The sequence below is a fragment of the Heptranchias perlo genome, chromosome 2, assembly GCF_035084215.1.
Source record: "Heptranchias perlo isolate sHepPer1 chromosome 2, sHepPer1.hap1, whole genome shotgun sequence".
Classification (NCBI taxonomy): domain Eukaryota; kingdom Metazoa; phylum Chordata; class Chondrichthyes; order Hexanchiformes; family Hexanchidae; genus Heptranchias; species Heptranchias perlo.
This window is the reverse complement of record NC_090326.1, coordinates 5,317,488-5,386,821: the sequence shown is the minus strand read 5'-3', so window position 1 is coordinate 5,386,821 and position 69,334 is coordinate 5,317,488. Positions and strand designations below refer to the sequence as shown.

General features: G+C 47.7%; 1 protein-coding gene and 27 non-coding genes across 28 annotated transcripts in view; 1 reads left to right on the top strand and 27 right to left on the bottom strand.

Moving 5' to 3' along the window:
* The window catches only part of LOC137331629 (probable G-protein coupled receptor 139), an 18,755-nt gene extending 18,448 nt beyond the window's left edge, over window positions 1-307 (top strand). Inside the window, exon 4 of the mRNA XM_067995557.1 lies at window positions 1-307. This exon is cut by the window's left edge and continues 598 nt beyond it. Within this exon, the coding sequence (XP_067851658.1) occupies window positions 1-307 (307 nt within the window).
* An 18,337-nt stretch (window positions 308-18,644) lies between these two features.
* trnae-cuc (transfer RNA glutamic acid (anticodon CUC)) lies at window positions 18,645-18,716 on the bottom strand. The gene has a single exon. It is a non-coding gene; the product is annotated as a tRNA-Glu (tRNA).
* An 898-nt stretch (window positions 18,717-19,614) lies between these two features.
* On the bottom strand, window positions 19,615-19,686 carry trnae-cuc (transfer RNA glutamic acid (anticodon CUC)). The gene has a single exon. It is a non-coding gene; the product is annotated as a tRNA-Glu (tRNA).
* Window positions 19,687-20,554: 868 nt separating this feature from the next.
* On the bottom strand, window positions 20,555-20,626 carry trnae-uuc (transfer RNA glutamic acid (anticodon UUC)). Its single transcript has one exon. It is a non-coding gene; the product is annotated as a tRNA-Glu (tRNA).
* Window positions 20,627-21,511: 885 nt separating this feature from the next.
* trnae-cuc (transfer RNA glutamic acid (anticodon CUC)) lies at window positions 21,512-21,583 on the bottom strand. Its single transcript has one exon. It is a non-coding gene; the product is annotated as a tRNA-Glu (tRNA).
* Window positions 21,584-22,452: 869 nt separating this feature from the next.
* Window positions 22,453-22,524, bottom strand: trnae-uuc (transfer RNA glutamic acid (anticodon UUC)). Its single transcript has one exon. It is a non-coding gene; the product is annotated as a tRNA-Glu (tRNA).
* An 885-nt stretch (window positions 22,525-23,409) lies between these two features.
* trnae-cuc (transfer RNA glutamic acid (anticodon CUC)) lies at window positions 23,410-23,481 on the bottom strand. The gene has a single exon. It is a non-coding gene; the product is annotated as a tRNA-Glu (tRNA).
* An 885-nt stretch (window positions 23,482-24,366) lies between these two features.
* trnae-cuc (transfer RNA glutamic acid (anticodon CUC)) lies at window positions 24,367-24,438 on the bottom strand. The gene has a single exon. It is a non-coding gene; the product is annotated as a tRNA-Glu (tRNA).
* Window positions 24,439-25,306: 868 nt separating this feature from the next.
* trnae-uuc (transfer RNA glutamic acid (anticodon UUC)) lies at window positions 25,307-25,378 on the bottom strand. Its single transcript has one exon. It is a non-coding gene; the product is annotated as a tRNA-Glu (tRNA).
* An 885-nt stretch (window positions 25,379-26,263) lies between these two features.
* On the bottom strand, window positions 26,264-26,335 carry trnae-cuc (transfer RNA glutamic acid (anticodon CUC)). Its single transcript has one exon. It is a non-coding gene; the product is annotated as a tRNA-Glu (tRNA).
* Window positions 26,336-27,203: 868 nt separating this feature from the next.
* trnae-uuc (transfer RNA glutamic acid (anticodon UUC)) lies at window positions 27,204-27,275 on the bottom strand. The gene has a single exon. It is a non-coding gene; the product is annotated as a tRNA-Glu (tRNA).
* An 885-nt stretch (window positions 27,276-28,160) lies between these two features.
* trnae-cuc (transfer RNA glutamic acid (anticodon CUC)) lies at window positions 28,161-28,232 on the bottom strand. The gene has a single exon. It is a non-coding gene; the product is annotated as a tRNA-Glu (tRNA).
* Window positions 28,233-29,101: 869 nt separating this feature from the next.
* trnae-uuc (transfer RNA glutamic acid (anticodon UUC)) lies at window positions 29,102-29,173 on the bottom strand. Its single transcript has one exon. It is a non-coding gene; the product is annotated as a tRNA-Glu (tRNA).
* An 885-nt stretch (window positions 29,174-30,058) lies between these two features.
* trnae-cuc (transfer RNA glutamic acid (anticodon CUC)) lies at window positions 30,059-30,130 on the bottom strand. Its single transcript has one exon. It is a non-coding gene; the product is annotated as a tRNA-Glu (tRNA).
* Window positions 30,131-30,998: 868 nt separating this feature from the next.
* Window positions 30,999-31,070, bottom strand: trnae-uuc (transfer RNA glutamic acid (anticodon UUC)). The gene has a single exon. It is a non-coding gene; the product is annotated as a tRNA-Glu (tRNA).
* Window positions 31,071-31,955: 885 nt separating this feature from the next.
* trnae-cuc (transfer RNA glutamic acid (anticodon CUC)) lies at window positions 31,956-32,027 on the bottom strand. The gene has a single exon. It is a non-coding gene; the product is annotated as a tRNA-Glu (tRNA).
* Window positions 32,028-32,895: 868 nt separating this feature from the next.
* Window positions 32,896-32,967, bottom strand: trnae-uuc (transfer RNA glutamic acid (anticodon UUC)). Its single transcript has one exon. It is a non-coding gene; the product is annotated as a tRNA-Glu (tRNA).
* Window positions 32,968-33,852: 885 nt separating this feature from the next.
* Window positions 33,853-33,924, bottom strand: trnae-cuc (transfer RNA glutamic acid (anticodon CUC)). Its single transcript has one exon. It is a non-coding gene; the product is annotated as a tRNA-Glu (tRNA).
* An 868-nt stretch (window positions 33,925-34,792) lies between these two features.
* Window positions 34,793-34,864, bottom strand: trnae-uuc (transfer RNA glutamic acid (anticodon UUC)). Its single transcript has one exon. It is a non-coding gene; the product is annotated as a tRNA-Glu (tRNA).
* An 894-nt stretch (window positions 34,865-35,758) lies between these two features.
* Window positions 35,759-35,830, bottom strand: trnae-cuc (transfer RNA glutamic acid (anticodon CUC)). The gene has a single exon. It is a non-coding gene; the product is annotated as a tRNA-Glu (tRNA).
* An 897-nt stretch (window positions 35,831-36,727) lies between these two features.
* On the bottom strand, window positions 36,728-36,799 carry trnae-cuc (transfer RNA glutamic acid (anticodon CUC)). Its single transcript has one exon. It is a non-coding gene; the product is annotated as a tRNA-Glu (tRNA).
* Window positions 36,800-37,667: 868 nt separating this feature from the next.
* Window positions 37,668-37,739, bottom strand: trnae-uuc (transfer RNA glutamic acid (anticodon UUC)). The gene has a single exon. It is a non-coding gene; the product is annotated as a tRNA-Glu (tRNA).
* Window positions 37,740-38,624: 885 nt separating this feature from the next.
* trnae-cuc (transfer RNA glutamic acid (anticodon CUC)) lies at window positions 38,625-38,696 on the bottom strand. Its single transcript has one exon. It is a non-coding gene; the product is annotated as a tRNA-Glu (tRNA).
* Window positions 38,697-39,564: 868 nt separating this feature from the next.
* trnae-uuc (transfer RNA glutamic acid (anticodon UUC)) lies at window positions 39,565-39,636 on the bottom strand. The gene has a single exon. It is a non-coding gene; the product is annotated as a tRNA-Glu (tRNA).
* Window positions 39,637-40,521: 885 nt separating this feature from the next.
* trnae-cuc (transfer RNA glutamic acid (anticodon CUC)) lies at window positions 40,522-40,593 on the bottom strand. The gene has a single exon. It is a non-coding gene; the product is annotated as a tRNA-Glu (tRNA).
* An 867-nt stretch (window positions 40,594-41,460) lies between these two features.
* On the bottom strand, window positions 41,461-41,532 carry trnae-uuc (transfer RNA glutamic acid (anticodon UUC)). Its single transcript has one exon. It is a non-coding gene; the product is annotated as a tRNA-Glu (tRNA).
* Window positions 41,533-42,417: 885 nt separating this feature from the next.
* On the bottom strand, window positions 42,418-42,489 carry trnae-cuc (transfer RNA glutamic acid (anticodon CUC)). Its single transcript has one exon. It is a non-coding gene; the product is annotated as a tRNA-Glu (tRNA).
* An 869-nt stretch (window positions 42,490-43,358) lies between these two features.
* On the bottom strand, window positions 43,359-43,430 carry trnae-uuc (transfer RNA glutamic acid (anticodon UUC)). Its single transcript has one exon. It is a non-coding gene; the product is annotated as a tRNA-Glu (tRNA).
* Between the last annotated feature and the right edge of the window lie 25,904 nt (window positions 43,431-69,334).

Below are 69,334 nucleotides of genomic sequence, written 5' to 3'. Positions count from 1 at the left end.
CAAGGACCCAGAGATGGAAAACCGAAAGAAATCCATCATTTTGCTCTTTAGTATATCGGGCAGTTTTATACTGTTATGGATGACACATGTTGCATTTTATATTTATGCACGAATTACAGACATTCAGTATTATTATTCCTACTCAGACCCTCGTTATATCACAGAACAGGCATCAGTTATGCTGCAGCTTCTCAGTTCCTGCACAAATACGTGTATTTATGTCCTGACCCAGACTAAATTCAGGGAGGAGCTGAAGAACGCGGTGAAATACCCATTCAATCTAATTGTTAAATTAGTGAAATCATAGAGAAAGTTAAAGGGTTTCAAGCAATAGAATTAAATCCCATTTCATACACCATCCCCTGGAGACTGAAAGTTCATTTTATGTTAGCAGCACAGAGCCATGAAATGACCTTAAATCTGGTTCTGATATATTTTATTGATTATCTGACCTATTGAGGCAGGATTTGCTCTGCAGGCAGCACATGAATTGTAGCTTAAAATGGCTGCACCGAAGAGCTCAGCTGACTTCATCTAAATGGCCGCCCTGCCAATGAAAGTAGCTGATGTGGGGCTGATCAGAATGGGTGCACTCCACATAAAGGGAGGGAGAGAGGGAGAGAGACAGAGAGCGAGAGAAAGAGGGAGGCAGAGACAGATAGACAGAGAGAGACTGAGAGACAGGGTGAGACAGAGACAGAGACAGAGTGAGACGCAGAGAGACAGACAGAGAGAGAGACAGAGTGAGAGACAGAGACAGAGAGAGACAGAGAAAGAGAAAAAGAAAGATGGGGGAGAGAAAGAGAATGAGAAAGAGAGAAACAGCCACACACATAGAGAAAGGGATGGACACAGAGAAAGAGGCAGTGAAACAAAAAGAGAAAAATAGAGGAAAAGAGAGCCCGAATGAGAGAAAGAGAAAACGAGCGATAAACAGAGAGATAGTGAGAGAGGTGGGAGAGAAAGAACGAGGTAAACCGAGAGAGAAAAACAAAGTATGCAAAAGAGGAGAGAGAAGTCCAGAGCAGTGGAGACGGAGACCAAAAGAGAAATGGAGTGTTGCAGGTGGTGCCTATTCCTTACAGTTATAATCACTTTTATATTCACCCTATATTGAACTCCCCTTCGATAATTCCCGCTCTAAATTTCCCCTGACCAATCTTTATAAAGTCAAGGATCCTGTATGTTTTTCTTGAGCATTATCAATCTGTCCTTTCATCTTCAATGATTTGTGTACCTAAATCCCTAGTTCGATTTGTCCCTGCATCCCCTTTAAAATTGTACCATTTAGTTCATATTGCCTGTCCTCATGCTTCCATCCAAAATGCATCACTTCACACTTCTCTGCATTAAATTTCATCTGCCACTTGTCGGTCCAATTCACCAGTCTGTCTATGTCCTCTTGAAGTCTACTGCTATCCTGTAACTGCATTGTGTAGTACAACAGCTGCAGGATATTCATCACTGCTTCTGGCGATTGAATGGGTGCGTCTGTTCTTGAGTGTGTGTGAGTGAGAGAGAGCGACTGCTAGAGCGAGAGAGAGAAAGTGTTAGAGAGAGCGTGAGGGAGTGTATGACAGAGAGAGCGAGAGAAAGTGAGTGAGAGAGTGAGAGAGCGAGAGAGTTAGAGTGAGAGAGGTTGACAGAGAGTGAAAGAGTGAGACGTGAGATAGTGAGTGAGAGAGAGTGAGAGAGTGAGTGAGTGAGTGAGAGCGAGTGATAGGGAGAGCGGCATGTAACGTAAGAGACATAGTTACACAAGTAGACAACATACCAATGCAGGCAGACAGAAAGGGAGAGTGAGAGAATGGCAGATTTAAAGTCAGAAACAGATATAGAGATTTAGAGAGGGAGATCAGGAAAGAGAGAGATAGAAATGAGGAGGGAGGGAAATGCAAGATAGTAGACAGTGACTGAGGAGGAGAAAGGTAAAGATAAGAAAAAAACACGAGAACACTAGAAAGACATAAAGACAGACAAAGATCTAGACGGAGAAAGAAACACAGATAGTCAGAAAAAAGAAAGAAAGGGAAAAGAATGAAGTGAAGAGACATAGAGAAGACAGAAAGTGGGCCAGAGAAAAGAAGTGATATGAAGAGAGGCAAAAATAAAAATAGAAAGATAGACACGGAGAGAGAACAAAAGGACAAAAGAAATGGAACGATTAAGAACGCAAAGAAAATTAAGAACGATTCACGTAAAAGGGTGGGAGTGTGTGCGTATGACAGAGATAGAATCAAAGAGGGGAAGGGACAGAGTTGCTCAGAGACGGAGATAAATAGAGTTAATAAGACAGGAGAGAAAAATAAAGACATGAAAAATGCATATATATATATATATATATCTATATTTATATATATATATATATGTATATCGAGAGAGAGAGAGAGAGAGCGAGGAAGGAGACATCGATGTTTCGAGAGCGAGACACTGACAAAGAATTACAAAGTGTTAGAAACGGAGGCTTAAATAGTCAACAAATCAAACCAAAATAATTAGAGACTGAGAGGGAGGCAGGGCAGGATAGCGTCCGGCGTAAAATAAATAGTAAGAGAAAGAGAGAAAGAGGAATAGAAAGCAAGGAGAAAAATAGGAAGCAGGAGAGGGGGATTATAATGATTAAAACTGAGATTGACAGAAATGGAATGAAATACTGATACAGATGCAAAGAAGAGTTCGAGAAATCAACTAGAAACAGAGAGAAAGAAGTGGACAGAAGCAGAGTTGGAGAGATTGAGAAACAAACAGTATGAAACAAAGGGGAGGAGGACGAAAGAGATGGAGAGAAAGAAAAGGCACACAGAGAGAAACAAAGACAGAGATAAACAGAAGCAAACAGAAAGAGAGTGATGGATATGGAGACAGAGGTGGAAAGACAAAAAGACGGATTAAATCAGGAGGGAGAGAGAGAGAGAGGGGCACAGGGAGACAGATGTAAAAAAGGCAGAATCATAGAAAGTTACCGCAGAGAAGGAGGCCATTCGGCCCGTCGTGTCCGTGCCGGCCGAAAAACAGCTGTCCTGTTTAATCCCACTTTCCAGCACTTGGTCCATAGCCCTGTAGGCTACAGAACTTCGAGCGCACATCCAAGTACTTTTTAAATGACTTGAGGGTTTCTGCCTCTGCCACCCTTTCAGGCAGTGATTTCCAGACCCCCACAACCCTCTGGGTGAAAAAAATTCTCCTCAGCTCCCCTCTAATCCCCTTACAATCACTTTAAATCTATGCCCCATGTTCACTGGCACCTCTGCTAAGCGAAATAGGTCATCTCTCTTCACTTTATCTAGTCCTGTTATAATTTTACATACCTTAACATCACCCCTCAACCTCCTTTGTTCCAAAGAAAACAACCCCATCCTATCCAATTTTTTCTCATAACTAAAATTCTCTAGCCCTGGCAGCATCCTCGTAAATCTCCTCTGTACCCTCTCTAGTGCAATCACGTTTTTCCTGTAATGTGGTGACCAGAAGTGTACGCAGTACTCAAGCTGTGGCCTAACCAGTATTTTATACAGTTCTGTCATAACCTCCCTGCTCTTATATTGTATGCCTCGGCTAGTAAGGAAGGTATCCCTTATGCCTTTTTAACCACTTTATCTACCAGTCCTGCTACCTTCATGGATCTGTGGACGTGCACTCCAAGGTCGCTTTTGATCCTCTACACCTCGAATTATCCTCCCATTAACTGTCTACTGCTTTGTCTTATTTGCCCTCTCCAAATGCATTAACTCACACTTCCTTGGATTGAATTCCATTTTCTCTGCCCACCTGTCCGGTCCATTGATATCTTCCTGCAGTCTGCAGCTTTACTCTTCACTATCAACTACACAGCCAATTTTTGTATCATCTGCAAACTTCTTGATCAAGCCTTCTCAAACTTCTCATTCAAGTCCAAATCATTAAAATATACCACAAAAAGCAAGGGACCTTGTATCACAGGGAACAGCCTTCCAGTCACAAAAACACTTGTCAACCATTACACTTTGCTTCCTGCCACTGCGACAATTTTGGATCCAATTAGCCGCTTTCCCTTTCATCCCACAGGCTTTTACTTTTTTGACCAGTCTGCCATGTGGGACCTTGTCAAAAGCCTTGGTAAATCCATGTACACTACCTCAAATGCGTTACCCTCATGGCCCCTTCTTATTACCTGCTCAAACAAATCAATCAAATTAGTCAGACATGACCTTCCCTTAACAAATCCATGCTGACTATCCTTGATTAACTCGTTCCTTTTTAAATGACGATTTATGCTGTCCTTCAGAATCGATTCCAATAATTTGCCCACCATCGAGGTTAGACTGACTAGAATATAATTACTCGGTCTATCACTTTCTCCCTTTTTAAACAATGGTACGATGTTAGCAGTCCTCCAATCCTCCGGCACCATGCCTGTGTCCATGGGAGATTGGAATATGATTTTAGAGCCTCTGTTATTTTCTCCCTTGCTTCTCTTAGCAGCTGGGGATATATTTCCTCTGTGTCTGGCGATTTATCGACTTTCATAGATGCTAAACATCTTTACCTCATTCAATATTTCATAATCCTCCTCCTTAACTACATTCTCTGCATCGTCCCTCTCTTTTCTGAAGAAAGACGCAATGTATTCATTAAATAACATACACACATCTTCAGACTCCACACATAGGTTAACTGTACTTTCTTTAGTTATCTTTTTACTCTTTATGTATTTTCAAACATTTTTGGGTATTCCTTAATTTTAGTTGCAGGATTTCTTAATGCCCCCCCCCAACTTTGCTTTCCTAATTTCCTTTTTAATATCACCCCTGCACGTTCTATACTTGTCTTGGCTTTCTGCAGTATTGAGATCTCGCTGTCTGACATAAGATTCACTTTTTGACTTATCTTATCCTGTATGCTTTGTGGGAACATGTTTCCTCTGAACCCCTTGAATCTCCCTCTTGAATGCTTCCCACTGCTCTGACACTGATTTACCTTCAAGTAACTGTTTCTGTCCACTTTTGCTAAATCACTTCTCAGCTTAGTAAAATTGGCCTTTCCCCAATTTAGAACAGTAATCCTGTTCTATTTCTGTCCTTTTCCATAACTATACTAAATCCAACTGAATTATGATCACTACCAGCAAAATGCTCTCCCACTGATACTCCTTCCACGTGCCCAGCTTCATTCCCCAAAACTAAGTCCAGAACTGCCCCTACTTGTTGGGCTTGCTTCGTACTGGCTAAAAAAGTTTTCCTGAATGCACTTTAAGAATTCTGTGCTCTCTATACCTTTTGCACCGATTCGATCCCAGTTAATATTAGGGTAGTTGACATCCCCTACTATTATTGCTCTATTGTTTTAGCACTTCTCAGAAATTTGCTTACATATTTGCTCTGCTATCTCCCTCTGAATGTTTGGTGGTCTATAGTACACTTCCAGCAGTGTGGCTGCCCCTTTTTTGTTCTCCAGCTCAACCCATGTGGCCTAATTTGATGATCCTTTTAACATATAATTCCTCCTCACAGCCATAATTGTTTTTTTGTCACCAATATTGCAACTCCCCCTATTTCTTTATCTCCCTCTCCATCTCGTCTGAAAACTCTGTAACCAGGAAGGTTGAGCTGCTATTCCTGCCCCTGTTTAAGCCATGCTTCTGTACTAGCTAAGATATCGTACTTCCACGTATCGATCTGTGCCTTTAGCTCATCTGCCTTATATTCACTATAATCCTTGCATTGAGGTATATACCATTAAGCATGGCCAAATACTTTTGTTGTCTAGTTTCTAACCTTTGTTTGCTCTGCCTTTAAAACTAATTTTCTGCCTTCCATTTCCAGCTCTGCTTCTCGCCCTTCTGAATCTATGCTCAGGTTCCCATCCCCCTGCCAAGCTCATTTGAACCCTCCCCAACATCACGAGCAAACCACACCACAAGGATATTGGTCCCGGCCCTGTTGAGGTGCAACCTGTCCGACTTGTACAGGTCTCACCTCCCCCTGAAGTGAACCCAATGCCCCAGGAATCTAAAGCCCCCCCTCCTTCCCCATCTCTCCAGCCACGCGTTCATCTGCTTTATCCTCCTATTTCTACAACCGATAGTGCATGGCACTGGGAGTAATCAAAAGATTACTTCCTTTGAGGTCCTGCTTATTAATCTCTTTCCTAACTCCTTAAAATCTGTCTACAGGACCTCATCCCCCTTTCTATCTATGTCATTGGTACCAATATGGGCCATGACCTCTGGCTGTTCACCCTCCCCCTTCAGAATGTACTGCATCTGCTCAATAACATCTTTGACCCTGGCACAAGGGAGGCAATATACCATCCCGGAATCATGTCTGCAGCGGCAGAAACGCCTATCTGTCCCCCTAACTATAGAATCCCCTATCACTATCGCTCTCCTGACCATGCTCTTCCTCCCCTTACAGCTGAGCCACCCATGGTGCTGTGGACTTGGATCTGGCTGCACTCCCCAGAGGAACCCTCTCCCCCACCAGTATTTATATTTGAATACTGGCTAGAGAGTGAGATGCCCTCAGTGGAGACCTGCTCTACCTGCCTCGTCCTCCTTCTCTGTCAGGCGGTCACCGAGTCCCTCTCTGCCTGCACTCTCTTAAACTGTGGGGTAACCAACTTCTGAAACGTGCTATCCATGAAACTTTCAGCCTCGCGGCTGCACTGCAGTGACACCAGCCGCTGCTCAAGCTCCGAAAACCGGAGCTCAAGCTCCTGCAGTTGATGACACTTCCTGCACTCCAGGAGAGGGAAAGTTTCCTGGAGTTCCCACATGGCACAGGCCGTGCATTCAACTGGTCTGAGGTGCCCTGTATGACTCGATTTATTATATTATTAACTAAACTTAAAAAAACGAAAAAACTTTTTAAAAAACTCACCAGAAAAAATACTCACCAGCTACTCACCAATCAGCTCCTTCCCTTGTGCTGAATTCACTTCAGGTGTTTTTTTTTTACCTGTCTTCCCGCCGGTGCTCCGCTCTCCGTCCCTTCTCTTGTATTATCCATGATCCGGCGCTCCGCTCTCTCGCTCCTCCTTTTATCGCTGATCCCGCGTTCCGCTCTCTCTCTCCTCTTTTGCTCCTCCTTTTATCGCTGATCCCGCGCTCATCTCCCTCTCCTCTCTCGCTCCTCTTAACGCTGATCCCGCCTTCCGCTTTCTCTCTCCTCTCTCGCTCCTCCTTTTATCTCTGATCCCGTGCTCCGTTCTCTCTGCCTGCAGAGAAGGCAGAGAGAGAAGACAGGCAGCGACATAGAAACAGAGAGAGAGAGATGAGTAGAAAAAAAGCCAAGAGTAACAGATAGAAAAGGTTGAGACATAAACAGCGGCAGAGAGATGGAAATTAAATAGAAGTAGAAATAACAAGATAGAAAAACAAACAGAAAATAAAAAAAGGATCAACGATATTACACAGAGAACAAACACAATAAAAGATGGACAATCATATATATTGACAGAAGGGTAGAAACAGGAATGAGAATAGAACACAGAAAGCATGCAATAACCAAACACACTGTGTAATCAGCCTGGAGTGTGTGAGAGTGCTGACTAGCAGAACAGCAGCAGATGAAGCAGGCCAGACGGTTCATGTTTGTTCCGGGGTAATGCTCTTGTTTATATAATGTTGAGAGTTCTAAAGGTGATGCCTCGAGGCTGCAAAATAAAGTCACCCAGTCTTGTTCAACTGACCCTGACCATTACTTATTGCAGGAGTTTCCCCAGAGCATTTTTGTAGTAAAAATTCACCTGATAAACGAAAGCCTGATATTAAATCGGCTCCAATATGTCTGAACAAAAAGGATTCTTAAAAAGTGAAAGGACTGTTAAAAGGAGTGTTAAGGACACATTGTAAAAGATCACACAACAGAGGATGGATCGCCAGAGCATCAAGAACGATTCCAGAAGGGCTAGAGGTCGTTTGAACACCTGCCTGCTTAATGTGGTTACGTTGTGGCCGCTAAGACAAAACAAGTGAAGTGTCAATCAATCGTGGGTTGTATTTGTAGCAACCTGTTGTGGAAAAGCCACCGCCCCAGAGGTGTGGTTCTGTGTTAAAAAGGTCTTTGAAAGCTGGCAGAAGTTGAGTGGGAAGAGACACAGATCCACCAGGACTGCTCCAATCTCGCCCTTCGCTTCCTGGCAGCGCCACCACACTTCAATCTTCAAGGCTGCTCCCTGCCTCCCAGTTTGATGCCTCCATGCAGGTTTAGAGACTGCCTGTGAATCAGATGAACTGGTTGCAAGAGAAAGCCATGCGACCCTACAACGGTATCCATCAAAATACCTGGAATCTTTCCGGCAATCTTGAGCCAACTATAAGGATATGACTTTCCTTATGGGGTTAGTCTAAGATAAACATTTGATTTCCAAACTGTTATGCATTTTGAGAATTCAGAATGTGTTGTTTTGCTGTTGTTAAAGCAATTCTAAATCGGGCACCAACCCAATATTTTGTTTAAAATCTAATGTCAATTTTCTAGTGTATTAATAATAAATGATTGTTTTTTTTTTATAAAACCCTGGTTTGTGCCTGAAGTTTCTTTAGAAAAAAGACTCCATAAAATTAAATCTTGTGGAGATAAAAAGACATTGCCCCAAATTAAAATGTAAAATCACTTTGCACCTTTTTGCTCCAACATCTGTACCATGTGTAACTTTCCCAGAGACCTGTTGGATTCTATAATAAATCACAATGTACTCTTACCCCCTCTGCAGTGTTACTAAACTGGACAGGGTCCCGCAGCTCTCTTCTGCAATGCTACTGTTACAAATACTGTTATTGCATCAGATTAAATTGAAATATCAATAATGGAGAACGCAAACCTAGATCCGAACTACTTTAACGTTGAGTTCAATTTTACTTTGATTTATTTACTAGAAGCTGGAATTGCATTCTCTACACAAAATGGCTAATTTGACCTTCCCTCCGAATGTCTGGTCTCTCCATCTCTGTAAGCATTATGTCGAAATAACCAAATGTTAATCGATTTTATTTGCAGAAGTTCACGTTTTAGTGTTTAATTCACTCACTGCACCACTGTCTTTGTCTTAAACACCAGATAGTGCCATTCTCACTCAGTTTGTATCTTTAATTATAGTGCAACAGTGATTCAACAGGAACAGCAAATGACCCCTCTCCGTGGCTCTCACCATAACAAGTTTTGACTGGAATGTGTGTTTTGTTCATGACGAAGATGAAACAATTTTGCACGGTTATAATCACCACACTTTAATAGAATAGTAACGGTTGAAACATAAGATATGTTGTCTCCAAACCAGCTATGATTTTTACACAAAGCCTTTGATTCTTCATTAAATTTCATTAAACTGTCACCTTCATCCTTACTTTGCCTACCCCGGCAGAATCCTAACGACCTAATCTAAAACAAGTGTAGCCTCTATTAAAATAATACATTCTCATAATACATTAATACTGACTTTTGTATTCATATTCTTTTTTTACTATATTATACACATGGATATAGAGATTTAAATATAAACTAAATCTGCTCCGGAAGGAGAGAGTGTAAACATGGAGAAACGGTCTGAAATTTGGGAACGACATAAAATTAAAGACATAAATCACCAAAGGAAGGGAAAAAATGAAATTACAAACAGAGAATGGCCTGTAACTGTTCACGAACACTTCAGCAGTGAGACTGGGAATAAGCTGCGAAGAGGGCCTTAAACTGATCACAGGCACGTCAGGAGAGAGACTGGGAATAACCTGCAGAGAGGGAATGAAATTAGGAATGAACAGAGATTAAACATGGAAATCACCTCAGGAAGAAGAGAGCGAATAAATTAGTGGAAGGATCTGATGCCAAGAATCAGCAAAGATTTCAATCTAAAAATGACTTCTGGCAGAGACACAAGGAAAAACACAGAGATAGGATCCGGAAGTAGGAATACAGATTTAGCAGCAAAATCATGATAGCAGGGAGAGAGGGAAAACATGAAGATAGGGGCAAATATTGGGAAGAAACAAGGACCTAAATATAAAAATCACCTCAGGGAGCAGATGTGGAATAAAAATGTGTAGGGGACTTGCGAAAAATAGAGAATTAACCGTAAATATCACCCCGGAAGGGGGGAATTAAACACATAATAATCGCTGGACAAAAGATGAGCAAGGTCCAGCTCGTCCGATACAATGATAATGAAGTTGGTGATTAATCATAGCACTCGATCACCATCAATGGGCTAGATTGTGACACATTGTGATCGTGTAAAAGGGGTGAGAATGAATTGACAGTCCCTTTTACATCTCTCCAATTTTTATTTCATTGAGATGTAAAACCTGCTGCGGATTCCCTGTCACCCGTTTTACACGACCGCACAAAGTCCCAATCTACCCCAATGAGTCGACAACAGACCCAGATATGAGCTATGGAAAGCTTTGTGAACCATAGGGCATAAATTGATTTCCGGCCGTAGTGTAAAACGTTCGGTAACGAATCAGCAGCCCCTTCTACAATCCGCCCGATTTCCTTTAACATTGAAATCAATTGTTTGGAAAATCGGACCAACAATAAAACGGGCTGCTGGTGCTCTATCGCTCATTTTACACTGTCGCTCATTTTGCGCTTTCGCTCATTTTGCACTACTGCCGGAGACCAATTTCAACCCCAGTTTTTTTTCAGAGAGCATTGAATTTTGTAAGTCATCTGGGGAAGTAGTGTGCGATGGGGTACTCTGCGATTGTGTGTACAGTCTGCCAGAGAACAGTTTGTGATGGAAAGATTTCATTCTGCAAGTGCTGTTGATGTCAGGGCTGATTCCACGAATGGGCGCTCCCAGCGATGAGCGCCACTCTCGGGGAGAGCCGAGCTCTCAAACACAAGGCCGCAGCGCTTTATTTTCCACCCACTAATTTAAACCGACTGGAGTCAGACGCAACCCGTCTGTGGGCCCGAGATTTCCCCATCCCGCCACTCCACCAGTTGTGTCAGACCTTTAGTTTCTAAAGAAGCAGATTCTAAACGTGCAAAGACAGAAAACCCTGGTGAAAGCAACTCAGAAACAACGAGGGTAAAATTCAACTTCGACCAGGGCACAACACAGACGGTAATGGATGGGCCGCCCATTATACATCCCACTCAATTCTCCTTTCCATTGAAGTCATGGGGTGCAAAACGAGCGGCCGATGCACTGCGGCCTATAATTCCGCCCCGCCGAAGTTACATTTCATCCCTGATAATCCACAGGGTGCAGCCACCAGCCTCCGACCTGATCCGGGGCACTCAGCCGATTGACTCCAGACTGAAATCATTGAACACCTGTCAAGCAGCCCATATCTTTCCACATCTCGGATAGTCGAACACTTAATTCCTGCACCAAAACATTGTTTAACCCTGGTCAACTTGAGTATAAGGAATATAACATTTTAATTTATGACTGTTATCAATCTAACGCAAACTATCTTCCCGTCAGCCATTCTGTGTCAGGTTCAATACCGTAACAGCAATGAGACTTGGACATGAGATAAAGAATCAGCCAACGAGGGTAAAATTCAACTTCGACCAGGGCACAACACAGACGGTAATGGATGGGCCGCCCATTATACACCCATTATTGAATGGCGGAGCAGGCTCGAAGGGACGAATGTCCTACTCCTGCTCCTATTTTCTATGTTTTCTATGTTTATGTTTTCTAAGGAATTCAGGAGAAACTTCTTTATCGAGAGAGTGGTTAGAATGTGCAATGTGCTACCACAAGGAGTAGTTGAGGCGACTAGCATAGATGCATTCAAGAGGAAGTTAGATAAGCACACGAGGGAGAAAGGAATAGGAGGATATTCTGATACGGTGAGGTGAAGTAGGGAGGGAGGAGCGTAAAAACTGGCTGGACCTGTTGGGCCGAATGGCCTGCTTCTGTGCCGCAGCTTCTACGAGATAGAATGTTGATGTGCTCGCAGGGCCTGCTTCTGCTCTCATCTCACTTGTACTTGCCATGCCTACTGGGTTCAGTCCATAACCACAAACTGGAATGAAACAACCTCATTAACCACGTCATCAGAAACACTGAAATCAGCAACCATTTCTTGCATGTCATTGGTACTGGGAATGGGCTCGGTTGCGCTGAAGGTCAGCGTGAGACAGACCAAATTGTTACAATGAAGTTGTGAAAGCCCTGAGATATGATGTTGTTAAAGGCATCACACAATTAATCAATGGAAGCCGTAATAGCTGCCATTCAGAAGTAACGAACGCCCTTAGAATCTCCACCAGATTCCTTGCTGCTGCTGGAATCACCTGGACTGTCACATTGTCCAGAGTGATCTGCCTGGCCTCACATACCTCATGCGTTGTCTTACAAATGCGGCTCTTGAACTTCTCCAACTAATCGGCCATCTCCAGAATGTGGGAGATGAATGTCTCCACGGCCTGCACATTAGGTCTGTGCGACCAAGTCTTAATTCTCTTGAAGACTGGGACCCTCAGCCAAGGACAGTTGTTTCTCGGCCTCCCCAGGGGAGAAATATAGAACTATTTCCAGCTCCTCCTGCTCGCTGGTGCTTGGTGCTTCACCCCGTGATATATCCTTAGCCGCACTTTATACATCCTCTCGAAAGTGTTCATCTGGGTTGGTGATGGACACGGTGCAGCAATAGATGCTTTGCAGTTATCAAGCTCACTACCATATCCTTACTTCTTTAAATGGTGGGAGACCTTACAATTAACAACAACTTGCATACATAGCGACTTTAACTAAAGAAAACACCCCAAGGTGCTTCACAGGAGCGTTATCAGATAAAATTTGGTACCGATCCACAAAATGAGATATTAGGGCAGGTGACCTAAAACTTGGTCAAAAAAAGTTACATTTTAAGGGGCGTCTTAACGGATGAGTGAGAGGTAGAGAGGCTGAGAGATTTAGAGAGTGAATTCCAGAGCTTCGGGCCTAGGTATTTGAAGGAACTGCCGCGATTGGTGGAGCGATTAAAATCGGGGATGCGCAAAAGGCAGTAATTGAAGGTATGCAGAGAGGGTTATCGGGCTGGAGGAGGTTACAGAGATAGAGGGGGATTTGAACGAAAGAATGTTAATTTTAAATCGAGCCGTTGTCGGAACGGGAGCTAATGTATGTCAACAAGCATAGGGGTGAAGGGTGAACGGGCCTTGGTGTGAGTTTGGATATGGACAGCAGGGTTTTGGATGAGCTCAAGTTTATGGAGGGTGGGATACCGGAGGTCGGCCAGGAGAGCATTGGAATAGTCAAGTCTAGAGGTAACAAAAGCATCGATGAGGGTTTCAACGGGAGATGGGCAGGGTGTGGACGGGCGATGTTACAGAGGTGGAAATAGACCGACTTGGTGAGGAGAGACTATGTGGTCAAAAGCTCAGCACAGAGTCAAATAGGACTCCGACGTTGTGAAAAGTTTGGTTCAGCTTGAGACAGTGGCTCAGCAGGTGGATCGAGTCGGTGGCTATGGAATGGAGTTTGTGGTGGGGCCAAAGACAATGGTTTCGGTCTTCCCAATATTTAATTGGAGGAAAATTCATTACTGAATTTCGGACAAGCAGCGTGACAAATCACAGGCAGTGGAAGGATCGAGAGAGGTAGGTAGGTGAGGTAGAGCTGGGTATGGTTAGAGTACATGTGTGTATCTGATGCTGCATGTAGCGGAGAAATCGGAGGGTGTCAAGGATAGATCCTTGCGGGCTGTTGACCTTCTTCCTCCTAAGTTTCACCACCACATGCTTCGAGTAAGTACAAGACACTTGATGGTGGAATATACAGAACAGACTGTAATCCTTTACAGTGCAGGTGGTCAATTTATACCGTATACAGGAATAGCTCCGGATCCCTCTCTCTTTCGAGCTCTCCCAACTAACTCTGGAACTATCCACCCTTCTTATACACTTCAGTTTTCTGACTTCAAAGGTATACCTCACAGATAAGACTTCATGACTGATCTGTTCTTGGATTCTTTCAAGAACAACTTATTAAATAAACAGTCTTAGTTGAGTACATTCCATAAACAAGACTTCCTGACAAACTGTCCTCGGAACCTTTCAAGAACAGTTTATTGACAGCTTATTTACCTAAACCACCACTCTATACCATGGTTAATTGATCCCTCTACCTATGTTTATTACACTAATCACTAAGTTGTACAATAATCACTCATGGTCGATGCAATCCCAAACACTATCTCTTTGCAACACCCCTTTGTAGATTGTTATCAGACACTTGAAGAAGTCCATCGCCTCTTCTCCCAATTCCCTTCTAGTTTCCTGTTTATCTTATAAAGCCTGTTGCTTTCATAACCATTTGTAGTTATACAGGTTATTTCGATTATTAACCATTAACTCTCCAACATTTCCAACATATTCACCACTTTTTATTTCTTCTTATGCATCATATAGTGATGATGTGGAGATGCCGGTGATGGACTGGGGTTGACAATTGTAAACAATTTTACAACACCAAGTTATAGTCCAGCAATTTTATTTTAAATTCACAAGCTTTCGGAGACTTCCTCCTTCCTCAGGTAAATGTTTCAGGAGCTCCTTGAAGCCTACGCATTTATACATATAGAACAATACATGGTGTTTACAGACTGCCCCTGCAACTGCCCGTTGCCAAGGCAATCACCGTGTTCAGACAGAGAGGTGTCACCTGCAGAACCCCCGAATACACATTCAACAAAAAAACAAACAGGGAAAAAAAACAGAGAGAGGCAGAAACATCCGGAAGGCAGAGAGAGCCAGCAAATGACCCATTATATTAAAAACAGAAAACATTTGTTCGCTGGTGGGGTAACGTGTAGCGTGACATGAACCCAAGATCCCGGTTGAGGCCGTCCTCATGGGTGCGGAACTTGGCTATCAATTTCTGCTCGACGATTTTGCGTTGTCGTGTGTCTCGAAGACCGCCTTGGAGTACGCTTACCCGAAGGTCGGTGGATGAATGTCCATGACTGCTGAAGTGTTCCCCGACTGGGAGGGAACCCTCCTGTTTGGCGATTGTTGCGCGGTGTCCGTTCATCCGTTGTCGCAGCGTCTGCATGGTCTCGCCAATGTACCATGCTCTGGGGCATCCTTTCCTGCAACGTATGAGGTAGACAACGTTGGCCGAGTCACAGGAGTATGAACCATGCACCTGGTGGGTGGTGTCCTCTCGTGTGATGGTGGTATCTGTGTCGATGATCTGGCATGTCTTGCAGAGGTTACCGTGGCAGAGTTGTGTGGCGTCGTGGACGCTGTTCTCTTGAAAGCTAGGTAATTTGCTGCGAACGATGGTCTGTTTGAGGTTGGGTGGCTGTTTAAAGGCGAGTAGTGGAGGTGTGGGGATGGCCACAGCGAGGTGTTTGTCCTCATTGATGACATGTTGAAGGCTGCGGAGAACATGGCGTAGTTTCTCCTATAGTGAGGTGGACTGTGTATGATGAGATGGACTGTGTATGGTGAGGTGGACTGTGTGTACATTACAGGCTTCAGTTGCTCTTCTGACAGTTGGGTCAATGACATTATCTTCTTCGCCCAACTGCAAAGTGTTAACATGATGATCAGTAACAGAATCTGAGAGGTCACAATGCAAACTATGGGGTGCAATGCAATATTCGAAATTTCCAGTGGCTGATGGTGACCACGCTAGTTACTGCTCCCACTTAGAAACGACTCCCACCCTTGTAATATCTCCCACCCTAGTAACAGCTCCCACCCTAGCAAAGACTCCCAGCCTAGTAACAATGCGACCCAGTAAAGGCTCCCACCCTCTTAACGGCTCCCACCCTAGTAACGACTCCCACCATGAGTGCTTAAACTCACGCTCTGTTCTCGTTTGGATCACCTTTATCTGATCCATATCGTCTTCAGTTCCCAAATCTAACCTCCAATCACTATATTTCAACTTGTTCAGTTCCATCTTCACATGCTCATTACCTATTAATTGTCTACTTTTCTTGATATTTAGTCCCACCACCATATTACTAATCGAATAGTTAAACTGTCCCACAGTCTTACAATATACCATTGTGGAGCATTCAAGAAGGAACCGTCATACATTGATATCGATCGAGTACCGTGTACACAATACAATACATATATATAGTCTGACAATCGATCATATCAATAGTCACAATATTACATTTAGTTCTAAAACATAACAGTCCACGTCTAGCACTATATAACATAGGCTCACAAGTTTCCACACATGGGTTACAATCACCCGAGTTACGTTCTCTCTAATCGGCTGAGTGGGTGGAAAGCTTATCCATCCAAACTTATTATCCAGGCAACTTGTTACATGATAGTGCAGATAGCTGCCTGTTGCGGTATCAAAGGTGGATCCCCAGTCTTCTCGGTCTTTACAAACGTATCGGAGCCCCCCTATAATTAGTCTCACGTCAACATAAGAGTATAGCATTAACATCCTGTGGGATTCACCAGAACTATTGGCAAACCATTTCAGTACACAGTCCGGACAGTAGGGCCCAGGAGCGCAGGTTACCATTAGCAAACTGGCTAAGATGACTAGAAAGTTGACTCCAGCCCAGTAGGGTAATTGAGTGCCTATGGTCTGTTGTAGTGACATTTTCTAGCCATCCATGACAGCTTGAATATCGAGACAGACCACAGCCCAAGATATCTTTAAAGGATCCGAAGTAATTGCTCTTAATTTTATCCCATAAATCTTATGATTCAGTAATTACCATATTTACAAGCTCCTGAGCCATGGCTGATTCAGCCCCGAGCTCACCTTTCATGGAGTGGGCCACTGCTTGTACATCTTACAACGCTTGTAATTTGTTCACGAGGACCTCATTACTCAGCATTAAGGGACGCCGCTCCCAGTGTTACTCAGGCCGCTTGGGTATCTAGACGGTCATGTTTTACTCTAATTTGGACACTGGACAAGGACCGTGAACATTTATTATACTTCTGCGACAAATCACATTAGGATAGGATAAATGGTTCACCCTTATAGGAAACGATATCATATTGCCTGCTCTCCCACACAAAAATGTCAGGAGAGTGGAAGTGTTACGTGCAACCTCCCAATATTGCCTGTGTACGTATGTGAAGTATTTACACAGATGTTCATGGCAATATTCTATTGTTGGTTGAAAAGTTTTACGTGTAAGAGGTTTCATTACCATGCCACCACGCAGTGAGAAAGTGACTGAGGATGGTTCCATCATTACCCCAGACCATTGATATCACTCCACACGGAGGCCGAGCCCCTTTTGTGAACAATCTGATAACGGACTTTTTATTGTAAACAATCATAGTGTCCCATACATTCGTCACTGCATCACATAAAAGGCTGCAGCTGCGACGCGCAATCCTCTTTCTTAATACACGTACAAAGTTGTTATTTAATTTACACCGTAAGCACCCTGGCGCAAACATAACAGAAATATAATATTGTCCCCGCATTCCATTGTTGTAAGGACCTTAACTCTGCCGTCCAAAACTGATTCATTGATTCTCAAAGCATTTCACCGAGCAATTATACCAACACAAAGACTCATCTCGGGTCACATCGGTAAAAGCAGTCCCAGAGATACGACAGTGATCATTTACTTCTTCCACCCATTCAGCCCGATGGATAACAAGGCTCGGTTGGACAAAGGCAAACGTTTCATAGGTGAGAGTTTTATTCAGTACCATTGTAAACCAACCATGAGCAAAAACATACCACAGACAAGAGAGTATAACCACGATGCCATTTCTCTGAATCGCATTGGATCGTGGCTCGATTCACGACCAGGGATTCTTTATTAGCGCTCATCTGTAAGAGTAACAACGTTTTCATCGTTCACTTCAACATTTTCTCCTTCTTCTGATTGTTGACAAGGTTCAAGCAGAGTCAAGCACATACTAGAAACCAAAAAAAAAAGATACACAATTTTTTGTGGAAGCCGTCAACTTCTTAGCAGGAAGAAGACGGACACAGGCATCACCAACCTGTGCCACACAGCCGTTCACAGCTTTCAAGTTAACTTTTAAAAAAAACTTTGCCGAATGAAGAAGAGCAACATTCCATTCTTCTCTTATAAAGATTTCGTGTCTGCTAAACATGCTCAAAGTTCCGAATACAACTAAACCCAGATTTTTTTTTCGAAGTCGTCTACTCTGACTTTAACACTGTGCAACAATGCTATAGTCCATTCCACTAGATTTCATCAGATTGTTATCACAGAGACAGCAGTAGATCCTTTAAACTTGAGGGAAGGAAACGGAGCGACAGCCAACAGCATCGAAATATTGACAAAGGCTTTTAAAGAGACAATACCATTCAGACAGTCTTTTTACAGAGGCAGTGAAAACAAAATAATTTGTACGATGGAATAATGTGTCTCACTCCTGATTTTTTCTCATTTCCCCCTTTTGTGTTCCAGGTGGTTTAATTTGTGTTACACGCGACCATGAGACTCCCAATGACCCAATGTTGACAGCATCTTCAGACAGAAAATCTTCCCACAAACTTTGATCAGCGTCAACACTTTTTAAAGAAAAATAGGCATTTTACAGAAGGCATCAAAGTGCATTGTGTGTCGCTCGAATGGCTTGTTAGATTAAAGAATGATCGGCTGCCCGCTGCTCGATTAGCATTTATGGTGGCGAAAAAGCAAATGTTGATGAGGAACAAGCATTGGGCTCAGTGATGGGACATTCGTTGGCACCAGAACGACGAGCACCAAGAAAGCAATGTTCCCTGAACGGGAATCGAACCCGGGCCGTGGCGGTGAGAGCGCCAAATCCGAACCACTAGACCACCAGGGAAGCTACGGCTAATGCATGCGAGAGAGGAGTCCAACCTTTTCTTTCCTAATTGTCCCTTTGAAATTCAGGTCTCTTTCGATCCAAAAAAAAGCTGCTGGCCCAAAATGGCATTTTCTTTTAGGACATCGGAACATGGAACATTCACGGCACAGCGGGAGGCCATTCGGCCCATCGTGTTTGTGACGGTCATCGAACAACATAAAACACTGGTTCAGACAATGACAGCACCAAGTTCGGGTAGGCATGCACACAAAATGGATGAAAGATGATGGACTTTGAGAGACGATGGGTTTTGCAGATGCCAGGATAAATAAACTGAAAGAGCTCATCAGCCTGCTTCTTTCAGATACTGAATGTCTTTATGCTCAAGAGATGTTCTCACTGCCTCAGGCCCATTATATCCAGTCGCACACTCCTTCCAATTTTGCACACCTCCCTTCGCTTTGAAACCGTGCATTTTTTTTTACACTGGGCCTCATTTTGAAGAAAGTGGTGCTGTGATCAGCTGGTGTTGTTAAGGAGATGTAGTGGCAGAAGAGAAATAAAAGTCTAAAAAACAGTGACTGTTCTGACACTGTGAGCTATAGTTACAGGTTGGCGACAATTAAAGTGACAAGCAACAGGTCTTTTCCGAATCTTGGGAGAAATGGCAAAAAAAATCTTCCCACAAACTTTGATCAGCGTCAACACATTTTAAAGAAATGTAGGCATTTTACAGAAGGCATGAAAGTGCATTGTATGTCGCTCTAATGGCTTGTTAGATTAAAGAATGATCGGCTGCCCGCTGCTCGATGAGCATTGATGTTGGCGAAAAAGCAAATGTTGATCAGGAGCAAGCATTGGGCTCAGTGATGGGACATTCGTTGGCACCAGAACGACGAGCACCAAGAAAGCAATCTTCCCTGACCGGGAATCGAACCTGGGCCGCAGCGGTGAGAACGCCGAATCCTAACCACTAGACCACCAGGGAAGCTACGGCTGATGCATGCGAGAGAGGAGTCCAACCTTTTCTTTCCTAATTGTCCCTTTGAAATTCAGGTCTCTTTCGATCCAAAAAAAAGCTGCTCGCCCAAAATGGCACTTTCTTTTCGCACATTGGAACATAGAACATTCACGGCACAGTGGGAGGCCATTCGGCCCATCGTGTTTGTGACGGTCATCGAACAACATAAAACACTGGTTCAGACAATGACAGCACCAAGTTCGGGTAGGCATGCACACAAAATGGATGAAAGATGATGGACTTTGAGAGACGATGGGTTTTGCAGATGCCAGGATAAATAAACTGAAAGAGCTCATCAGCCTGCTTCTTTCAGATACTGAATGTCTTTATGCTCAAGAGATGTTCTCACTGCCTCAGGCCCATTATATCCAGTCGCACACTCCTTCCAATCTTGCACACCTCCCTTCGCTTTGAAACCGTGCATTTTTTTTTACACTGGGCCTCATTTTGAAGAAAGCGGTGCTGTGATCAGCTGCTGTTGTTAAGGAGATGTAGTGGCAGAAGAGACATAAAAGTCTAAAAAACAGTGACTGTTCTGACACTGTGAGCTATAGTTTAAGGTTGGCGACAATTAGAGTGTCAGGCAGCAGATCTTTTCCAAATCTGCTGGAAATGGCAACAAAAACCTTCCCACAAACTTTGATCAGCGTCACGACTCTTTAAAAATAAATACTGGCATTTTACAGAAGGCAAGAAAGTACATTGTGTGTCACTCTAATGGGTTGTGAGATAAAGGAATGATGGGCAGCCCCTTGTTGCAACCACAGCAGTGTAAAACTGATAGCGATCAGGAGCAATCACTGGCATCAGAACGAACAGCACTTTGCAAATAACGTTCCCTGACCGGGAATCGAACCCGGGCCGCGGCGGTGAAAGCCCCGAATCCTAACCACTAGACCACCAGGGAAGCACATGGCACGATCTTGCAGGCCATCAGTCCAAGCCTCTTTTTCCTATTTGTCTCTGCATTTCACGTCCCTTTCTCCCCAAACAAGCTGCTCGGCCAAAATGGCATTTTCTTTTCGTACATAGAAACACAGAACATTCAGGGCACAGAAGGAGGCCATTCGACCCATCGTGTCTGCGACGGTCATCGAAGAACATGAAACACTTGTTCAGACAATGACAGCACCAAGTTCGGGTCGGCATGCACTCGAAATGGATGAAAGATGTTGGGCATTGAGGGACGTTGGGTTTTGCTGATGCCAGGAGAAATAAACTCAAAGATCTCATCTCCCTCCTTTCAGGTACTGATAATGTTCAAGAGATGTTCTCTCTGCCTCAGGCCCATTATCTCCAGTCGCACACTCCTTCCAATCTTGCACATCTTCCTTAGCTTTGAAAACGCTCATTTTTTACACTGGAATTCAATTTGAAGAAAGAGGTGCTGTGATTAGTTGGTGTTGTTAAGGAGATGTCGTGCCAGGAGAGACATAAATGGCTAATGAGAACAGTTACTGTTCTGACACTGTGAGCTACAGTTAAAGGTTGGCGACAATTAAAGTGACAAGCAACAGGTCTTTTCCGAATCTTGGGAGAAATGGCAACAAAAATCTTCCCACAAACTTTGATCAGCGTCAACACATTTTAAAGAAATGTAGGCTTTTTACAGAAGGCATGAAAGTGCATTGTATGTCGCTCTAATGGCTTGTTAGATTAAAGAATGATCGGCTGCCCGCTGCTCGATTAGCATTTATGTTGGCGAAAAAGCTAATGTTGATCAGGAGCAAGCATTGGGCTCAGTGATGGGAAATTCGTTGGCACCAGAACAACGAGCACCAAGAAAGCAATCTTCCCTGACCGGGAATCGAACCCGGGCCGCGGCGGTGAGAGCGCCGAATCCTAACCACTAGACCACCAGGGAAGCTACGGCTGATGCATGCGAGAGAGGAGTCCAACCTTTTCTTTCCTAATTGTCCCTTTGAAATTCAGGTCTCTTTCGATCCAAAAAAAAGCTGCTCGCCCAAAATGGCATTTTCTTTTAGCACATTGGAACATAGAACATTCACGGCACAGTGGGAGGCCATTCGGCCCATCGTGTTTGTGACGGTCATCGAACAACATAAAACACTGGTTCAGACAATGACAGCACCAAGTTCGGGTAGGCATGCACACAAAATGGATGAAAGATGATGGACTTTGAGAGACGATGGGTTTTGCAGATGCCAGGATAAATAAACTGAAAGAGCTCATCAGCCTGCTTCTTTCAGATACTGAATGTCTTTATGCTCAAGAGATGTTCTCACTGCCTCAGGCCCATTATATCCAGTCGCACACTCCTTCCAATCTTGCACACCTCCCTTCGCTTTGAAACCGTGCATTTATTTTTACACTGGGCCTCATTTTGAAGAAAGCGGTGCTGTGATCAGCTGGTGTTGTTAAGGAGATGTAGTGGCAGAAGAGACATAAAAGTCTAAAAAAACAGTGACTGTGCTGACACTGTGAGCTATAGTTAAAGGTTGGCGACAATTAGAGTGTCAGGCAGCAGATCTTTTCCAAATCTGTTAGAAATGGCAACAAAAACCTTCCCACAAACTTTGATCAGCGTCACGACTCTTTAAAAATAAATACTGGCATTTTACAGAAGGCAAGAAAGTACATTGTGTGTCACTCTAATGGGTTGTGAGATAAAGGAATGATGGGCAGCACCTTGTTGCAACCACAGCAGTGTAAAACTGATAGCGATCAGGAGCAATCACTGGCATCAGAACAAACAGCACTTTGCAAATAACGTTCCCTGACCGGGAATCGAACCCGGGCCGCGGCGGTGAAAGCGCCGAATCCTAACCACTCGACCACCAGGGAAGCACATGGCACGATCTTGCAGGCCATCAGTCCAAGCCTCTTTTTCCTATTTGTCTCTGCATTTCACGTCCCTTTCTCCCCAAACAAGCTGCTCGGCCAAAATGGCATTTTCTTTTCGTACATAGAAACACAGAACATTCAGGGCACAGAAGGAGGCCATTCGGCCCATCGTGTCTGCGACGGTCATCGAAGAACATGAAACACTTGTTCAGACAATGACAGCACCAAGTTCGGGTCGGCATGCACTCGAAATGCATGAAAGATGTTGGGCATTGAGGGACGTTGGGTTTTGCTGATGCCAGGAGAAATAAACTCAAAGATCTCATCTCCCTCCTTTCAGGTACTGATAATGTTCAAGAGATGTTCTCACTGCCTCAGGCCCATTATCTCCAGTCGCACACTCCTTCCAATCTTGCACATCTTCCTAAGCTTTGAAAACGCTCATTTTTTACACTGGAATTCAATTTGAAGAAAGAGGTGCTGTGATTAGTTGGTGTTGTTAAGGAGATGTCGTGCCAGGAGAGACATAAATGGCTAATGAGAACAGTTACTGTTCTGACACTGTGAGCTACAGTTAAAGGTTGGCGACAATTAAAGTGACAAGCAACAGGTCTTTTCCGAATCTTGGGAGAAATGGCAACAAAAATCTTCCCACAAAATTTGATCAGCGTCAACACATTTTAAAGAAATGTACGCTTTTTACAGAAGGCATGAAAGTGCATTGTATGTCGCTCTAATGGCTTGTTAGATTAAAGAATGATCGGCTGCCCGCTGCTCGATTAGCATTTATGTTGGCGAAAAAGCTGATGTTGATCAGGAGCAAGCATTGGGCTCAGTGATGGGAAATTCGTTGGCACCAGAACAACGAACACCAAGAAAGCAATCTTCCCTGACCGGGAATCGAACCCGGGCCGCGGCGGTGAGAGCGCCAAATCCTAACCACTAGACCACCAGGGAAGCACATGGCACGATCTTGCAGGCCATCAGTCCAAGCCTCTTTTTCCTATTTGTCTCTGCATTTCACGTCCCTTTCTCCCCAAACAAGCTGCTCGGCCAAAATGGCATTTTCTTTTCGTACATAGAAACACAGAACATTCAGGGCACAGAAGGAGGCCATTCGGCCCATCGTGTCTGCGACGGTCATCGAAGAACATGAAACACTTGTTCAGACAATGACAGCACCAAGTTCGGGTCGGCATGCACTCGAAATGGATGAAAGATGTTGGGCATTGAGGGACGATGGGTTTTGCTGATGCCAGGAGAAATAAACTCAAAGATCTCATCTCCCTCCTTTCAGGTACTGATAATGTTCAAGAGATGTTCTCACTGCCTCAGGCCCATTATCTCCAGTCGCACACTCCATCCAAACTTGCACATCTTCCTTAGCTTTGAAAACGCTCATTTTTTACACTGGAATTCAATTTGAAGAAAGAGGTGCTGTGATTAGTTGGTCTTGTTAAGGAGATGTCGTGCCAGGAGAGACATAAATGGCTAATGAGAACAGTTACTGTTCTGACACTGTGAGCTACAGTTAAAGGTTGGCGACAATTAAAGTGACAAGCAACAGGTCTTTTCCGAATCTTGGGAGAAATGGCAAAAAAAATCTTCCCACAAACTTTGATCAGCGTCAACACATTTTAAAGAAATGTAGGCATTTTACAGAAGGCATGAAAGTGCATTGTATGTCGCTCTAATGGCTTGTTAGATTAAAGAATGATCGGCTGCCCGCTGCTCGATTAGCATTTATGTTGGCGAAAAAGCTAATGTTGATCAGGAGCAAGCATTGGGCTCAGTGATGGGACATTCGTTGGCACCAGAACGACGAGCACCAAGAAAGCAATCTTCCCTGACCGGGAATCGAACCCAGGCCACGGCGGTGAGAGCGCTAAATCCTAACCACTAGACCACCAGGGAAGCTACGGCTGATGCATGCGAGAGAGGAGTCCAACCTTTTCTTTCCTAATTGTCCCTTTGAAATTCAGGTCTCTTTCGATCCAAAAAAAAGCTGCTCGCCCAAAATGGCATTTTCTTTTAGCACATTGGAACATAGAACATTCACGGCACAGTGGGAGGCCATTCGGCCCATCGTGTTTGTGACGGTCATCGAACAACATAAAACACTGGTTCAGACAATGACAGCACCAAGTTCGGGTAGGCATGCACACAAAATGGATGAAAGATGATGGACTTTGAGAGACGATGGGTTTTGCAGATGCCAGGATAAATAAACTGAAAGAGCTCATCAGCCTGCTTCTTTCAGATACTGAATGTCTTTATGCTCAAGAGATGTTCTCACTGCCTCAGGCCCATTATATCCAGTCGCACACTCCTTCCAATCTTGCACACCTCCCTTCGCTTTGAAACCGTGCATTTTTTTTTACACTGGGCCTCATTTTGAAGAAAGCGGTGCTGTGATCAGCTGGTGTTGTTAAGGAGATGTAGTGGCAGAAGAGACATAAAAGTCTAAAAAACAGTGACTGTTCTGACACTGTGAGCTATAGTTAAAGGTTGGCGACAATTAGAGTGTCAGGCAGCAGATCTTTTCCAAATCTGCTGGAAATGGCAACAAAAACCTTCCCACAAACTTTGATCAGCGTCACGACTCTTTAAAAATAAATACTGGCATTTTACAGAAGGCAAGAAAGTACATTGTGTGTCACTCTAATGGGTTGTGAGATAAAGGAATGATGGGCAGCCCCTTGTTGCAACCATAGCAGTGTAAAACTGATAGCGATCAGGAGCAATCACTGGCATCAGAACGAACAGCACTTTGCAAATAACGTTCCCTGACCGGGAATCGAACCCAGGCCGCGGCAGTGAAAGCGCCGAATCCTAACCACTAGACCACCAGGGAAGCACATGGCACGATCTTGCAGGCCATCAGTCCAAGCCTCTTTTTCCTATTTGTCTCTGCATTTCACGTCCCTTTCTCCCCAAACAAGCTGCTCGGCCAAAATGGCATTTTCTTTTCGTACATAGAAACACAGAACATTCAGGGCACAGAAGGAGGCCATTCGGCCCATCGTGTCTGCGACGGTCATCGAAGAACATGAAACACTTGTTCAGACAATGACAGCACCAAGTTCGGGTCGGCATGCACTCGAAATGGATGAAAGATGTTGGGCATTGAGGGACGATGGGTTTTGCTGATGCCAGGAGAAATAAACTCAAAGATCTCATCTCCCTCCTTTCAGGTACTGATAATGTTCAAGAGATGTTCTCACTGCCTCAGGCCCATTATCTCCAGTCGCACACTCCATCCAAACTTGCACATCTTCCTTAGCTTTGAAAACGCTCATTTTTTACACTGGAATTCAATTTGAAGAAAGAGGTGCTGTGATTAGTTGGTGTTGTTAAGGAGATGTCGTGCCAGGAGAGACATAAATGGCTAATGAGAACAGTTACTGTTCTGACACTGTGAGCTACAGTTAAAGGTTGGCGACAATTAAAGTGACAAGCAACAGGTCTTTTCCGAATCTTGGGAGAAATGGCAACAAAAATCTTCCCACAAACTTTGATCAGCGTCAACACATTTTAAAGAAATGTAGGCATTTTACAGAAGGCATGAAAGTGCATTGTATGTCGCTCTAATGGCTTGTTAGATTAAAGAATGATCGGCTGCCCGCTGCTCGATTAGCATTTATGTTGGCGAAAAAGCTAATGTTGATCAGGAGCAAGCATTGGGCTCAGTGATGGGACATTCGTTGGCACCAGAACGACGAGCACCAAGAAAGCAATCTCCCCTGACCGGGAATGGAACCCAGGCCGCGGCGGTGAGAGCGCCGAATCCTAACCACTAGACCACCAGGGTAGCTACTGCTGATGCATACGAGAGAGGAGTCCAACCTTTTCTTTCCTAATTGTCCCTTTGAAATTCAGGTCTCTTTCGATCCAAAAAAAAGCTGCTCGCCCAAAATGGCATTTTCTTTTAGCACATTGGAACATAGAACATTCACGGCACAGTGGGAGGCCATTCGGCCCATCGTGTTTGTGACGGTCATCGAACAACATAAAACACTGGTTCAGACAATGACAGCACCAAGTTCGGGTAGGCATGCACACAAAATGGATGAAAGATGATGGACTTTGAGAGACGATGGGTTTTGCAGATGCCAGGATAAATAAACTGAAAGAGCTCATCAGCCTGCTTCTTTCAGATACTGAATGTCTTTATGCTCAAGAGATGTTCTCACTGCCTCAGGCCCATTATATCCAGTCGCACACTCCTTCCAATTTTGCACACCTCCCTTCGCTTTGAAACCGTGCATTTTTTTTTACACTGGGCCTCATTTTGAAGAAAGCGGTGCTGTGATCAGCTGGTGTTGTTAAGGAGATGTAGTGGCAGAAGAGACATAAAAGTCTAAAAAACAGTGACTGTTCTGACACTGTGAGCTATAGTTAAAGGTTGGCGACAATTAGAGTGTCAGGCAGCAGATCTTTTCCAAATCTGCTGGAAATGGCAACAAAAACCTTCCCACAAACTTTGATCAGCGTCACGACTCTTTAAAAATAAATACTGGCATTTTACAGAAGGCAAGAAAGTACATTGTGTGTCACTCTAATGGGTTGTGAGATAAAGGAATGATGGGCAGCCCCTTGTTGCAACCACAGCAGTGTAAAACTGATAGCGATCAGGAGCAATCACTGGCATCAGAACGAACAGCACTTTGCAAATAACGTTCCCTGACTGGGAATCAAACCCGGGCCGCGGCGGTGAAAGCGCCGAATCCTAACCACTAGACCACCAGGGAAGCACATGGCACGATCTTGCAGGCCATCAGTCCAAGCCTCTTTTTCCTATTTGTCTCTGCATTTCACGTCCCTTTCTCCCCAAACAAGCTGCTCGGCCAAAATGGCATTTTCTTTTCGTACATAGAAACACAGAACATTCAGGGCACAGAAGGAGGCCATTCGGCCCATCGTGTCTGCGACGGTCATCGAAGAACATGAAACACTTGTTCAGACAATGACAGCACCAAGTTCGGGTCGGCATGCACTCGAAATGGATGAAAGATGTTGGGCATTGAGGGACGTTGGGTTTTGCTCATGCCAGGAGAAATAAACTCAAAGATCTCATCTCCCTCCTTTCAGGAACTGATAATGTTCAAGAGATGTTCTCACTGCCTCAGGCCCATTATCTCCAGTCGCACACTCCTTCCAATCTTGCACATCTTCCTTAGCTTTGAAAACACTCATTTGTTACACTGGAATTCAATTTGAAGAAAGAGGTGCTGTGATTAGTTGGTGTTGTTAAGGAGATGTCATGCCAGGAGAGACATAAATGGCTAATGAGAACAGTTACTGTTCTGACACTGTGAGCTACAGTTAAAGGTTGGCGACAATTAAAGTGACAAGCAACAGGTCTTTTCCGAATCTTGGGAGAAATGGCAAAAAAAATCTTCCCACAAACTTTGATCAGCGTCAACACATTTTAAAGAAATGTAGGCATTTTACAGAAGGCATGAAAGTGCATTGTATGTCGCTCTAATGGCTTGTTAGATTAAAGAATGATCGGCTGCCCGCTGCTCGATGAGCATTTATGTTGGTGAAAAAGCTAATGTTGATCAGGAGCAAGCATTGGGCTCAGTGATGGGACATTCGTTGGCACCAGAACGACGAGCACCAAGAAAGCAATCTTCCCTGACCAGGAATCGAACCCAGGCCGCGGCGGTGAGAGCGCCGAATCCTAACCACTAGACCACCAGGGAAGCTACGGCTGATGCATGCGAGAGAGGAGTCCAACCTTTTCTTTCCTAATTGTCCCTTTGAAATTCAGGTCTCTTTCGATCCAAAAAAAAGCTGCTCGCCCAAAATGGCATTTTCTTTTAGCACATTGGAACATGGAACATTCACGGCACAGTGGGAGGCCATTCGGCCCATCGTGTTTGTGACGGTCATCGAACAACATAAAACACTGGTTCAGACAATGACAGCACCAAGTTCGGGTAGGCATGCACACAAAATGGATGAAAGATGATGGACTTTGAGAGACGATGGGTTTTGCAGATGCCAGGATAAATAAACTGAAAGAGCTCATCAGCCTGCTTCTTTCAGATACTGAATGTCTTTATGCTCAAGAGATGTTCTCACTGCCTCAGGCCCATTATATCCAGTCGCACACTCCTTCCAATCTTGCACACCTCCCTTCGCTTTGAAACCGTGCATTTTTTTTTACACTGGGCCTCATTTTGAAGAAAGCGGTGCTGTGATCAGCTGGTGTTGTTAAGGAGATGTAGTGGCAGAAGAGACATAAAAGTCTAAAAAAACAGTGACTGTGCTGACACTGTGAGCTATAGTTAAAGGTTGGCGACAATTCGAGTGTCAGGCAGCAGATCTTTTCCAAATCTGCTGGAAATGGCAACAAAAACCTTCCCACAAACTTTGATCAGCGTCACGACTCTTTAAAAATAAATACTGGCATTTTACAGAAGGCAAGAAAGTACATTGTGTGTCACTCTAATGGGTTGTGAGATAAAGGAATGATGGGCAGCCCCTTGTTGCAACCACAGCAGTGTAAAACTGATAGCGATCAGGAGCAATCACTGGCATCAGAACGAACAGCACTTTGCAAATAACGTTCCCTGACCGGGAATCGAACCCAGGCCGCGGCGGTGAAAGCGCCGAATCCTAACCACTAGACCACCAGGGAAGCACATGGCACGATCTTGCAGGCCATCAGTCCAAGCCTCTTTTTCCTATTTGTCTCTGCATTTCACGTCCCTTTCTCCCCAAACAAGCTGCTCGGCCAAAATGGCATTTTCTTTTCGTGCATAGAAACACAGAACATTCAGGGCACAGAAGGAGGCCATTCGGCCCAACGTGTCTGCGACGGTCATCGAAGAACATGAAACACTTGTTCAGACAATGACAGCACCAAGTTCGGGTCGGCATGCACTCGAAATGGATGAAAGATGTTGGGCATTGAGGGACGATGGGTTTTGCTGATGCCAGGAGAAATAAACTCAAAGATCTCATCTCCCTCCTTTCAGGTACTGATAATGTTCAAGAGATGTTCTCACTGCCTCAGGCCCATTATCTCCAGTCGCACACTCCTTCCAATCTTGCACATCTTCCTTAGCTTTGAAAACGCTCATTTTTTACACTGGAATTCAATTTGAAGAAAGAGGTGCTGTGATTAGTTGGTGTTGTTAAGGAGATGTCGTGCCAGGAGAGACATAAATGGCTAATGAGAACAGTTACTGTTCTGACACTGTGAGCTACAGTTAAAGGTTGGCGACAATTAAAGTGACAAGCAACAGGTCTTTTCCGAATCTTGGGAGAAATGGCAAAAAAAATCTTCCCACAAACTTTGATCAGCGTCAACACATTTTAAAGAAATGTAGGCATTTTACAGAAGGCATGAAAGTGCATTGTATGTCGCTCTAATGGCTTGTTAGATGAAAGAATGATCGGCTGCCCGCTGCTCGATTAGCATTTATGTTGGCGAAAAAGCTAATGTTGATCAGGAGCAAGCATTGGGCTCAGTGATGGGACATTCGTTGGCACCAGAACGACGAGCACCAAGAAAGCAATCTTCCCTGACCGGGAATCGAACCCGGGCCGCGGCGGTGAGAGCGCCGAATCCTAACCACTAGACCACCAGGGAAGCTATTGCTGATGCATACGAGAGAGGAGTCCAACCTTTTCTTTCCTAATTGTCCCTTTGAAATTCAGGTCTCTTTCGATCCAAAAAAAAGCTGCTCGCCCAAAATGGCATTTTCTTTTAGCACATTGGAACATAGAACATTCACGGCACAGTGGGAGGCCATTCGGCCCATCGTGTTTGTGACGGTCATCGAACAACATAAAACACTGGTTCAGACAATGACAGCACCAAGTTCGGGTAGGCATGCACACAAAATGGATGAAAGATGATGGACTTTGAGAGACGATGGGTTTTGCAGATGCCAGGATAAATAAACTGAAAGAGCTCATCAGCCTGCTTCTTTCAGATACTGAATGTCTTTATGCTCAAGAGATGTTCTCACTGCCTCAGGCCCATTATATCCAGTTGCACACTCCTTCCAATTTTGCACACCTCCCTTCGCTTTGAAACCGTGCATTTTTTTTTACACTGGGCCTCATTTTGAAGAAAGCGGTGCTGTGATCAGCTGGTGTTGTTAAGGAGATGTAGTGGCAGAAGAGACATAAAAGTCTAAAAAACAGTGACTGTTCTGACACTGTGAGCTATAGTTAAAGGTTGGCGACAATTAGAGTGTCAGGCAGCAGATCTTTTCCAAATCTGCTGGAAATGGCAACAAAAACCTTCCCACAAACTTTGATCAGCGTCACGACTCTTTAAAAATAAATACTGGCATTTTACAGAAGGCAAGAAAGTACATTGTGTGTCACTCTAATGGGTTGTGAGATAAAGGAATGATGGGCAGCCCCTTGTTGCAACCACAGCAGTGTAAAACTGATAGCGATCAGGAGCAATCACTGGCATCAGAACAAACAGCACTTTGCAAATAACGTTCCCTGACCGGGGATCGAACCCGGGCCGCGGCGGTGAAAGCGCCGAATCCTAGCCACTAGACCACCAGGGAAGCACATGGCACGATCTTGCAGGCCATCAGTCCAAGCCTCTTTTTCCTATTTGTCTCTGCATTTCACGTCCCTTTCTCCCCAAACAAGCTGCTCGGCCAAAATGGCATTTTCTTTTCGTACATAGAAACACAGAACATTCAGGGCACAGAAGGAGGCCATTCGGCCCATCGTGTCTGCGACGGTCATCGAAGAACATGAAACACTTGTTCAGACAATGACAGCACCAAGTTCGGGTCGGCATGCACTCGAAATGGATGAAAGATGTTGGGCATTGAGGGACGATGGGTTTTGCTGATGCCAGGAGAAATAAACTCAAAGATCTCATCTCCCTCCTTTCAGGTACTGATAATGTTCAAGAGATGTTCTCACTGCCTCAGGCCCATTATCTCCAGTCGCACACTCCTTCCAATCTTGCACATCTTCCTTAGCTTTGAAAACGCTCATTTTTTACACTGGAATTCAATTTGAAGAAAGAGGTGCTGTGATTAGTTGGTGTTGTTAAGGAGATGTTGTGCCAGGAGAGACATAAATGGCTAATGAGAACAGTTACTGTTCTGACACTGTGAGCTACAGTTAAAGGTTGGCGACAATTAAAGTGACAAGCAACAGGTCTTTTCCGAATCTTGGGAGAAATGGCAAAAAAAATCTTCCCACAAACTTTGATCAGCGTCAACACATTTTAAAGAAATGTAGGCATTTTACAGAAGGCATGAAAGTGCATTGTATGTCGCTCTAATGGCTTGTTAGATTAAAGAATGATCGGCTGCCCGCTGCTCGATTAGCATTTATGTTGGCGAAAAAGCTAATGTTGATCAGGAGCAAGCATTGGGCTCAGTGATGGGACATTCGTTGGCACCAGAACGACGAGCACCAAGAAAGCAATCTTCCCTGACCGGGAATCGAACCCGGGCCGCGGCGGTGAGAGCGCCGAATCCTAACCACTAGACCACCAGGGAAGCTACGGCTGATGCATGCGAGAGAGGAGTCCAACCTTTTCTTTCCTAATTGTCCCTTTGAAATTCAGGTCTCTTTCGATCCAAAAAAAAGCTGCTCGCCCAAAATGGCATTTTCTTTTAGCACATTGGAACATAGAACATTCACGGCACAGTGGGAGGCCATTCGGCCCATCGTGTTTGTGACGGTCATCGAACAACATAAAACACTGGTTCAGACAATGACAGCACCAAGTTCGGGTAGGCATGCACACAAAATGGATGAAAGATGATGGACTTTGAGAGACGATGGGTTTTGCAGATGCCAGGATAAATAAACTGAAAGAGCTCATCAGCCTGCTTCTTTCAGATACTGAATGTCTTTATGCTCAAGAGATGTTCTCACTGCCTCAGGCCCATTATATCCAGTCGCACACTCCTTCCAATCTTGCACACCTCCCTTCGCTTTGAAACCGTGCATTTTTTTTTACACTGGGCCTCATTTTGAAGAAAGCGGTGCTGTGATCAGCTGGTGTTGTTAAGGAGATGTAGTGGCAGAAGAGACATAAAAGTCTAAAAAACAGTGACTGTTCTGACACTGTGAGCTATCGTTAAAGGTTGGCGACAATTAGAGTGTCAGGCAGCAGATCTTTTCCAAATCTGCTGGAAATGGCAACAAAAACCTTCCCACAAACTTTGATCAGCGTCACGACTCTTTAAAAATAAATACTGGCATTTTACAGAAGGCAAGAAAGTACATTGTGTGTCACTCTAATGGGTTGTGAGATAAAGGAATGATGGGCAGCCCCTTGTTGCAACCACAGCAGTGTAAAACTGATAGCGATCAGGAGCAATCACTGGCATCAGAACGAACAGCACTTTGCAAATAACATTCCCTGACCGGGGATCGAACCCGGGCCGCGGCGGTGAAAGCGCCGAATCCTAGCCACTAGACCACCAGGGAAGCACATGGCACGATCTTGCAGGCCATCAGTCCAAGCCTCTTTTTCCTATTTGTCTCTGCATTTCACGTCCCTTTCTCCCCAAACAAGCTGCTCGGCCAAAATGGCATTTTCTTTTCGTACATAGAAACACAGAACATTCAGGGCACAGAAGGAGGCCATTCGGCCCATCGTGTCTGCGACGGTCATCGAAGAACATGAAACACTTGTTCAGACAATGACAGCACCAAGTTCGGGTCGGCATGCACTCGAAATGGATGAAAGATGTTGGGCATTGAGGGACGATGGGTTTTGCTGAAACCAGGAGAAATAAACTCAAAGATCTCATCTCCCTCCTTTCAGGTACTGATAATGTTCAAGAGATGTTCTCACTGCCTCAGGCCCATTATCTCCAGTCGCACACTCCTTCCAATCTTGCACATCTTCCTTAGCTTTGAAAACGCTCATTTTTTACACTGGAATTCAATTTGAAGAAAGAGGTGCTGTGATTAGTTGGTGTTGTTAAGGAGATGTCGTGCCAGGAGAGACATAAATGGCTAATGAGAACAGTTACTGTTCTGACACTGTGAGCTACAGTTAAAGGTTGGCGACAATTAAAGTGACAAGCAACAGGTCTTTTCCGAATCTTGGGAGAAATGGCAACAAAAATCTTCCCACAAACTTTGATCAGCGTCAACACATTTTAAAGAAATGTAGGCATTTTACAGAAGGCATGAAAGTGCATTGTATGTCGCTCTAATGGCTTGTTCGATTAAAGAATGATCGGCTGCCCGCTGCTCGATTAGCATTTATGTTGGCGAAAAAGCTAATGTTGATCAGGAGCAAGCATTGGGCTCAGTGATGGGACATTCGTTGGCACCAGAACGACGAGCACCAAGAAAGCAATCTTCCCTGACCGGGAATCGAATCCGGGCCGCGGCGGTGAGAGCGCCGAATCCTAACCACTAGACCACCAGGGAAGCGATGGCTGATGCATGCGAGAGAGGAGTCCAACCTTTTCTTTCCTAATTGTCCCTTTGAAATTCAGGTCTCTTTCGATCCAAAAAAAAGCTGCTCGCCCAAAATGGCATTTTCTTTTAGCACATTGGAACATAGAACATTCACGGCACAGTGGGAGGCCATTCGGCCCATCGTGTTTGTGACGGTCATCGAACAACATAAAACACTGGTTCAGACAATGACAGCACCAAGTTCGGGTAGGCATGCACATAAAATGGATGAAAGATGATGGACTTTGAGAGACGATGGGTTTTGCAGATGCCAGGATAAATAAACTGAAAGAGCTCATCAGCCTGCTTCTTTCAGATACTGAATGTCTTTATGCTCAAGAGATGTTCTCACTGCCTCAGGCCCATTATATCCAGTCGCACACTCCTTCCAATTTTGCACACCTCCCTTCGCTTTGAAACCGTGCATTTTTTTTTGCACTGGGCCTCATTTTGAAGAAAGCGGTGCTGTGATCAGCTGGTGTTGTTAAGGAGATGTAGTGGCAGAAGAGACATAAAAGTCTAAAAAACAGTGACTGTGCTGACACTGTGAGCTATAGTTAAAGGTTGGCGACAATTAGAGTGTCAGGCAGCAGATCTTTTCCAAATCTGCTGGAAATGGCAACAAAAACCTTCCCACAAACTTTGATCAGCGTCACGACTCTTTAAAAATAAATACTGGCATTTTACGGAAGGCAAGAAAGTACATTGTGTGTCACTCTAATGGGTTGTGAGATAAAGGAATGATGGGCAGCCCCTTGTTGCAACCACAGCAGTGTAAAACTGATAGCGATCAGGAGCAATCACTGGCATCAGAACGAACAGCACTTTGCAAATAACGTTCCCTGACCGGGAATCGAACCCGGGCCGCGGCGGTGAAAGCGCCGAATCCTAACCACGAGACCACCAGGGAAGCACATGGCACGATCTTGCAGGCCATCAGTCCAAGCCTCTTTTTCCTATTTGTCTCTGCATTTCACGTCCCTTTCTCCCCAAACAAGCTGCTCGGCCAAAATGGCATTTTCTTTTCGTACATAGAAACACAGAACATTCAGGGCACAGAAGGAGGCCATTCGGCCCATCGTGTCTGCGACGGTCATCGAAGAACATGAAACACTTGTTCAGACAATGACAGCACCAAGTTCGGGTCGGCATGCACACAAAATGGATGAAAGATGATGGACTTTGAGAGACGATGGGTTTTGCTGATGCCAGGATAAATAAACTGAAAGAGCTCATCAGCCTGCTTCTTTCAGATACTGAATGTCTTTATGCTCAAGAGATGTTCTCACTGCCTCAGGCCCATTATCTCCAGTCGCACACTCCTTCCAATCTTGCACATCTTCCTTAGCTTTGAAAACGCTCATTTTTTACACTGGAATTCAATTTGAAGAAAGAGGTGCTGTGATTAGTTGGTGTTGTTAAGGAGATGTCGTGCCAGGAGAGACATAAATGTCTAATGAGAACAGTTACTGTTCTGACACTGTGAGCTACAGTTAAAGGTTGGCGACAATTAAAGTGACAAGCAACAGGTCTTTTCCGAATCTTGGGAGAAATGGCAACAAAAATCTTCCCACAAACTTTGATCAGCGTCAACACATTTTAAAGAAATATAGGCTTTTTACAGAAGGCATGAAAGTGCATTGTATGTCGCTCTAATGGCTTGTTAGATTAAAGAATGATCGGCTGCCCGCTGCTCGATTAGCATTTATGTTGGCGAAAAAGCTAATGTTGATCAGGAGCAAGCATTGGGCTCAGTGATGGGACATTCGTTGGCACCAGAACGACGAGCACCAAGAAAGCAATCTTCCCTGACCGGGAATCGAACCCGGGCCGCGGCGGTGAGAACGCCGAATCCTAACCACTAGACCACCAGGGAAGCTACGGCTGATGCATGCGAGAGAGGAGTCCAACCTTTTCTTTCCTAATTGTCCCTTTGAAATTCAGGTCTCTTTCGATCCAAAAAAAAGCTGCTCGCCCAAAATGGCATTTTCTTTTAGCACATTGGAACATAGAACATTCACGGCACAGTGGGAGGCCATTCGGCCCATCGTGTTTGTGACGGTCATCGAACAACATAAAACACTGGTTCAGACAATGACAGCACCAAGTTCGGGTTGGCATGCACACAAAATGGATGAAAGATGATGGACTTTGAGAGACGATGGGTTTTGCAGATGCCAGGATAAATAAACTGAAAGAGCTCATCAGCCTGCTTCTTTCAGATACTGAATGTCTTTATGCTCAAGAGATGTTCTCACTGCCTCAGGCCCATTATCTCCAGTCGCACACTCCTTCCAATCTTGCACATCTTCCTTAGCTTTGAAAACGCTCATTTTTTACACTGGAATTCAATTTGAAGAAAGAGGTGCTGTGATTAGTTGGTGTTGTTAAGGAGATGTCGTGCCAGGAGAGACATAAATGGCTAATGAGAACAGTTACTGTTCTGACACTGTGAGCTACAGTTAAAGGTTGGCGACAATTAAAGTGACAAGCAACAGGTCTTTTCCGAATCTTGGGAGAAATGGCAACAAAAATCTTCCCACAAACTTTGATCAGCGTCAACACATTTTAAAGAAATGTAGGCATTTTACAGAAGGCATGAAAGTGCATTGTATGTCGCTCTAATGGCTTGTTAGATTAAAGAATGATCGGCTGCCCGCTGCTCGATTAGCATTTATGTTGGCGAAAAAGCTAATGTTGATCAGGAGCAAGCATTGGGCTCAGTGATGGGACATTCGTTGGCACCAGAACGACGAGCACCAAGAAAGCAATCTTCCCTGACCGGGAATCGAACCCGGGCCGCGGCGGTGAGAACGCCGAATCCTAACCACTAGACCACCAGGGAAGCGATGGCTGATGCATGCGAGAGAGGAGTCCAACCTTTTCTTTCCTAATTGTCCCTTTGAAATTCAGGTCTCTTTCGATCCAAAAAAAAGCTGCTCGCCCAAAATGGCATTTTCTTTTAGCACATTGGAACATAGAACATTCACGGCACAGTGGGAGGCCATTCGGCCCATCGTGTTTGTGACGGTCATCGAACAACATAAAACACTGGTTCAGACAATGACAGCACCAAGTTCGGGTAGGCATGCACACAAAATGGATGAAAGATGATGGACTTTGAGAGACGATGGGTTTTGCAGATGCCAGGATAAATAAACTGAAAGAGCTCATCAGCCTGCTTCTTTCAGATACTGAATGTCTTTATGCTCAAGAGATGTTCTCACTGCCTCAGGCCCATTATATCCAGTCGCACACTCCTTCCAATTTTGCACACCTCCCTTCGCTTTGAAACCGTGCATTTTTTTTTACACTGGGCCTCATTTTGAAGAAAGCGGTGCTGTGATCAGCTGGTGTTGTTAAGGAGATGTAGTGGCAGAAGAGACATAAAAGTCTAAAAAACAGTGACTGTTCTGACACTGTGAGCTATAGTTAAAGGTTGGCGACAATTAGAGTGTCAGGCAGCAGATCTTTTCCAAATCTGCTGGAAATGGCAACAAAAACCTTCCCACAAACTTTGATCAGCGTAACGACTCTTTAAAAATAAATACTGGCATTTTACAGAAGGCAAGAAAGTACATTGTGTGTCACTCTAATGGGTTGTGAGATAAAGGAATGATGGGCAGCCCCTTGTTGCAACCACAGCAGTGTAAAACTGATAGCGATCAGGAGCAATCACTTGCATCAGAACGAACAGCACTTTGCAAATAACGTTACCTGACCGGGAATCGAACCCAGGCCGCGGCGGTGAAAGCGCCGAATCCTAACCACTAGACCACCAGGGAAGCACATGGCACGATCTTGCAGGCCATCAGTCCAAGCCTCTTTTTCCTATTTGTCTCTGCATTTCACGTCCCTTTCTCCCCAAACAAGCTGCTCGGCCAAAATGGCATTTTCTTTTTGTACATAGAAACACAGAACATTCAGGGCACAGAAGGAGGCCATTCGGCCCATCGTGTCTGCGACGGTCATCGAAGAACATGAAACACTTGTTCAGACAATGACAGCACCAAGTTCGGGTCGGCATGCACTCGAAATGGATGAAAGATGTTGGGCATTGAGGGACGATGGGTTTTGCTGATGCCAGGAGAAATAAACTCAAAGATCTCATCTCCCTCCTTTCAGGTACTGATAATGTTCAAGAGATGTTCTCACTGCCTCAGGCCCATTATCTCCAGTCGCACACTCCTTCCAATCTTGCACATCTTCCTTAGCTTTGAAAACGCTCATTTTTTACACTGGAATTCAATTTGAAGAAAGAGGTGCTGTGATTAGTTGGTGTTGTTAAGGAGATGTCGTGCCAGGAGAGACATAAATGGCTAATGAGAACAGTTACTGTTCTGACACTGTGAGCTACAGTTAAAGGTTGGCGACAATTAAAGTGACAAGCAACAGGTCTTTTCCGAATCTTGGGAGAAATGGCAACAAAAATCTTCCCACAAACTTTGATCAGCGTCAACACATTTTAAAGAAATGTAGGCATTTTACAGAAGGCATGAAAGTGCATTGTATGTCGCTCTAATGGCTTGTTAGATTAAAGAATGATCGGCTGCCCGCTGCTCGATTAGCATTTATGTTGGCGAAAAAGCTAATGTTGATCAGGAGCAAGCATTGGGCTCAGTGATGGGACATTCGTTGGCACCAGAACGACGAGCACCAAGAAAGCAATCTTCCCTGACCGGGAATCGAACCCGGGCCGCGGCGGTGAGAACGCCGAATCCTAACCACTAGACCACCAGGGAAGCTACGGCTGATGCATGCGAGAGAGGAGTCCAACCTTTTCTTTCCTAATTGTCCCTTTGAAATTCAGGTCTCTTTCGATCCAAAAAAAAGCTGCTCGCCCAAAATGGCATTTTCTTTTAGCACATTGGAACATAGAACATTCACGGCACAGTGGGAGGCCATTCGGCCCATCGTGTTTGTGACGGTCATCGAACAACATAAAACACTGGTTCAGACAATGACAGCACCAAGTTCGGGTAGGCATGCACACAAAATGGATGAAAGATGATGGACTTTGAGAGACGATGGGTTTTGCAGATGCCAGGATAAATAAACTGAAAGAGCTCATCAGCCTGCTTCTTTCAGATACTGAATGTCTTTATGCTCAAGAGATGTTCTCACTGCCTCAGGCCCATTATATCCAGTCGCACACTCCTTCCAATTTTGCACACCTCCCTTCGCTTTGAAACCGTTCATTTTTTTTTACACTGGGCCTCATTTTGAAGAAAGCGGTGCTGTGATCAGCTGGTGTTGTTAAGGAGATGTAGTGGCAGAAGAGACATAAAAGTCTAAAAAACAGTGACTGTTCTGACACTGTGAGCTATAGTTAAAGGTTCGCGACAATTAGAGTGTCAGGCAGCAGATCTTTTCCAAATCTGCTGGAAATGGCAACAAAAACCTTCCCACAAACTTTGATCAGCGTCACGACTCTTTAAAAATAAATACTGGCATTTTACAGAAGGCAAGAAAGTACATTGTGTGTCACTCTAATGGGTTGTGAGATAAAGGAATGATGGGCAGCCCCTTGTTGCAACCACAGCAGTGTAAAACTGATAGCGATCAGGAGCAATCACTGGCATCAGAACGAACAGCACTTTGCAAATAACGTTCCCTGACCGGGAATTGAACCCGGGCCGCGGCGATGAAAGCGCTGAATCCTAACCACTAGACCACCAGGGAAGCACATGGCGTGATCTTGCAGGCCATCAGTCCAAGCCTCTTTTTCCTATTTGTCTCTGCATTTCACGTCCCTTTCTCCCCAAACAAGCTGCTCGGCCAAAATGGCATTTTCTTTTCGTACATAGAAACACAGAACATTCAGGGCACAGAAGGAGGCCATTCGGCCCATCGTGTCTGCGACGGTCATCGAAGAACATGAAACACTTGTTCAGACAATGACAGCACCAAGTTCGGGTCGGCATGCACTCGAAATGGATGAAAGATGTTGGGCATTGAGGGACGATGGGTTTTGCTGATGCCAGGAGAAATAAACTCAAAGATCTCATCTCCCTCCTTTCAGGTACTGATAATGTTCAAGAGATGTTCTCACTGCCTCAGGCCCATTATCTCCAGTCGCACACTCCTTCCAATCTTGCACATCTTCCTTAGCTTTGAAAACGCTCATTTTTTACACTGGAATTCAATTTGAAGAAAGAGGTGCTGTGATTAGTTGGTGTTGTTAAGGAGATGTCGTGCCAGGAGAGACATAAATGGCTAATGAGAACAGTTACTGTTCTGACACTGTGAGCTACAGTTAAAGGTTGGCGACAATTAAAGTGACAAGCAACAGGTCTTTTCCGAATCTTGGGAGAAATGGCAACAAAAATCTTCCCACAAACTTTGATCAGCGTCAACACATTTTAAAGAAATGTAGGCATTTTACAGAAGGCATGAAAGTGCATTGTATGTCGCTCTAATGGCTTGTTAGATTAAAGAATGATCGGCTGCCCGCTGCTCGATTAGCATTTATGTTGGCGAAAAAGCTAATGTTGATCAGGAGCAAGCATTGGGCTCAGTGATGGGACATTCGTTGGCACCAGAACGACGAGCACCAAGAAAGCAATCTTCCCTGACCGGGAATCGAACCCGGGCCGCGGCGGTGAGAACGCCGAATCCTAACCACTAGACCACCAGGGAAGCTACGGCTGATGCATGCGAGAGAGGAGTCCAACCTTTTCTTTCCTAATTGTCCCTTTGAAATTCAGGTCTTTTTCGATCCAAAAAAAAGCTGCTCGCCCAAAATGGCATTTTCTTTTAGCACATTGGAACATAGAACATTCACGGCACAGTGGGAGGCCATTCGGCCCATCGTGTTTTGACGGTCATCGAACAACGTAAAACACTGGTTCAGACAATGACAGCACCAAGTTCGGGTAGGCATGCACACAAAATGGATGAAAGATGATGGACTTTGAGAGACGATGGGTTTTGCAGATGCCAGGATAAATAAACTGAAAGAGCTCATCAGCCTGCTTCTTTCAGATACTGAATGTCTTTATGCTCAAGAGATGTTCTCACTGCCTCAGGCCCATTATATCCAGTCGCACACTCCTTCCAATTTTGCACACCTCCCTTCGCTTTGAAACCGTGCATTTTTTTTTACACTGGGCCTCATTTTGAAGAAAGCGGTGCTGTGATCAGCTGGTGTTGTTAAGGAGATGTAGTGGCAGAAGAGACATAAAAGTCTAAAAAACAGTGACTGTTCTGACACTGTGAGCTATAGTTAAAGGTTGGCGACAATTAGAGTGTCAGGCAGCAGATCTTTTCCAAATCTGCTGGAAATGGCAACAAAAACCTTCCCACAAACTTTGATCAGCGTAACGACTCTTTAAAAATAAATACTGGCATTTTACAGAAGGCAAGAAAGTACATTGTGTGTCACTCTAATGGGTTGTGAGATAAAGGAATGATGGGCAGCCCCTTGTTGCAACCACAGCAGTGTAAAACTGATAGCGATCAGGAGCAATCACTTGCATCAGAACGAACAGCACTTTGCAAATAACGTTCCCTGACCGGGAATCGAACCCGGGCCGCGGCGGTGAAAGCGCCGAATCCTAACCACTAGACCACCAGGGAAGCACATGGCACGATCTTGCAGGCCATCAGTCCAAGCCTCTTTTTCCTATTTGTCTCTGCATTTCACGTCCCTTTCTCCCCAAACAAGCTGCTCGGCCAAAATGGCATTTTCTTTTTGTACATAGAAACACAGAACATTCAGGGCACAGAAGGAGGCCATTCGGCCCATCGTGTCTGCGACGGTCATCGAAGAACATGAAACACTTGTTCAGACAATGACAGCACCAAGTTCGGGTCGGCATGCACTCGAAATGGATGAAAGATGTTGGGCATTGAGGGACGTTGGGTTTTGCTCATGCCAGGAGAAATAAACTCAAAGATCTCATCTCCCTCCTTTCAGGTACTGATAATGTTCAAGAGATGTTCTCACTGCCTCAGGCCCATTATCTCCAGTCGCACACTCCTTCCAATCTTGCACATCTTCCTTAGCTTTGAAAACGCTCATTTTTTACACTGGAATTCAATTTGAAGAAAGAGGTGCTGTGATTAGTTGGTGTTGTTAAGGAGATGTCGTGCCAGGAGAGACATAAATGGCTAATGAGAACAGTTACTGTTCTGACACTGTGAGCTACAGTTAAAGGTTGGCGACAATTAAAGTGACAAGCAACAGGTCTTTTCCGAATCTTGGGAGAAATGGCAAAAAAAATCTTCCCACAAACTTTGATCAGCGTCAACACATTTTAAAGAAATGTAGGCATTTTACAGAAGGCATGAAAGTGCATTGTATGTCGCTCTAATGGCTTGTTAGATTAAAGAATGATCGGCTGCCCGCTGCTCGATTAGCATTTATGTTGGTGAAAAAGCTAATGTTGATCAGGAGCAAGCATTGGGCTCAGTGATGGGACATTCGTTGGCACCAGAACGACGAGCACCAAGAAAGCAATCTTCCCTGACCGGGAATCGAACCCAGGCCGCTGCGGTGAGAGCGCCGAATCCTAACCACTAGACCACCAGGGAAGCTACGGCTGATGCATGCGAGAGAGGAGTCCAACCTTTTCTTTCCTAATTGTCCCTTTGAAATTCAGGTCTCTTTCGATCCAAAAAAAAGCTGCTCGCCCAAAATGGCATTTTCTTTTAGCACATTGGAACATAGAACATTCACGGCACAGTGGGAGGCCATTCGGCCCATCGTGTTTGTGACGGTCATCGAACAACATAAAACACTGGTTCAGACAATGACAGCACCAAGTTCGGGTAGGCATGCACACAAAATGGATGAAAGATGATGGACTTTGAGAGACGATGGGTTTTGCAGATGCCAGGATAAATAAACTGAAAGAGCTCATCAGCCTGCTTCTTTCAGATACTGAATGTCTTTATGCTCAAGAGATGTTCTCACTGCCTCAGGCCCATTATATCCAGTCGCACACTCCTTCCAATCTTGCACACCTCCCTTCGCTTTGAAACCGTGCATTTTTTTTTACACTGGGCCTCATTTTGAAGAAAGCGGTGCTGTGATCAGCTGGTGTTGTTAAGGAGATGTAGTGGCAGAAGAGACATAAAAGTCTAAAAAAACAGTGACTGTGCTGACACTGTGAGCTATAGTTAAAGGTTGGCGACAATTAGAGTGTCAGGCAGCAGATCTTTTCCAAATCTGTTAGAAATGGCAACAAAAACCTTCCCACAAACTTTGATCAGCGTCACGACTCTTTAAAAATAAATACTGGCATTTTACAGAAGGCAAGAAAGTACATTGTGTGTCACTCTAATGGGTTGTGAGATAAAGGAATGATGGGCAGCCCCTTGTTGCAACCACAGCAGTGTAAAACTGATAGCGATCAGGAGCAATCACTGGCATCAGAACGAACAGCACTTTGCAAATAACGTTCCCTGACCGGGAATCGAACCCGGGCCGCGGCGGTGAAAGCGCCGAATCCTAACCACTAGACCACCAGGGAAGCACATGTCACGATCTTGCAGGCCATCAGTCCAAGCCTCTTTTTCCTATTTGTCTCTGCATTTCACGTCCCTTTCTCCCCAAACAAGCTGCTCGGCCAAAATGGCATTTTCTTTTCGTGCATAGAAACACAGAACATTCAGGGCACAGAAGGAGGCCATTCGGCCCATCGTGTCTGCGACGGTCATCGAAGAACATGAAACACTTGTTCAGACAATGACAGCACCAAGTTCGGGTCGGCATGCACTCGAAATGGATGAAAGATGTTGGGCATTGAGGGACGATGGGTTTTGCTGATGCCAGGAGAAATAAACTCAAAGATCTCATCTCCCTCCTTTCAGGTACTGATAATGTTCAAGAGATGTTCTCACTGCCTCAGGCCCATTATCTCCAGTCGCACACTCCTTCCAATCTTGCACATCTTCCTTAGCTTTGAAAACGCTCATTTTTTACACTGGAATTCAATTTGAAGAAAGAGGTGCTGTGATTAGTTGGTGTTGTTAAGGAGATGTCGTGCCAGGAGAGACATAAATGGCTTATGAGAACAGTTACTGTTCTGACACTGTGAGCTACAGTTAAAGGTTGGCGACAATTAAAGTGACAAGCAACAGGTCTTTTCTGAATCTTGGGAGAAATGGCAAAAAAAATCTTCCCACAAACTTTGATCAGTGTCAACACATTTTAAAGAAATGTAAACAATTTTACAACACCAAGTTATAGTCCAACAATTTTATTTTAAATTCGCAAGCTTTCGGAGGCTTCCTCCTTCCTCAGGTGAACGAAATGAAATCCTCGAAATGAAATCGCATTTATAATTCACAGAACATTGCTTGATGATTACAGACAGTTTTTTCAACTGCCCGTTGCCAAGGCAATCAGTGTGCAGACAGACAGTTGTTACCTGCAAGGTCTCAGAATATACAAATCACCAAAAAAAAACAAACAAAAATGAACAGAGATAGAGAGGTAGAAACATAGAAAAGACAGCAACTGACCCGTTATATTAAAAACAGATAACATTTGTTCGCTGGTGGGGTAACGTGTCGCGTGACATGAACCCAAGATCCCGGTTGAGGCCGTCCTCATGGGTGCGGAACTTGGCTATCAATTTCTGCTCGACGATTTTGCGTTGTCGTGTGTCTCGAAGGCCGCCTTGGAGTACGCTTGCCCGAAGGTCGGTGGATGAATGTTCATGACTGCTGAAGTGTTCCCCGACTGGGAGGGAACCCTCCTGTTTGGCGATTGTTGCGCGGTGTCCGTTCATCCGTTGTCGCAGCGTCTGCATGGTCTCGCCAATGTACCATGCTCTGGGTCATCCTTTCCTGAAACATATGAGGTAGACAACGTTGGCCGAGTCACAGGAGTATGAACCATGCACCTGGTGGGTGGTGTCCTCTCGTGTGATGGTGGTATCTGTGTCGATGATCTGGCATGTCTTGCAGAGGTTACCGTGGCAGGGTTGTGTGGTGTCGTGGACGCTGTTCTCTTGAAAGCTAGGTAATTTGCTGCGAACGATGGTCTGTTTGAGGTTGGGTGGCTGTTTGAAGGCGAGTATTGGAGGTGTGGGGATGGCCATAGCGAGGTGTTCGTCGTCATTGATGACATGTTGAAGGCTGCGGAGAACATGGCGTAGTTTCTCCGCTCCGGGGAAGTACTGGACGACAAAGGGTACTCTGTTGGTTGCATCCCGTTATGAACCTTCTCTGTCGGTTCAGCCCACAGAAGCTGCTTGGCGGCTTCCCACCTTCGGAAGTCCAGTTGGGAGCCTGAGTCCGACCACAACCACCAGTCACTGAGGCTTATTCATGTATTCAACACATGTGTGACGCAGAGTCTGAAACTGGAGGTTCTGGAAGTCCCTGCACCTGGAGAATTGAGTCTTTATTGGGGTCTTGCAAAGGTCTCAGCCATCGACCTTTGCTGGATGCGATCTACCAAACTCCAGGGCCGTTTGGTCGGTCTTGATCAGCACCCTCCGGTTGTGGCCAATGTAGACAGCGTCTATAGTGCCTCCGCCAACCTGCTTCACACTTTTCAGTTCATTGATCCAACTGCTGAACTTCAGTCGTGAAAGCATCAGAGGGAAAGTCATCGCTCAGGAAACTAGTCCTGTTCCACCCACCACAATCCAAATAGTGGGACATGTGGGTTTGGCGGAGCTTCCTTCAGTGTTTGACGCATATTCGTGTTCTCCACCACCAAATCCATAGTGGCCAGCTTTACTTATTGCAGGATAATGCCTCACAGGTGAATTGAGGGAGCAATCCCTGCCACAGAGTGAGGACCACTTTCAGAGAGCATCACTGCAGCAGCAGGTTGTGTGGCTGCCATTAATAAAGGAGCAGGGTCTATCGTCCAGTGGATCTTGTATCACCACTTAGCTTGGCTGCGCATCTTGGAGTTCCTTCAGTAACTGCAGCAACAACCACTGCAGATGCCCTTAGATGCTGAGGGCTTCTGTGGCGAGCGAGTGGAGGAGCTGCTTCAGGGTACAAGCATCTCCAGCAGAACTTTCAGGCATTCCCGGATTGGCATGCAAGGAGACACTGTCTCACTTTGCAGCTGAGCCCACCCCATCTACAGGCCCTTTCAGGGACAGCAGTCTTTTCAAAGCTTTCGCCGGACTGCAATGTCTTTGTGTCATGTTAGCCCGTCTTTCCAGATTAGGACCTGGAAAGCAGGGAGCACGCAACAAGTAACCTTCAAGGCCCTCTCCAGCTCTCCCTCTCCAAGCAGTGATTCCTGCCTTTGATTGCCCACCACAGATGTGGATGGATGAGCCATTTCTACTACTTCCATGTGGAAATGGATCACTCGGGACACTTGGGCCTCGGAGACCAGAATTAGTGAGCATCCAATGCATTAGCTCCTTGAGCCTTCATGTTTTCATAATGTAGTTTGGTTTGACCATCAAAGCAACCAGCTACTAATGGGCAAACTGGCAGTTGAGATCAGTATCTTCGACCATCCACACTGAGAGCGAGTGAGTGATAGTCATAGTCATCTTCTTCCTCCAGAAGGACGAACTGTTGGGGATATTTCACCAGTTAAGCCTTGCTCCATCAATTAAGTTTCCACAGGCCTCCTTTGTCACAGCATCTGAACTAGAGCTGCTGGTCCTGAGATCACAGTGTTCTCCAGGTATTGGTGCTGCAGCCATCAGGCTGTTCAGCTTCGATATGGGTGGGAGGCTACATTCAGGATCAATGGACTTCTAGGCCAATCGATATGGATGAGTTCACTTGGCATTTCAACAGGCTCAAGGTTTGAATGCTACAATAAGACATTATATACCTTCAGACTTGATGCGGCGTAAGTCACTGCGCCTCCAGACACACAATTTGACAGTAGTCCGGAGCGCCTACAAACAGGGAGGGGCCCAGACCCGGTACCTCTGTCAACATGACACGTTACTTCCCATTGGTGCTTGAAGCATGGGTTGATATTCTTGGTGCCAATTTTGGTCGGGATGGACAATAAAACAGTCGGCACACTCAGCTAACTTGTAATCCACCCTGACGAGTGGATGATCCACACGTAGGTAGTCCAGAATATCATCAGGAGTTGGGGAGTTAACAAATCAATCAACTTGCTCACATTACTGGACAATCACCAATCTGCTAAAGGACCTCAGGCAGTCAGGGTGGAGACTGGGATAGTCTCTCATTCTTTTGTTTTTAGATTATGTTGTTCAGGATTGCCTGATCTCCAGAATGCTGTAGAAAATTACAGCAGAACGTGATTCTCGTTAAACCTTTCCTGGCCTCACAAACCGTGCTTCTCAGGCACTCCGGTTTTGAATGCTGCCAGTCTGACTTGAGGAGTCCACGGGAGAACACCAAGTCTTTTGAAGACCCTATAAGGTCTATTAGAGATCGAAAAGTTAACATATGTGTGGAGATGGAAGATATGGGTATGGTTCTCAATTAATACTTTGCATCTTTCTTCACAATAACAGGGAATGATGCAGAGATTGAAATTAAGAATGAGTGTGAAATAATGGATGGGATTAACATAGTGAGAGAGGAAGTATTAAGGGGTTTAGCATTTATGAAAGTAGATAAACCGCCAGGCCCGGATGGAATGCATTTCAGGCTGTTAAGAGAAGCAAGGGAGGAAATAACTGAGGCTTTGACTATCACTTTCCAATCCTCACTGGCTCGGCCAGAGGATTGCAGGAATGCTAATGTTGTACGGTTGTTTAAAAAGCGAGAAACAGAAAGACCGAGTAATTAAAAACCAGTGAGTGTAACCTCGATGGTGGGCAAATAATTGGAATCGATTCTGAGGGACAGCATAATCGTCATTTAGAAAGGCACAGGTTAATCAAGGACATTCAGCATGGATTTGTTAAGGGAAGTTTGTGTCTAAATAATTTGATTCAATTTTTTGTGCACTTAACAAGGAGGGTTGATCAGGGTAACATATACGATGTAGTGTACATGGATTTTTGCAAGGCTTTTGACAAGGTCCCACATGGCAGACTGGTTAACAAAGTAAAAGCCCATGGAATCCAAGGGAAAGGGGCTAGTTGCTCCAGAATTGGCTCAGTGGTAAGAACAAAGGGTAATGGTTGATGGTTTTTTTCGTGATTGGAAGGCTGTTTCCAGTGGGTTACCACAAGGCTCAGTACTAGGTCCCTTGCTTTTTGTGGTATATATTAATGATTTGGACTTGAATGTGGGGGGCTTGATCAAGAAGTTTGCAGACGATATAAAAATTGGCTGTGAGTTTGGTAGTGAGGAGGAAAGCTATAGTCTGCAAGACGATATCGATGGACTGGTCAGGTGGGCAGAAAAGTGGCAAATAGAATTCAATCCAGGGAAGTGTGAGGTAATGCATTTGGGGAGGTCAAACAAGGTAAGGGAGTACACAATAAATGGTAGGATATTGAGAAACAAAAGGGACCTTGGAGTGCATGTCCACAGATCCTGAAAGTAGCAGGACAAGTCGATAAGCTGGTTAAAAAGGCATACGGAATACTTCCCTTTATTAGCCGTGGCATAGAATATTAGAGCAGGGAGGTTATGCTGGAAATGTATAAAACATTGGTTAGTCCACAGCTTGAGTACTGCGTACAGTTCTCGTCACTACATTACAGGAAATATGTGATTGCACTAGAGAGGCTACAGAGAAGATTTACGAGGATGTTGCCAGGGCTTGAGAATTTTAGCTATGAGAAAAGATTGGATAGGCTGGGGCTGTTTTCTTTGGAACAAAGGAGGCTAATTGGGAGATTTAATTTAGGTATGTAAAATTATGATGGGACTAGATAGAGTGGATAGGGAGGACCTTTTTCCCTTAGTAGAGGGGTCAGTGATCAGGGGGCATAGCTTTAAAGTAATTGGTCTGCGGATTAGACGGCAGCTGATAAGAATTTTTTTTTTACCCAGAGGGTGGTGGAGGTCTGGAACTCACTGCCTGAAAGAGTGGTGGAGGCAGAAACCCTCAAATCATTGGCAAAGTAATTGGATGCACACTTGAAATGCCGTAACCTACAGGGCTACGGACCATGTGCTGGAAAGTGGGATTAAGCTGGATCGCTCTTTTTCTGCCGGCACGGACGCAATGGGCCGAATGACGTCCTTCTATGCCGTAACTTTCTGTGGTTCTATGACTCTACCTTTCTTATGGAATCTTCATTCTTCATTCGGACGTACTCCACACACTGCTGGACACAGTCCGAGTGGTACTCAGGGCGAGAAGGGTGGGCACTGCAAGGGAACACACTCTGGCTTCCAGCACAAACAGATCTAATTGATTGTTATTCACGGCTGCTAGATCCAAACAGTAAGGTGAACCTTCAGGATCAGGATCCTGCTAGCTTTTGATTGATGGCCTGGCTTTTGAGATGGAATGTCTATCAGATTAGGGTAGATTAGCAGTATGGTACTGACCGTGGTGGACACAGTACTTGTTTCCCAAACACACCTCTAACATGGAGCCACCCTCCTATCTTTACCAGGTATCACTGCTCAGGTTGGCATTCGTGGGTAATGCTCACTTTATCATAAGTGTCCTGGTCACTTATGATAACGTCCCTTTTAAACTCAACCCTTGTAAACTGCTCCCTTTTAAACTGCCCTCTTGGCAGCTGCTCCCTTGTAAACTGTCCCCTTGTAAAATGATCCCTTGCAAACCGCCCCTTTGTAAATGGATCCGTTGTAAACTGCTCCCTTATAAACTGGTCCCTTGTAAACTGATCCCTTGTAAATTGGTCCCTTGTAAACTGCCCACTTGTAACTTGATCCCTTGTATAATGCTCCCTTGTAAACTGCTCCCTTGTAAATTACCCCCTTGTAAACTGATCCCTTGTAAACTGTCCCCTTATAAACTGTTCCCTTGTAAACTGATCCCTTGTAAACTGTCCCCTTATAAATTGTTCCCTTATAAATTGTTCCCTTGTAAACTGATCCCTTGTAAACTGTCCCCTTATAAACTGTTCCCTTGTAAACTGATCCCTTATAAACCGTTCCCTTGTCAACTGATCCCTTGTAAACTTTCCCCTTATAAACTGTTCCCTTGTAAACTGATCCCTTGTAAACTGATCCCTTATAAACTGTTCCCTTGTAAACTATTCCCTTATAAACTGGTGCCTTAAAAACTGCCTCCTTGTAAAATGATGCCTTGTAAGCTGATCTCTTGTAAACAGATCCCTTGTAAACTGCGTCTTGTAAACTGTTCCCTTGTAAACTGTCCCCTTTTAAACTGCCCCGTTGTAAACTGCCTCCTTGTAAATTGCCCCCTTGTAAACTGATCACTCGTAAACTGCCCCATTGTAAACTGACCCTTTGTAAACTGATCCATTGTAAACTGATCCCTGTAAACTGATCCCTTTTAAACTGCTCTCTTTTAAACAGCCCCTTGTAAACTGCCCCCTTGCAAGCTGCTCTCGTGTAAACTGCCCCCTTGTAAACTGATCCCTTGCAAGCTGCTCTCGTGTAAACTGCCCCCTTGTAAACTGATCCCTTGTAACCTGCTCTTGTGTAAACTGCCCCCTTGTAAACTACCACCTTGTAAGTTGATCTCTTTTAAGCGCCTCTTCATTCTTCAAATAACTCGTCACTTTCCACCCGCCAGCTTGTCTCTTGGGCCTTGTGGGAAGTGTTTGGTCCGTTTCTTTTCCTTGTCCTGATTTGCCTTTGGGTGCAGATTATTGAATATTTTCACGGCTGAGATGAATAGATTTTGGACTCCAGTGGAATCAAGCGATATGAGAATCGGGCGGGAAAGTGGAGTTGAGGTCGAAGCTGAGCCATGATCTGATTGAATGGTGAAGCAGGTTCGAGGGGCCATATGGCCTACTCCTGCTCCTATTTCTGATGTTCTTATGTTCTTATATCAACAAACTGAGTTTTGTGGTGTGCTAAAAGTTAACGTTGCTCGGGAGCCGGTGAGGGAGGGGAAAACCTGTGTTGTGCCCTGCAAAGTCAGGATGCTTATAAAATGTCTTGAAGAGGAGGTCACGTTATCAGTGATTTTCCCTTACATCGTGATAATTAGATTTACATTCTAGCCCATTCGTCCCATCAATGTTTTGGAACTGGTGTTTCCTCCAGTTACTGCTGGCTCAGTAACTGTATTCCAATCCACTGAGCACAGGACGGCCGAAAGGAATGGGATCAGATCCCAGTGAATTAAAGGAATGGGATCAGCTCCCAGTGAATTAAAGGAATGGGATCAGATCCAATGGATTAAATGCATGGGATCAGCTCCCAGTGAATTAAAGGAATGGGATCAGATCCAATGGATTAAATGCATGGGATCAGATCCCAGTGAATTAAAGGAATGGGATCAGATCCAATGGATTAAATGCATGGGATCAGATCCCAGTGAATTAAAGGAATGGGATCAGATCCAGTGGATTAAAGGCATGGGATCGGATCCCATGGAATTAAAGAAATGTGATTAGATCCCAATGAATTAAAGGAATGTGATCAGATCGCTGAGAATTAAAGCAATGTGATCAGATCGCAGAGAATTATGGAATGGGATCAGATCCCAGTGAATTAAAGGAATGTGATCAGATTCCAGAGAATTAAAGGAATGTGATCAGATCGCAGAAAATTATGGAATGGGATCAAAACCCAGTGAGTTAAAAACATGGGATCAGATCCCAGCGAATTAAAAGCATGGGATCAGATCCCAGCGAATTAAAAGATCGCAGCCAATTAGATGGTTGGAATCAGATCTCAGCAAATTAAATGAATGGGATCAGATTCCAGTTAATTAAAGGCATGGGATCATATCCCAGAGAATTAATTGAATGGGATCAAATCACATCGAATTAAAGGCATGGGATCAGATCCCAGCGAATTAAACGCATATTATCAGATCCCACCGAATTGAATGAATAGGATCAGACACAGTCCCCTCCCCCCACAATCTGACACAGTCCCCTCCCCCAAAAATCAGACACAGTCTCCTCCTCCAAAAATCAGACACAGTCTCCTCCTCCAAAAATCAGACACAGTCCCCTCCCCCAAAAATCAGACACAGTCTCCTCCTCCAAAAATCAGACACAGTCCCCTCCCCCACAATCAGACACAGTCCCCTCCCCCAAAAATCAGACACAGTCCCCTCCCCCAAAAATCAGACACAGTCCCCTCCCCCACAATCTGACACAGTCCCCTCCCCCAAAAATCAGACACAGTCCCCTCCTCCAAAAATCAGACACAGTCCCCTCCCCCAAAAATCAGACACAGTCCCCTCCTCCAAAAATCAGACACAGTCCCCTCCTCCAAAAATCAGACACAGTCCCCTCCTCCAAAAATCAGACACAGTCCCCTCCCCCCACAATCTGAAACAGTCCCCTCCCCCAAAAATCAGACACAGTCCCCTCCTCCAAAAATCAGACACAGTCCCCTCCTCCAAAAATCAGACACAGTCCCCTCCCCCAAAAATCAGACACAGTCCCCTCCTCCAAAAATCAGACACAGTCCCCTCCCCCAAAAATCAGACACAGTCCCCTCCCCCAAAAATCAGACACAGTCTCCTACCCCAAAAATCAGACACAGTCCCCTCCCCCAAAAATCAGACACAGTCCCCTCCCCCAAAAATCAGACACAGTCTCCTCCCTCCAAAAATCAGACACAGTCTCCTCCCCCAAAAATCTGACACAGTCCCCTCCCCCAAAAATCAGACACAGTCCCCTCCCCCAAAAATCAGACACAGTCCCCTCCTCCAAAAATCAGACACAGTCCCCTCCCCCAAAAATCTGACACAGTCCCCTCCTCCAAAAATCAGACACAGTCCCCTCCCCCAAAAATCTGACACAGTCCCCTCCCCCAAAAATCAGACACAGTCCCCTCCCCCAAAAATCTGACACAGTCCCCTCCCCCAAAAATCAGACACAGTCCCCTCCCCCAAAAATCTGACACAGTCCCCTCCTCCAAAAATCAGACACAGTCCCCTCCCCCAAAAATCAGACACAGTCCCCTCCTCCAAAAATCAGACACAGTCCCCTCCTCCAAAAATCAGACACAGTCCCCTCCTCCAAAAATCAGACACAGTCCCCTCCTCCAAAAATCAGACACAGTCCCCTCCCCCAAAAATCTGACACAGTCCCCTCCTCCAAAAATCAGACACAGTCCCCTCCCCCAAAAATCAGACACAGTCCCCTCCTCCAAAAATCAGACACAGTCCCCTCCCTCCAAAAATCAGACACAGTCCCCTCCTCCAAAAATCAGACACAGTCCCCTCCCCCAAAAATCAGACACAGTCCCCTCCTCCAAAAATCAGACACAGTCCCCTCCTCCAAAAATCAGACACAGTCCCCTCCTCCAAAAATCAGACACAGTCCCCTCCTCCAAAAATCAGACACAGTCCCCTCCCCCAAAAATCAGACACAGTCCCCTCCCCCAAAAATCAGACACAGTCCCCTCCTCCAAAAATCAGACACAGTCCCCTCCCCCAAAAATCAGACACAGTCCCCTCCCCCAAAAATCTGACACAGTCCCCTCCCCCAAAAATCAGACACAGTCCCCTCCCCCAAAAATCAGACACAGTCCCCTCCTCCAAAAATCAGACACAGTCCCCTCCCTCCAAAAATCAGACACAGTCCCCTCCCTCCAAAAATCAGACACAGTCCCCTCCTCCAAAAATCAGACACAGTCCCCTCCTCCAAAAATCTGACACAGTCCCCTCCCCCAAAAATCAGACACAGTCCCCTCCCTCCAAAAATCAGACACAGTCCCCTCCCCCAAAAATCAGACACAGTCCCCTCCCCCAAAATCAGACACAGTCCCCTCCTCCAAAAATCAGACACAGTCCCCTCCTCCAAAAATCAGACACAGTCCCCTCCCCCAAAAATCAGACACAGTCCCCTCCCCCAAAAATCAGACACAGTCCCCTCCTCCAAAAATCAGACACAGTCCCCTCCTCCAAAAATCAGACACAGTCCCCTCCCCCAAAAATCAGACACAGTCCCCTCCCCCAAAAATCAGACACAGTCCCCTCCCCCAAAAATCAGACACAGTCTCCTCCTCCAAAAATCAGACACATTCCCCTCCTCCAAAATCTGACACATTCCCCTCCCCCAAAAATCTGAAACAGTCCCCTCCTCCAAAATCTGACACAGTCCCCTCCCCCTAAAATATGACACATTCCCATCCCACAAAATTTGACATAGTTCCCTCCCCCAAAAATCTGACACATTCCCCTCCCCCAAGATTAACTATTTAGATATCTGACATTTTAACAGCATTAGCTCGCCTGTCTCCTGAACAGATCACAGAATAATTTCGCCTCGGACGTTGGAGCAAAACGGGCGATAGCGATTCGGCAGCCCTGTTTTGTGCTCGGTCCGATTTCCTTTTCCATTGACTGTTGCTTTTCCCGATGAGATGTTGAACCAGGGCCCCCTCTATCTGTTTCAGTGGACGGAACAGATCCGACAGCACTAAGGCGTGAAGAGTAGGAGAGTCCCCCGATGTTCCAATGAACATTTATCCCCCAACTTTCCGCTCGGGTGTGAAACTGGCGGTAGAAATCAGCGGATTCACAGAAGTTGTTCGATTTTCATTTCAATCATCAGAAACACCAGTTCTACGCCCGAGTGTTAAGTTTTTGTTTGTTCATTCTTGAGCTGTGGGCGTCGCTGGTAAGGCCACATTAATTGCTCACTTCAATTACCCTGAGAAGTTGCTGGTGGGCCTTCTTCAACGGTTGACGTCGCTGTTTCAGACAACTGAATGGCTCACTCGGGCACTTCTGAGAGCAGGTAACCTAACAGTCGAACACATTGCTGAGGGATTGGAGGCATATATAGGTCAGACCGGGTAAAGACGGCTGGTTTCCTTCCCAAAAATCATTGATAAACCTGTTTTTAAATGAAACTGGGACAGTTTAATGGTCTGTGATATCACTTTTTAAAAGATCCAATTTCTTTTCAACTGAATTCGAATTCTCAAACTGCCATTTTAACTCAAGTTCGCTGGGTTATTAACACCGTTTCTGGATTATCAGTCCAGTAATATAATCACTACACTACCGTATCGTGATAGTTGGAAGCTAGTCCATTAAATGGCCTGATATCTCATTGCAATTTGTTGGGATATGAGAGAGAATTGGTTGCCTGGTGTGCCTACATTACCACAGTTACTCAGCTCAAAAGTACATGAAAGGTGTTAGAAAATGCAAGTATTTTCTTTTCTTCTTCCGATTACTTGTTCAACCCACTATATATATATTATTGCTTCGTGTATAGTGATTATTATGACATGTCTGTCTTGTGATATTTGGCATTAAACCATAGTCTAGTCTCCCGCCCCCTCGATCGGTCAGTCTGTAGATCGGTTCATATTCCTTGTATGTGTTTGTTCTAATCTGACCATTGCTCAGTACAATGGATTATTGAGTCCCATCTCTTGATTTTTGACGTATGATGAAGACAGTGAGAAATGTTGGTATTTTGTTATCCCAGAGTGGAGAGGGGAGAGAAACTGCTTATGGTGGTGAACTTAAAAGAAAACAGAAAATAATATAAATATACAGCAGATCCGTCAGTACCTGAAAAATAGTTTCATCACAAAAAGTTACATCATAAGCAACATGACCAGAAACATCAAACTATCTTCTTTCCGCTCAAATGCTGACGAACCAGCTGTGTATTTAGACCATCTTCTGCTTATTTTTTAGGCCCAGAGTAGTTCAGACTGGAGGGCCTGACATGGGTCCTGCCCACTTGCTGCAGTATAATTTCCACTGGTTGAATAAACTTTCACAACGTTTTACTTTATGAGCGGGTGGGTGAATTTATCATTACAAGTTCTTCAATTTCACTCTCTCCAGTCCCCTTGTGTAGTTCCAGCTGTTTAAAAATTCACCCTTCAGTGTGTAAATGACAGGAATCTGGACTAAAGAAATTGTTTCAGCAACGATTGTTTTCTCATTTTGGGAAGGCAGGAAAGTATTGATAATTTACCCAGTTTCCACTGCAGCCCAGACTGAGCCCCACCCTGGGACCTTACTGTCTGTGATTTTACCCAGATTCCCACTGCAGCCCAGACTGAGCCCCACCCTGGGACCTTACTGTCTGTGATTTTACCCAGATTCCCACTGCAGCCCAGACTGAGCCCCACCCTGGGACCTTACTGTCTGTGATTTTACCCAGAGTCCCACTGCAGCCCAGACTGAGCCCCACCCTGGGACCTTACTGTCTGTGCGTTTACCCAGATTCCCACTGCAGCCCAGACTGAGCCCCACCCTGGGACCTCACTGTCTGTGCGTTTACCCAGATTCCCACTGCAGCCCAGACTGAGCCCCACCCTGGGACCTCACTGTCTGTGCGTTTACCCAGAGTCCCACTGCAGCCCAGACTGAGCCCCACCCTGGGACCTCACTGTCTGTGCGTTTACCCAGAGTCCCACTGCAGCCCAGACTGAGCCCGACCCTGGGACCTTACTGTCTGTGCGTTTACCCAGATTCCCACTGCAGCCCAGACTGAGCCCCACCCTGGGACCTTACTGTCTGTGCGTTTACCCAGATTCCCACTGCAGCCCAGACTGAGCCCCACCCTGGGACCTTACTGTCTGTGCGTTTACCCAGAGTCCCACTGCAGCCCAGACTGAGCCCCACCCTGGGACCTCACTGTCTGTGCGTTTACCCAGATTCCCACTGCAGCCCAGACTGAGCCCCACCCTGGGACCTCACTGTCTGTGATTTTACCCAGATTCCCACTGCAGCCCAGACTGAGCCCCACCCTGGGACCTCACTGTCTGTGATTTTACCCAGATTCCCACTGCAGCCCAGACTGAGCCCCACCCTGGGACCTTACTGTCTGTGATTTTACCCAGATTCCCACTGCAGCCCAGACTGAGCCCCACCCTGGGACCTTACTGTCTGTGCGTTTACCCAGATTCCCACTGCAGCCCAGACTGAGCCCCACCCTGGGACCTTACTGTCTGTGCGTTTACCCAGAGTCCCACTGCAGCCCAGACTGAGCCCCACCCTGGGACCTTACAGTCTGTGATTTTACCCAGATTCCCACTGCAGCCCAGACTGAGCCCCACCCTGGGACCTTACTGTCTGTCATTTTACCCAGATTCCCACTGCAGCCCAGACTGAGCCCCACCCTGGGACCTTACTGTCTGTGCGTTTAGCGAGATTCCCACTGCAGCCCAGACTGAGCCCCACCCTGGGACCTTACTGTCTGTTATTTTACCCAGATTCCCACTGCAGCCCAGACTGAGCCCCACCCTGGGAGCTTACTGTCTGTGCGTTTACCCAGTTTCCACTGCAGCCCAGACTGAGCCCCACCCTGGGAGCTTACTGTCTGTGCGTTTACCCAGATTCCCACTGCAGCCCACACTGAGCCCCACCCTGGGACCTTACTGTCTGTGCGTTTACCCAGAGTCCCACTGCAGCCCAGACTGAGCCCCACCCTGGGACCTTACTGTCTGTGCGTTTACCCAGTTTCCACTGCAGCCCAGACTGAGCCCCACCCTGGGACCTTACTGTCTGTGCGTTTACCGAGATTCCCACTGCAGCCCAGACTGAGCCCCACCCTGGGACCTCACTGTCTGTGCGTTTACCGAGATTCCCACTGCAGCCCAGACTGAGCCCCACCCTGGGACCTTACTGTCTGTGCGTTCACCCAGATTCCCACTGCAGCCCAGACTGAGCCCCACCCTGGGACCTTCCTGTCTGTGATTTTACCCAGATTCCCACTGCAGCCCAGACTGAGCCCCACCCTGGGACCTTCCTGTCTGTGCGTTTACCCAGATTCCCACTGCAGCCCAGACTGAGCCCCACCCTGGGACCTTACTGTCTGTGCGTTTACCCAGAGTCCCACTGCAGCCCACACTGAGTCCCACCCTGGGACCTCACTGTCTGTGCGTTTACCCAGATTCCCACTGCAGCCCAGACTGAGCCCCACCCTGGGACCTTCCTGTCTGTGATTTTACCCAGATTCCCACTGCAGCCCAGACTGAGCCCCACCCTGGGACCTTCCTGTCTGTTATTTTACCCAGATTCCCACTGCAGCCCAGACTGAGCCCCACCCTGGGACCTCACTGTCTGTGCGTTTACCCAGATTCCCACTGCAGCCCAGACTGAGCCCCACCCTGGGACCTTCCTGTCTGTGATTTTACCCAGAGTCCCACTGCAGCCCAGACTGAGCCCCACCCTGGGACCTCACTGTCTGTGCGTTTCCCCAGATTCCCACTGCAGCCCAGACTGAGCCCCACCCTGGGACCTTCCTGTCTGTGATTTTACCCAGATTCCCACTGCAGCCCAGACTGAGCCCCACCCTGGGACCTTCCTGTCTGTGCGTTTACCCAGATTCCCACTGCAGCCCAGACTGAGCCCCACCCTGGGACCTGACTGTCTGTGCGTTTACCCAGAGTCCCACTGCAGCCCACACTGAGCCCCACCCTGGGACCTCACTGTCTGTGATTTTACCCAGATTCCCACTGCAGCCCACACTGAGCCCCACCCTGGGACCTTACTGTCTGTGATTTTACCCAGATTCCCACTGCAGCCCAGACTGAGCCCCACCCTGGGACCTTACTGTCTGTGCGTTTACCCAGATTCCCACTGCAGCCCAGACTGAGCCCCACCCTGGGACCTTACTGTCTGTGCGTTTACCCAGAGTCCCACTGCAGCCCAGACTGAGCCCCACCCTGGGACCTCACTGTCTGTGCGTTTACCCAGATTCCCACTGCAGCCCAGACTGAGCCCCACCCTGGGACCTCACTGTCTGTGATTTTACCCAGATTCCCACTGCAGCCCAGACTGAGCCCCACCCTGGGACCTCACTGTCTGTGATTTTACCCAGATTCCCACTGCAGCCCAGACTGAGCCCCACCCTGGGACCTTACTGTCTGTGATTTTACCCAGATTCCCACTGCAGCCCAGACTGAGCCCCACCCTGGGACCTTACTGTCTGTGCGTTTACCCAGATTCCCACTGCAGCCCAGACTGAGCCCCACCCTGGGACCTTACTGTCTGTGCGTTTACCCAGAGTCCCACTGCAGCCCAGACTGAGCCCCACCCTGGGACCTTACAGTCTGTGATTTTACCCAGATTCCCACTGCAGCCCAGACTGAGCCCCACCCTGGGACCTTACTGTCTGTCATTTTACCCAGATTCCCACTGCAGCCCAGACTGAGCCCCACCCTGGGACCTTACTGTCTGTGCGTTTAGCGAGATTCCCACTGCAGCCCAGACTGAGCCCCACCCTGGGACCTTACTGTCTGTTATTTTACCCAGATTCCCACTGCAGCCCAGACTGAGCCCCACCCTGGGAGCTTACTGTCTGTGCGTTTACCCAGTTTCCACTGCAGCCCAGACTGAGCCCCACCCTGGGAGCTTACTGTCTGTGCGTTTACCCAGATTCCCACTGCAGCCCACACTGAGCCCCACCCTGGGACCTTACTGTCTGTGCGTTTACCCAGAGTCCCACTGCAGCCCAGACTGAGCCCCACCCTGGGACCTTACTGTCTGTGCGTTTACCCAGTTTCCACTGCAGCCCAGACTGAGCCCCACCCTGGGACCTTACTGTCTGTGCGTTTACCGAGATTCCCACTGCAGCCCAGACTGAGCCCCACCCTGGGACCTCACTGTCTGTGCGTTTACCGAGATTCCCACTGCAGCCCAGACTGAGCCCCACCCTGGGACCTTACTGTCTGTGCGTTCACCCAGATTCCCACTGCAGCCCAGACTGAGCCCCACCCTGGGACCTTCCTGTCTGTGATTTTACCCAGATTCCCACTGCAGCCCAGACTGAGCCCCACCCTGGGACCTTCCTGTCTGTGCGTTTACCCAGATTCCCACTGCAGCCCAGACTGAGCCCCACCCTGGGACCTTACTGTCTGTGCGTTTACCCAGAGTCCCACTGCAGCCCACACTGAGTCCCACCCTGGGACCTCACTGTCTGTGCGTTTACCCAGATTCCCACTGCAGCCCAGACTGAGCCCCACCCTGGGACCTTCCTGTCTGTGATTTTACCCAGATTCCCACTGCAGCCCAGACTGAGCCCCACCCTGGGACCTTCCTGTCTGTTATTTTACCCAGATTCCCACTGCAGCCCAGACTGAGCCCCACCCTGGGACCTCACTGTCTGTGCGTTTACCCAGATTCCCACTGCAGCCCAGACTGAGCCCCACCCTGGGACCTTCCTGTCTGTGATTTTACCCAGAGTCCCACTGCAGCCCAGACTGAGCCCCACCCTGGGACCTCACTGTCTGTGCGTTTCCCCAGATTCCCACTGCAGCCCAGACTGAGCCCCACCCTGGGACCTTCCTGTCTGTGATTTTACCCAGATTCCCACTGCAGCCCAGACTGAGCCCCACCCTGGGACCTTCCTGTCTGTGCGTTTACCCAGATTCCCACTGCAGCCCAGACTGAGCCCCACCCTGGGACCTGACTGTCTGTGCGTTTACCCAGAGTCCCACTGCAGCCCACACTGAGCCCCACCCTGGGACCTCACTGTCTGTGATTTTACCCAGATTCCCACTGCAGCCCACACTGAGCCCCACCCTGGGACCTTACTGTCTGTGATTTTACCCAGATTCCCACTGCAGCCCAGACTGAGCCCCACCCTGGGACCTTACTGTCTGTGATTTTACCCAGAGTCCCACTGCAGCCCAGACTGAGCCCCACCCAGGGACCTTACTGTCTGTGATTTTACCCAGATTCCCACTGCAGCCCAGACTGAGCCCCACCCTGGGACCTTCCTGTCTGTGCGTTTACCCAGATTCCCACTGCAGCCCACGCTGAGCCCCACCCAGGGACCTTACTGTCTGTGATTTTACCCAGATTCCCACTGCAGCCCAGACTGAGCCCCACCCTGGGACCTTACTGTCTGTGCGTTTACCCAGATTCCCACTGCAGCCCAGACTGAGCCCCACCCTGGGACCTTACTGTCTGTGCGTTTACCCAGATTCCCACTGCAGCCCAGACTGAGCCCCACCCTGGGACCTTACTGTCTGTGCGTTTACCCAGATTCCCACTGCAGCCCAGACTGAGCCCCACCCTGGGACCTCACTGTCTGTGATTTTACCCAGATTCCCACTGCAGCCCAGACTGAGCCCCACCCTGGGACCTCACTGTCTGTGATTTTACCCAGATTCCCACTGCAGCCCAGACTGAGCCCCACCCTGGGACCTTACTGTCTGTGCGTTTAGCGAGATTCCCACTGCAGCCCACACTGAGCCCCTCCCTGGGAGCTTACTGTCTGTGCGTTTACCCAGTTTCCACTGCAGCCCAGACTGAGCCCCACCCTGGGACCTTACTGTCTGTGCGTTTACCCAGTTTCCACTGCAGCCCAGACTGAGCCCCACCCTGGGACCTTACTGTCTGTGCGTTTACCGAGATTCCCACTGCAGCCCAGACTGAGCCCCACCCTGGGACCTCACTGTCTGTGCGTTTACCCAGATTCCCACTGCAGCCCAGACTGAGCCCCACCCTGGGACCTTACTGTCTGTGCGTTTACCCAGTTTCCCACTGCAGCCCAGACTGAGCCCCACCCTGGGACCTTACTGTCTGTGCGTTTACCCAGTTTCCCACTGCAGCCCAGACTGAGCCCCACCCTGGGACCTTACTGTCTGTGCGTTTACCCAGTTTCCCACTGCAGCCCAGACTGAGCCCCACCCTGGGACCTTACTGTCTGTGCGTTTACCCAGTTTCCCACTGCAGCCCAGACTGAGCCCCACCCTGGGACCTTACTGTCTGTGCGTTTACCCAGATTCCCACTGCAGCCCAGACTGAGCCCCACCCTGGGACCTTACTGTCTGTGATTTTACCCAGAGTCCCACTGCAGCCCACACTGAGCCCCACCCTGGGACCTTCCTGTCTCTGATTTTACCCAGATTCCCACTGCAGCCCAGACTGAGCCCCACCCTGGGACCTTCCTGTCTGTGCGTTTACCCAGATTCCCACTGCAGCCCAGACTGAGCCCCACCCTGGGACCTTACTGTCTGTGATTTTACCCAGATTCCCACTGCAGCCCAGACTGAGCCCCACCCTGGGACCTTACTGTCTGTGATTTTACCCAGATTACCACTGCAGCCCAGACTGAGCCCCACCCTGGGACCTTCCTGTCTGTGCGTTTACCCAGATTCCCACTGCAGCCCAGACTGAGCCCCACCCTGGGACCTCACTGTCTGTGCGTTTACCCAGATTCCCACTGCAGCCCAGACTGAGCCCCACCCTGGGACCTTCCTGTCTGTGCGTTTACCCAGATTCCCACTGCAGCCCAGACTGAGCCCCACCCTGGGACCTTACTGTCTGTGATTTTACCCAGATTCCCACTGCAGCCCAGACTGAGCCCCACCCTGGGACCTTCCTGTCTGTGATTTTACCCAGATTCCCACTGCAGCCCAGACTGAGCCCCACCCTGGGACCTTACTGTCTGTGCGTTTACCCAGAGTCCCACTGCAGCCCAGACTGAGCCCCACCCTGGGACCTCACTGTCTGTGATTTTACCCAGATTACCACTGCAGCCCAGACTGAGCCCCACCCTGGGACCTTCCTGTCTGTGATTTTACCCAGATTCCCACTGCAGCCCAGACTGAGCCCCACCCTGGGACCTTCCTGTCTGTGCGTTTACCCAGATTCCCACTGCAGCCCAGACTGAGCCCCACCCTGGGACCTTACTGTCTGTGCGTTTACCCAGATTCCCACTGCAGCCCAGACTGAGCCCCACCCTGGGACCTTCCTGTCTGTGATTTTACCCAGATTCCCACTGCAGCCCAGACTGAGCCCCACCCTGGGACCTTCCTGTCTGTGATTTTACCCAGATTCCCACTGCAGCCCAGACTGAGCCCCACCCTGGGACCTTTCTGTCTGTGCGTTTACCCAGATTCCCACTGCAGCCCAGACTGAGCCCCACCCTGGGACCTTACTGTCTGTGCGTTCACCCAGATTCCCACTGCAGCCCAGACTGAGCCCCACCCTGTGACCTTACTGTCTGTGATTTTACCCAGAGTCCCACTGCAGCCCAGACTGAGCCCCACCCTGGGACCTTACTGTCTGTGCGTTTACCCAGAGTCCCACTGCAGCCCAGACTGAGCCCCACCCTGGGACCTTACTGTCTGTGCGTTTACCCAGTTTCCACTGCAGCCCAGACTGAGCCCCACCCTGGGACCTTACTGTCTGTGCGTTTACCGAGATTCCCACTGCAGCCCAGACTGAGCCCCACCCTGGGACCTCACTGTCTGTGCGTTTACCGAGATTCCCACTGCAGCCCAGACTGAGCCCCACCCTGGGACCTTACTGTCTGTGCGTTCACCCAGATTCCCACTGCAGCCCAGACTGAGCCCCACCCTGGGACCTTCCTGTCTGTGATTTTACCCAGATTCCCACTGCAGCCCAGACTGAGCCCCACCCTGGGACCTTCCTGTCTGTGCGTTTACCCAGATTCCCACTGCAGCCCAGACTGAGCCCCACCCTGGGACCTTACTGTCTGTGCGTTTACCCAGAGTCCCACTGCAGCCCACACTGAGTCCCACCCTGGGACCTCACTGTCTGTGCGTTTACCCAGATTCCCACTGCAGCCCAGACTGAGCCCCACCCTGGGACCTTCCTGTCTGTGATTTTACCCAGATTCCCACTGCAGCCCAGACTGAGCCCCACCCTGGGACCTTCCTGTCTGTTATTTTACCCAGATTCCCACTGCAGCCCAGACTGAGCCCCACCCTGGGACCTCACTGTCTGTGCGTTTACCCAGATTCCCACTGCAGCCCAGACTGAGCCCCACCCTGGGACCTTCCTGTCTGTGATTTTACCCAGAGTCCCACTGCAGCCCAGACTGAGCCCCACCCTGGGACCTTACTGTCTGTGCGTTTACCCAGATTCCCACTGCAGCCCAGACTGAGCCCCACCCTGGGACCTGACTGTCTGTGCGTTTACCCAGAGTCCCACTGCAGCCCACACTGAGCCCCACCCTGGGACCTCACTGTCTGTGATTTTACCCAGATTCCCACTGCAGCCCACACTGAGCCCCACCCTGGGACCTTACTGTCTGTGATTTTACCCAGATTCCCACTGCAGCCCAGACTGAGCCCCACCCTGGGACCTTACTGTCTGTGCGTTTACCCAGATTCCCACTGCAGCCCAGACTGAGCCCCACCCTGGGACCTTACTGTCTGTGCGTTTACCCAGAGTCCCACTGCAGCCCAGACTGAGCCCCACCCTGGGACCTCACTGTCTGTGCGTTTACCCAGATTCCCACTGCAGCCCAGACTGAGCCCCACCCTGGGACCTCACTGTCTGTGATTTTACCCAGATTCCCACTGCAGCCCAGACTGAGCCCCACCCTGGGACCTCACTGTCTGTGATTTTACCCAGATTCCCACTGCAGCCCAGACTGAGCCCCACCCTGGGACCTTACTGTCTGTGATTTTACCCAGATTCCCACTGCAGCCCAGACTGAGCCCCACCCTGGGACCTTACTGTCTGTGCGTTTACCCAGATTCCCACTGCAGCCCAGACTGAGCCCCACCCTGGGACCTTACTGTCTGTGCGTTTACCCAGAGTCCCACTGCAGCCCAGACTGAGCCCCACCCTGGGACCTTACAGTCTGTGATTTTACCCAGATTCCCACTGCAGCCCAGACTGAGCCCCACCCTGGGACCTTACTGTCTGTCATTTTACCCAGATTCCCACTGCAGCCCAGACTGAGCCCCACCCTGGGACCTTACTGTCTGTGCGTTTAGCGAGATTCCCACTGCAGCCCAGACTGAGCCCCACCCTGGGACCTTACTGTCTGTTATTTTACCCAGATTCCCACTGCAGCCCAGACTGAGCCCCACCCTGGGAGCTTACTGTCTGTGCGTTTACCCAGTTTCCACTGCAGCCCAGACTGAGCCCCACCCTGGGAGCTTACTGTCTGTGCGTTTACCCAGATTCCCACTGCAGCCCACACTGAGCCCCACCCTGGGACCTTACTGTCTGTGCGTTTACCCAGAGTCCCACTGCAGCCCAGACTGAGCCCCACCCTGGGACCTTACTGTCTGTGCGTTTACCCAGTTTCCACTGCAGCCCAGACTGAGCCCCACCCTGGGACCTTACTGTCTGTGCGTTTACCGAGATTCCCACTGCAGCCCAGACTGAGCCCCACCCTGGGACCTCACTGTCTGTGCGTTTACCGAGATTCCCACTGCAGCCCAGACTGAGCCCCACCCTGGGACCTTACTGTCTGTGCGTTCACCCAGATTCCCACTGCAGCCCAGACTGAGCCCCACCCTGGGACCTTCCTGTCTGTGATTTTACCCAGATTCCCACTGCAGCCCAGACTGAGCCCCACCCTGGGACCTTCCTGTCTGTGCGTTTACCCAGATTCCCACTGCAGCCCAGACTGAGCCCCACCCTGGGACCTTACTGTCTGTGCGTTTACCCAGAGTCCCACTGCAGCCCACACTGAGTCCCACCCTGGGACCTCACTGTCTGTGCGTTTACCCAGATTCCCACTGCAGCCCAGACTGAGCCCCACCCTGGGACCTTCCTGTCTGTGATTTTACCCAGATTCCCACTGCAGCCCAGACTGAGCCCCACCCTGGGACCTTCCTGTCTGTTATTTTACCCAGATTCCCACTGCAGCCCAGACTGAGCCCCACCCTGGGACCTCACTGTCTGTGCGTTTACCCAGATTCCCACTGCAGCCCAGACTGAGCCCCACCCTGGGACCTTCCTGTCTGTGATTTTACCCAGAGTCCCACTGCAGCCCAGACTGAGCCCCACCCTGGGACCTCACTGTCTGTGCGTTTCCCCAGATTCCCACTGCAGCCCAGACTGAGCCCCACCCTGGGACCTTCCTGTCTGTGATTTTACCCAGATTCCCACTGCAGCCCAGACTGAGCCCCACCCTGGGACCTTCCTGTCTGTGCGTTTACCCAGATTCCCACTGCAGCCCAGACTGAGCCCCACCCTGGGACCTGACTGTCTGTGCGTTTACCCAGAGTCCCACTGCAGCCCACACTGAGCCCCACCCTGGGACCTCACTGTCTGTGATTTTACCCAGATTCCCACTGCAGCCCACACTGAGCCCCACCCTGGGACCTTACTGTCTGTGATTTTACCCAGATTCCCACTGCAGCCCAGACTGAGCCCCACCCTGGGACCTTACTGTCTGTGATTTTACCCAGAGTCCCACTGCAGCCCAGACTGAGCCCCACCCAGGGACCTTACTGTCTGTGATTTTACCCAGATTCCCACTGCAGCCCAGACTGAGCCCCACCCTGGGACCTTCCTGTCTGTGCGTTTACCCAGATTCCCACTGCAGCCCACGCTGAGCCCCACCCAGGGACCTTACTGTCTGTGATTTTACCCAGATTCCCACTGCAGCCCAGACTGAGCCCCACCCTGGGACCTTACTGTCTGTGCGTTTACCCAGATTCCCACTGCAGCCCAGACTGAGCCCCACCCTGGGACCTTACTGTCTGTGCGTTTACCCAGATTCCCACTGCAGCCCAGACTGAGCCCCACCCTGGGACCTTACTGTCTGTGCGTTTACCCAGATTCCCACTGCAGCCCAGACTGAGCCCCACCCTGGGACCTCACTGTCTGTGATTTTACCCAGATTCCCACTGCAGCCCAGACTGAGCCCCACCCTGGGACCTTACTGTCTGTGCGTTTACCCAGATTCCCACTGCAGCCCACACTGAGCCCCACCCTGGGACCTTACTGTCTGTGATTTTACCCAGAGTCCCACTGCAGCCCAGACTGAGCCCCACCCTGGGACCTTACTGTCTGTGATTTTACCCAGATTCCCACTGCAGCCCAGACTGAGCCCCACCCTGGGACCTTACTGTCTGTGCGTATAGCGAGATTCCCACTGCAGCCCACACTGAGCCCCTCCCTGGGAGCTTACTGTCTGTGCGTTTACCCAGTTTCCACTGCAGCCCAGACTGAGCCCCACCCTGGGACCTTACTGTCTGTGCGTTTACCCAGTTTCCACTGCAGCCCAGACTGAGCCCCACCCTGGGACCTTACTGTCTGTGCGTTTACCGAGATTCCCACTGCAGCCCAGACTGAGCCCCACCCTGGGACCTCACTGTCTGTGCGTTTACCGAGATTCCCACTGCAGCCCAGACTGAGCCCCACCCTGGGACCTTACTGTCTGTGCGTTTACCCAGTTTCCCACTGCAGCCCAGACTGAGCCCCACCCTGGGACCTTACTGTCTGTGCGTTTACCCAGTTTCCCACTGCAGCCCAGACTGAGCCCCACCCTGGGACCTTACTGTCTGTGCGTTTACCCAGTTTCCCACTGCAGCCCAGACTGAGCCCCACCCTGGGACCTTACTGTCTGTGCGTTTACCCAGTTTCCCACTGCAGCCCAGACTGAGCCCCACCCTGGGACCTTACTGTCTGTGCGTTTACCCAGATTCCCACTGCAGCCCAGACTGAGCCCCACCCTGGGACCTTACTGTCTGTGATTTTACCCAGAGTCCCACTGCAGCCCACACTGAGCCCCACCCTGGGACCTTCCTGTCTCTGATTTTACCCAGATTCCCACTGCAGCCCAGACTGAGCCCCACCCTGGGACCTTCCTGTCTGTGCGTTTACCCAGATTCCCACTGCAGCCCAGACTGAGCCCCACCCTGGGACCTTACTGTCTGTGATTTTACCCAGATTACCACTGCAGCCCAGACTGAGCCCCACCCTGGGACCTTCCTGTCTGTGATTTTACCCAGATTCCCACTGCAGCCCAGACTGAGCCCCACCCTGGGACCTCACTGTCTGTGCGTTTACCCAGATTCCCACTGCAGCCCAGACTGAGCCCCACCCTGGGACCTTCCTGTCTGTGCGTTTACCCAGATTCCCACTGCAGCCCAGACTGAGCCCCACCCTGGGACCTTACTGTCTGTGATTTTACCCAGATTCCCACTGCAGCCCAGACTGAGCCCCACCCTGGGACCTTCCTGTCTGTGATTTTACCCAGATTCCCACTGCAGCCCAGACTGAGCCCCACCCTGGGACCTTACTGTCTGTGCGTTTACCCAGAGTCCCACTGCAGCCCACACTGAGTCCCACCCTGGGACCTCACTGTCTGTGATTTTACCCAGATTACCACTGCAGCCCAGACTGAGCCCCACCCTGGGACCTTCCTGTCTGTGATTTTACCCAGATTCCCACTGCAGCCCAGACTGAGCCCCACCCTGGGACCTTCCTGTCTGTGCGTTTACCCAGATTCCCACTGCAGCCCAGACTGAGCCCCACCCTGGGACCTTACTGTCTGTGCGTTTACCCAGATTCCCACTGCAGCCCAGACTGAGCCCCACCCTGGGACCTTCCTGTCTGTGATTTTACCCAGATTCCCACTGCAGCCCAGACTGAGCCCCACCCTGGGACCTTCCTGTCTGTGATTTTACCCAGATTCCCACTGCAGCCCAGACTGAGCCCCACCCTGGGACCTTTCTGTCTGTGCGTTTACCCAGATTCCCACTGCAGCCCAGACTGAGCCCCACCCTGGGACCTTACTGTCTGTGCGTTCACCCAGATTCCCACTGCAGCCCAGACTGAGCCCCACCCTGTGACCTTACTGTCTGTGATTTTACCCAGAGTCCCACTGCAGCCCAGACTGAGCCCCACCCTGGGACCTTACTGTCTGTGATTTTACCCAGAGTCCCACTGCAGCCCAGACTGAGCCCCACCCTGGGACCTCACTGTCTGTGCGTTTACCCAGATTCCCACTGCAGCCCAGACTGAGCCCCACCCTGGGACCTTCCTGTCTGTGCGTTTACCCAGATTCCCACTGCAGCCCAGACTGAGCCCCACCCTGGGACCTTACTGTCTGTGCATTTACCCAGATTCCCACTGCAGCCCAGACTGAGCCCCACCCTGGGACCTTACTGTCTGTGCGTTCACCCAGATTCCAACTGCAGCCCAGACTGAGCCCCACCCTGGGACCTTACTGTCTGTGCGTTTACCCAGATTCCCACTGCAGCTCAGACTGAGCCCCACCCTGGGACCTTACTGTCTGTGATTTTACCCAGAGTCCCACTGCAGCCCAGACTGAGCCCCACCCTGGGACCTTACTGTCTGTGCGTTTACCCAGATTCCCACTGCAGCCCAGACTGAGCCCCACCCTGGGACCTCACTGTCTGTGATTTTACCCAGATTCCCACTGCAGCCCAGACTGAGCCCCACCCTCGGACCTTACTGTCTGTGCGTTTACCCAGAGTCCCACTGCAGCCCAGACTGAGCCCCACCCTGGGACCTCACTGTCTGTGCGTTTACCCAGATTCCCACTGCAGCCCAGACTGAGCCCCACCCTGGGACCTCACTGTCTGTGCGTTTACCCAGATTCCCACTGCAGCCCAGACAGAGCCCCACCCTGGGACCTCACTGTCTGTGCGTTTACCCAGATTCCCACTGCAGCCCAGACTGAGCCCCACCCTGGGACCTCACTGTCTGTGATTTTACCCAGAGTCCCACTGCAGCCCAGACTGAGCCCCACCCTGG